The 61,711-nt window shown below is 38.1% G+C and overlaps 5 protein-coding genes and 1 pseudogene across 5 annotated transcripts; 1 reads left to right on the top strand and 5 right to left on the bottom strand.

Moving 5' to 3' along the window:
• Positions 1–23,960: 23,960 nt before the first annotated feature.
• On the bottom strand, positions 23,961–24,833 carry LOC145906905 (uncharacterized). Its single transcript, XM_082994366.1, has one exon. The coding sequence runs from the start codon at positions 24,831–24,833 to the stop codon at positions 23,961–23,963; it is 873 nt and encodes a 290-aa protein (XP_082850492.1).
• A 9,229-nt stretch (positions 24,834–34,062) lies between these two features.
• Positions 34,063–37,073, top strand: LOC145906408 (uncharacterized). The gene is made up of 8 exons (XM_082993823.1): positions 34,063–34,282; positions 34,346–34,492; positions 34,583–34,747; positions 34,970–35,137; positions 35,472–35,621; positions 35,867–36,025; positions 36,191–36,325; positions 36,594–37,073. Exons 1-8 carry the CDS (start codon positions 34,114–34,116, stop codon positions 36,782–36,784), a joined length of 1,284 nt encoding a protein of 427 aa, XP_082849949.1. The 5' UTR covers positions 34,063–34,113; the 3' UTR covers positions 36,785–37,073.
• Positions 37,074–40,877: 3,804 nt separating this feature from the next.
• On the bottom strand, positions 40,878–42,926 carry LOC145906577 (protein mono-ADP-ribosyltransferase TIPARP-like). The gene is made up of 5 exons (XM_082994009.1): positions 42,828–42,926; positions 42,566–42,722; positions 42,380–42,510; positions 41,861–42,014; positions 40,878–41,540 (listed from the first exon to the last, which is right to left on the bottom strand). Exons 2-5 carry the CDS (start codon positions 42,681–42,683, stop codon positions 41,260–41,262), a joined length of 684 nt encoding a protein of 227 aa, XP_082850135.1. The 5' UTR covers positions 42,684–42,722; positions 42,828–42,926; the 3' UTR covers positions 40,878–41,259.
• A 485-nt stretch (positions 42,927–43,411) lies between these two features.
• On the bottom strand, positions 43,412–44,432 carry LOC145906796 (uncharacterized). The gene is made up of 4 exons (XM_082994244.1): positions 44,300–44,432; positions 44,057–44,224; positions 43,604–43,771; positions 43,412–43,528 (listed from the first exon to the last, which is right to left on the bottom strand). Exons 1-4 carry the CDS (start codon positions 44,424–44,426, stop codon positions 43,455–43,457), a joined length of 537 nt encoding a protein of 178 aa, XP_082850370.1. The 5' UTR covers positions 44,427–44,432; the 3' UTR covers positions 43,412–43,454.
• Positions 44,433–46,815: 2,383 nt separating this feature from the next.
• LOC145906551 (uncharacterized) lies at positions 46,816–48,598 on the bottom strand. The gene is made up of 4 exons (XM_082993984.1): positions 48,459–48,598; positions 47,441–48,282; positions 47,184–47,373; positions 46,816–47,123 (listed from the first exon to the last, which is right to left on the bottom strand). Exons 1-4 carry the CDS (start codon positions 48,538–48,540, stop codon positions 46,837–46,839), a joined length of 1,401 nt encoding a protein of 466 aa, XP_082850110.1. The 5' UTR covers positions 48,541–48,598; the 3' UTR covers positions 46,816–46,836.
• Positions 48,599–58,154: 9,556 nt separating this feature from the next.
• Positions 58,155–60,081, bottom strand: LOC145906906 (ribonucleoside-diphosphate reductase subunit M2-like; annotated as a pseudogene).
• Between the last annotated feature and the right edge of the window lie 1,630 nt (positions 60,082–61,711).

Genomic DNA, 61,711 nt, shown 5'->3' on the forward strand with positions numbered 1-61,711 from the left:
TTAATAAATAATACCATACAAACCATTTGATGAACTGGACGTCGATTGTTGAGTGTTTGTTTTGTTAACTGAGCCTCCTGCTGTGATGATGTGTGGTTCAACTAATGTACAGCGAGGAAATGTAGTACCTGGATATTGCAGTGAGTGTTAGAAAATATATAAACTTAAGCCCACTAACACATGCATACACATACTATTACTGTAAGAAGGAATAAAACAATTAATGTGAAATCATGGTATATTACTTATGTTTTCCATACAATGCAGTGAGAAAAGCGAAGGTTTAAGTAGAGATAGATATAAAAATTTTGTAATTAAATAATACTAAAATTCTATAATAGTTAATAAATAATACCATACAAACCATTTGATGAACTGGACGTCGATTGTTGAGTGTTTGTTTTGTTAACTGAGCCTCCTGCTGTGATGACGTGTGGTTCAACTAATGTACAGCGAGGAAATGTAGTACCTGGATATTGCAGTGAGTGTTAGAAAATATATAAACTTAAGCCTACTAACACATGCATACACATACTATTACTGTAAGAAGGAATAAAACAATTAATGTGAAATCATGGTATATTACTTATGTTTTCCATACAATGCAGTGAGAAAAGCGAAGGTCTAAGTAGAGATAAATATAAAAATTTTGTAATTAAATAATACTAAAATTCTATAATAGTTAATAAATAATACCATACAAACCATTTGATGAACTGGACGTCGATTGTTGAGTGTTTGTTTTGTTAACTGAGCCTCCTGCTGTGATGATGTGTGGTTCAACTAATGTACAGCGAGGAAATGTAGTACCTGGATATTGCAGTGAGTGTTAGAAAATATATAAACTTAAGCCTACTAACACATGCATACACATACTATTACTGTAAGAAGGAATAAAACAATTAATGTGAAATCATGGTATATTACTTATGTTTTCCATACAATGCAGTGAGAAAAGCGAAGGTTTAAGTAGAGATAAATATAAAAATTTTGTAATTAAATAATACTAAAATTCTATAATAGTTAATAAATAATACCATACAAACCATTTGATGAACTGGACGTCGATTGTTGAGTGTTTGTTTTGTTAACTGAGCCTCCTGCTGTGATGATGTGTGGTTCAACTAATGTACAGCGAGGAAATGTAGTACCTGGATATTGCAGTGAGTGTTAGAAAATATATAAACTTAAGCCCACTAACACATGCATACACATACTATTACTGTAAGAAGTAATAAAACAATTAATGTGAAATCATGGTATATTACTCATGTTTTCCATACAATGCAGTGAGAAAAGCGAAGGTTTAAGTAGAGATAGAAAAAAAATTTTGTAATTAAATAATACTAAAATTCTATAATAGTTAATAAATAATACCATACAAACCATTTGATGAACTGGACGTCGATTGTTGAGTGTTTGTTTTGTTAACTGAGCCTCCTGCTGTGATGATGTGTGGTTCAACTAATGTACAGCGAGGAAATGTAGTACCTGGATATTGCAGTGAGTGTTAGAAAATATATAAACTTAAGCCTACTAACACATGCATACACATACTATTACTGTAAGAAGGAATAAAACAATTAATGTGAAATCATGGTATATTACTTATGTTTTCCATACAATGCAGTGAGAAAAGCGAAGGTTTAAGTAGAGATAGATATAAAAATTTTGTAATTAAATAATACTAAAATTCTATAATAGTTAATAAATAATACCATACAAACCATTTGATGAACTGGACGTCGATTGTTGAGTTTTTGTTTTGTTAACTGAGCCTCCTGCTGTGATGATGTGTGGTTCAACTAATGTACAGCGAGGAAATGTAGTACCTGGATATTGCAGTGAGTGTTAGAAAATATATAAACTTAAGCCTACTAACACATGCATACACATACTATTACTGTAAGAAGTAATAAAACAATTAATGTGAAATCATGGTATATTACTTATGTTTTCCATACAATGCAGTGAGAAAAGCGAAGGTTTAAGTAGAGATAGATATAAAAATTTTGTAATTAAATAATACTAAAATTCTATAATAGTTAATAAATAATACCATACAAACCATTTGATGAACTGGACGTCGATTGTTGAGTGTTTGTTTTGTTAACTGAGCCTCCTGCTGTGATGATGTGTGGTTCAACTAATGTACAGCGAGGAAATGTAGTACCTGGATATTGCAGTGAGTGTTAGAAAATATATAAACTTAAGCCCACTAACACATGCATACACATACTATTACTGTAAGAAGTAATAAAACAATTAATGTGAAATCATGGTATATTACTTATGTTTTCCATACAATGCAGTGAGAAAAGCGAAGGTTTAAGTAGAGATAGATATAAAAATTTTGTAATTAAATAATACTAAAATTCTATAATAGTTAATAAATAATACCATACAAACCATTTGATGAACTGGACGTCGATTGTTGAGTGTTTGTTTTGTTAACTGAGCCTCCTGCTGTGATGATGTGTGGTTCAACTAATGTACAGCGAGGAAATGTAGTACCTGGATATTGCAGTGAGTGTTAGAAAATATATAAACTTAAGCCTACTAACACATGCATACACATACTATTACTGTAAGAAGGAATAAAACAATTAATGTGAAATCATGGTATATTACTTATGTTTTCCATACAATGCAGTGAGAAAAGCGAAGGTTTAAGTAGAGATAGATATAAAAATTTTGTAATTAAATAATACTAAAATTCTATAATAGTTAATAAATAATACCATACAAACCTTTTGATGAACTGGACGTCGATTGTTGAGTGTTTGTTTTGTTAACTGAGCCTCCTGCTGTGATGATGTGTGATTCTTGCAATGTACAGCCAGCAAGTAAAGTACCTGAATATTGCAGTGAATGTAAGAGACTTACTGTTTTAAACTTAAGACATGCTTTGCCATACTTGCTTGACCTAAAGGACTTTGTGTCGCATCAATTTTTGACAAAAACTTTTGCAGAATGTTCGCCTGTCAATAAACATATAATGCATCATAAGGAATATACAATTTTTATTACATCTTACTTGTATCTGTTGATCGCTTGCTGTTTCTACTTTTACACCAAAATTTGATTCACGTTGTTCTTCGCCAAATTCAAGCTTTAAATTAACTATTTCATAACCAGTTGTAGCAAATTGCAAAACAACTTCACGTTGCACTGCATTGTCAGAGTAAATATTCTTTAAGTCTATTTTTAGGATTTCATTCTCAGGAAATCTAACTCGACCACTTTGACTTGTGAGAGTCAGTGTTGCTTCGTTCTGATGAGATCTGACAAAACATATTACAGTGTGAATTCTGTTAAATTGTAAAGATCACTCGCAATTACATAAAGCGTAATTTTTTTGACACTACTAATTTTTTCAACCAGTTGCTCAACCTGAATTTGAAAATTTATAAAAACTCCATAGTTGCCTTCATTTGTCGTTTTATTGATGGATTGGAACGGTAAATTTCCTGCTTAGGAAAGAGTTAAGGATGAAGAATGTCTGCTTCATGTCAACAATGGCTCGAGGAAATTTTAAATTCACAAAGACATGATACCTAACCCTGCCATCCACAATATCGTGGGATATTTGCTAAAATATACAAGTTATTTGTACACACCTATGCCAACCAGTCAGTGATAGTGACTGCAACTGATCGTAACTTCTTTTTATTAATTGTTACATTATAATTTATTAATGCAACGCCTAAACCTTTTACGTCAAATTTCTCGGAAGTATTGTTAGTGTAATTGAAACATGTATATTATTCCGATTACTTTGCGAATATGGCTGAATCTTACAGATAATTTAGCTAAAATGTACTTATGGGTGAAATGAAAAAGTTATAAGGTTGTGTAAAAAATGGACTTATTTGGTATCCAAAATTTTTTAAGTCGTCTGTGCCCCCCAATAACCTTCTCCATGCAAAAATGGTCCTCAAAATGAGGTAGGGCTAGCTATCTGTTCTGCCCTTAAGTTTCCCACAAAAGAACAGATGACATAAATTTCTTTCTGAATTTACTAATTGACACATGATGATTTTGGGCGATTTGAGTTAAAAATATGGTGTGTTTTTAATTGTGCATAATGTTTCAGCTTTTGTTGGGAGAGTCCCTTGTACACCTTTGTATTATATTCGTAACATTAATTAACTTATTACTTTAATTTGAAATCCATCAGCTGTCGAAGATTGGGGTTTTCTGCTCGGAGAGGTTCAAAATTGTGACAAATAAGAAATCTCCAAAGTTTCTGAAAACCTCTTGGGCTTTTATCGTCTGGAAATCCAGACATAAACATTTTCATCTTCGACAATCCAAAAATATTTTCAGTTTCCACACAAAACCTAAATTGCAAGCAACTGACTTGTAGATACAGTATTATCAAACACAAAAAATGTGTTTACCAGGCAAAGTGAGTTACTTTAAATGTTATCATCCCCTCTCCATTGTAGAATAAAGTTTGATAATGTTCCCATGTTTTGCAATCTTGGCTTGTTTCAACCTTCATATTTTGTTAAACGTTAATATAACATCAATAAAAGTTCATCCAACTCACCTCATAAAAATGACAAATAGAGAACTTATACACTTTAATACTTACTTCCTTATCGGCTGAACAAAATATGTATATATAACACAGTCAGAAACTATATCAGCAGTTTCAGGATTTTGCTGATTTATGTGAAAGCACTTTTAAGTGAAGGCCACAAGATGAATGTTTAAACTTACTTCAACAAGTTGTGGGTGTTCACATACAAAACATGTTGGTAAAGTGATGGTGACATATTTGGTGAACTTTAACCCACTTGGTCCACAATGCAACAGTGGAGTAATTTCCTTCTGTGGAATGAAAACCCAATAAAAAAATTAAATATTATTGTGGTTCCAGCAATGTCCTATAACTCCCTCCAGACCAGCACAACAAACCTCCAACAAAAGTTGACTTGCCAGAATTATGGCATATGCGTAGCAGTGTGCACGCTGTGTGGAAATAAATACATGGGCCAAACTAAAAATAGTTTTGCCGTCAGGTGGGGTGGCCACAGAGCAAATTGGAGGAGCTTTTCCACTGACAAAATGGATGACAACATAGCTCTGCTAAAGCACTACGCAACCCAGCACAAATCCACTTTTGCAAATCAACCGAACATTGCGGATTGTTTTTATGTAATTTTTGTGGAACAACCACATTTTCGGGATTTAGACATGTGCGAGGCAAAGTGGCTTCACCTTACAGGTGCCACCATTAACATACAAAAAATGATATTGCCTAGGGTGCGTTGATGTTTTTTAAAATCTTTCTCTCTTTTTTATTACTTTTAATCGTTTTAATGGCTACATGTTTTTTCGTGTTTTTCGTGTGTGTTTTTAAGGTGGTTTTACGCCGTTCGACTTATCGGTGCATTCCTTATCTCCTCCCTCGTCTGATGCTGTTTCTCCACCGTGTGCGCAAATCTCTTACCTTCTCATGCAAGGCGGGTAACTCAGTGTTTTGCCTTCGCACAGTAGCATTGCAAGAGGTCGAAGTTGTTGTTGTTTTTGATCACTAGCCCTTTCTTTAATGTTGCTGTTTTTCAGATGTTTCTAATATCATTTAATGTGTTTACTGAAGGAACTGAAGATGCCCATGGGGTGAAATATATATTCCTGATTTATAAGCCAGGCTGATCCTGTAATAAAAAGCTACTGCTCTTTTTAGTATTATAAAATAAGTTGCAGTGAACGCTAGGCCTGCAGTTTTGGGCAGATCCCCATATTTTTGAAGTCACTTTTACAAAGCAATTTTGAGCCAGTTCAGTGAGTTGATCATTTGTTGTAGGGTGTTGTCAAAATTATTAAAAAAAGCATCAAACTGTTCAGAGGTATAACTGAATTATTCATTTGTCATTTTTGTTTTTATGTTAGGCCCGCCTCTTGTTTACGCATTCAGGTCAAAATTAGTTGCAGGGTAGTTGCTTAAAGCACCCTACCTGGACATAATTTTAGCTAAAATGGCTGGATAATGCAGAAAAATGAATCACTAAAACCTTATATCCCATTTTCTATTCAGCGACAGCCCTAACCTTCTCTATGCAATGGCAAAAACACTTGTCACTAATAAGTTGCTTTGAGGCTCCACAAACCCTTGTTTTGTTTTGTTCACGGGCAGCTGCATCAATTATTGTTTCCTTTGAATTGTATTTATGGATATTCATGGGTGACTAAAAAGAGATAATCCAAAATTTATGAACTAAACCACAGGAATACGTGTTTGGGAAAAAGTCAATCATATGTTGATAACGTTAATGAGCTCACAAACATCATTTGTTTGAATGATATTGAGCCTTTTCATTTTTTTTGTTAAGGCCTCAGTCAAGAAAGTTGGTATTGACTTTTAGAAAACCACTTACATTTGGCAAAGTATTTCCACAAAAACTTCTCAACCAAATTTTTACATTTTTATCCAGTGCATTAGGAGGAATATCAACAACACAACCCATCACTTCAAGTTTGCCACCTTCCACACCAACAACTGATGACTTTACGACTTCATTTTCCATATGCATCTATGTAATATAGAAAATATGATTATTAGTAATGCCTAAGCTATTAGAATGTTAGTAGTATGATTTATGATAAGATTTTTTATTGTTGTAAATTTACTACTGACCAACAACCCTTTAATTTTCATCTAAACAACATGTTTGAGTACAAAAGTCAGTCTTGTTCAAAAGAGTGCCAAATCAAAAGAATTAAGTTCATACACATATGAGTGACTTCAGGTCAAATCACCAAATTTGAATGACACTTCTGACCTGACCCTTTTCAAGGGGCAGGGGGTTTTCCAAATTTTCCAAAAATTACTTTTTAAGATATCACACTTTGAAATTTCCACAAGATGGCGATATATATTTTGTTTTTTTGCTAATATCTTAGCCATTTCTTGATGGATTTTTACGATGTTAGGCACATTTTGAGGGTAAAGGCAAGGCCTTACAGATTATACTTGTCACTTACAGATTTAGCTAACAAAATTTTATTTACAATGCAGTAAACAAAATTTAACCTTTGAGGGTTCATAATGTAAATGTATCATCTTAAAAAAAATCTTTTCAGACAAAATGTTGACTGTATCGTAATAATGCAATAACACCAAAATTTTTGATTTGTAGATGCCCATGGGGCGAAATATATATTCCTGATTTATAAGCCAGGCTGATCCTGTATAAAAAGCTACTGCTTTTTTTAGTATTATAAAATAAGTTGCAGTGATCGCTAGGCCTGCATCTGCAGTTTTGGGTAGATCCCAATATTTCAATTTTTGAAGTCAGACTATTGTATTTCATGCGTGAATTGTATTTGTGAATTCACTGGAAAAATAAATGGGGATTAGTCATGACATTATATAGTACATGAAAGTGACATGGTGAAGTATAGCAAACGTACAATTTATTGTTACCACCGAAAAGCTAATTTTTACTGTAACATTTGCCCATTCAAATTTTTGGGTGCCATGCATTATTATGATATAGACAACATTTTGTCCAAAGAGAAATTGTTTGGACATGTTACATTTACGTTATGAACCCTCAAACGTTAAAAAAAATTTTTTTGAGGGGTTGAAATATAAGGTTATAACTTGAAAGTATGGTATCTGGAAAAGTACATGGTCAATTTCAATGAAATTTAAAACAAAGTGCGAGTGTTTGGGCCTTAGCAAGTGTACCAATTTGGGGCAAAATCCAAGGCCATGCTTTATGGGTTGGATGATCTGGCATGAAATCACTCATATATAAAGACTGATACGGCACGTTTAAGAATCTAAACAGCAGTAATACACAACAAATTTTGAAACAGAATTGCCTCAGAAAATACTTTTTCATGGACAAATACTATTATGATTTATGTGCAAACAATAATTTGAAAAAACATTGGTATAAATTAAAGCCCATTTCACGACAAACAATTGACTTTTATGTGCAAAAAAAAGCCATAATAATATTGGCGAGCTGCAGACAGGGTGTGTACATGCACTGTTTTAACCTGTGGTCTCATCAGTGCAGCTGTGGCACTGTGCTAGCTTTTACACTAGCAGGCACACTACCCTAAGGGTACCCAACAGATCGACGTCGACCGGAACGGTGCCACAAAGTGGAAACTAGTGTCTGCAGCTCGCCAATTGACTTTTGTTATTGACAATAACATTTTTAATTCACTGTAAATAACAGTAATTTCAGATTCACATGTTTATTGTGTCGCACCACAACCGGTTCCTGTTCTTGAAACTGAACTCCCCCTATTTTATTGACAGCTTTTTTAAGAGGATCTGTGGAAATGATCAAGATTCAGGTTTTGTATTTGGGGATAGTTAAAAGTAATTTTGTACCTTGCTGTTGTGTAAAGGGTTGAAAAAAACTGTGATCCATATTTAAATGCATGTCATTTTCTTTGCTTTTATCTTTCATTGTGTAGCAATTGGAAATCTGTCAGCAAAGTTAAAATGTTTTTGGACCCTTGTAACACAGCTTGGTTAACACACAACACTTTGGTTTCAAAATATTTGAATTCCTATTCAGAAAATCAACCAATTTTCTAACCAATAATTGTACTTTTCCTATTCCCACCTGTAATACTGTGCATTTAGGATAATTATGAACATCGCCGTGCACACCAACTACACTGTTTTTTATGCTGGACTGTGGTGCCTGGATGCTCTGAATTATATCTGCTGAAATCATAGTATACAGTATTTCTGGTAATAAGTTCAATTTCGTGTGGTCCAAGCTTTTTCACAGCAAATTTATCCAACAATTGTATCCATTGCATATTTTTATTGTTGTTGATTACATATGACAATGAGCAAAACCAAAAACAAGCAAATCTTATTGCATAATAAAATTGTTTAGTGTTGATTTACTTGGCGGCCAATGAAACATTTGGACTAAATTCACTGAATAATACTTTAAAAAGGCGCCAAGAAACAAACCCTTTTATTTACCTGAAGTTGTTTGTTGTTGTGGAGTATCAGTTTCGGAAGTGGATTGCAAATCAGAAAACATTGTCTGGTGTACTTATAGCATCACACCTAATATCTCCAGTATCCCTAGGACTACAAAACTGAAACTTCACATGAATGTTAAATGACACGTTACAAGTTACCTTGCCAAAAATGACGTCAACACCTATGACGTAACGAAACTTACAAGACTCAAAATAACTGTGCAGTTATGTAACATATTTGTCCTAGCATATCATGGATCATCGTTTTGGTAACACTCCAAGTTGATGTGTTTGTTTTGTGCCAGCTTGTCAGGAAACATTCGTTTTTTTCCCTGCTTAGACGCCATCTAACATCACACATGCTTTCAGACATCAACTTATATAAGTGATATGTGTTGAGGAAATTTGACTTAAATTGCATGACTTTATATGTACCGTGGTTCTCACGCGACCACAGGAACTTAAGTGTATATATTCTGTGGTTTTTTTGGTGAAAATATTCTACATTTTTGGTTCGCCTTGTGGGATCAAATGCCAGTATTCCTGCATACCTTCGTTCGTATTCTTGGTGATTCTCTATACACAAACTAACCCACGTTTGGTTTGTTACCGAAAGGAGTCAAGGGTCAGGAAATAATTCAATCGCAGTTCGACACGTAATAATCGAACAACGACAATCCCCAATTTCTACAGCGTCTATTTCGCTATTTAATACCTCTACGATAAACTTGTCATCAACAACAAAAATCAACATTTTTCTGATTAAAGTGGAATCCTCTCCGAATCAAAAAATATCACGATGTTGTGTAAGTTACTTTACTTACACCAAAGAACACTACACAAAGGAACCTCCTTTGGTCAACACTAAAGAGACCAGTGTTGCCAGGTAAAATTTTCAAAAACCGACGAACGCCTTGTCAAAACTAGCCCAAAAACCGCCCAAACAAGAAATTTCTGAAACAAGCCCAAAACCAGCTCAATTTTACTCTGACTTAGCTTGAAATCGACAACTGTTTGTGAATTGTCGCACTCGGTAGCTGTAACCTACAGCGGTTACGTTTTTTCACATTTGTTTCTGACCATGGCGCTACCTATTACGTTTTCTTTAATTGCAAGGAGCATTACCGTATTTTACGGACCATAAGGCGCAACTTAAATCCTTTTTTTCCTCATAAATTGATCTTGCGCCTTATAAGCCGGTGCGCCTAATGTATGGATCAAGTAGTGCTTTATTGCCTACACTCAAAACCAGTCCCGAAACTATTGTAAATAAACCACCGTCTTACACAATAAACTACGGTAAAAGCAACTAGCAACTGTGATATTCATACTGTTGTGACTTGCTTACATTTACTACGTAACAAGTTTTTTGTTTAATGAGCTTTATACGGTAACCCATACTCCTTAAAATACGTTGCGTTCTATAGCCCGGTGCGCCTTATGTATGAACAAAAAAACTAATCAAAGCAATTTATTGACAGTGCGCCTTATAATCAGGTGCGCTTTATGGTCCGTAAAATACGGTAATACATAGCAAAAACATTGCAATATTCGATGAATTTGGGTCATAATATAACTGAAACTAACAACTTTAAAAAACGCAATCAATCAAAACATGTATTTTTACAACTACAAAATCTCGTACATCTGTATTCCGTAGTTTCGTCATACGCGTGCGTAAAGCGATCAAACGTGGAAGCTGTAAGCATTATGGCAAAAAAATTTAAACACTACGAAAGTCCTCTTGACTGCATTGTTTCCTCAAGTAATCCTTAGTTCATTGGTTACTATATTTTTTAAATTTGTTTGCAAAAATAACATTTTCTCCGCACCATTGCTGCTTTGCAAAAACAACTCCAGTTGCATGGTTCAAGTTTCTGTCGAACCCACCCACCCACTGCGTGTTTCTCTGAACGCATTATTACTCTCTGCGCCGTACGATTGTTTCGTTTGTCGGGAAATGAACGCATTGGTTTACTGTTGGTATGAGACATTAGTGCCAGAATGCGTGATTATAGGGGTTGAAAATGTCATTGGCGAACCCGCCCAATAAACCGCAACCCGCAACTCGTAAAAATAACCCGCAACTCGATGTTGAAAACCAGCCCAATTGGGCGGGAATACCGCCACCCTGGCAACCCTGAAAGAGACGCTAGCCTGAGTCGACAAAACTTTAAACGCCCATAACTTTGCCGTTTCGCAATGGAATTCAATGATATTCGCGAAAAATGCATGGAATGAAACGTAGTTTTTGAAAAAAATTTAAAAAAAATCAAACAATTCTATGGCACGATTATTAATGTACATTATCATAAATCGGTCATAACTAGTTTTCATTAGTACAAAAACCCTTTCCAACCATACCAAACTTGTATAATTATCGCATCTTAAAGAACGCCAAACTAACCGAAATATTATTCTTAACCGTCATTTGTTTAAGTGATTTTTGAGGTTTGAACTGCTTGCTGATCCTTGTAATTTGATTCTAATCCAAAAGAAATCAATTTTTAATTAAATGCCTGTTGTACCTTGCAAAATATGGCAAATTTGCTAATTATTCTGCCAGAATGAATACCGGTGGTGTTAAATGCGATTTTGGCGTTTTTCAGTGGGGGGTGTCGGTTTACCAGTTGTCGGGGTATATCCCCGCTGGGTGACCGTGGGGTACGACTGCGTCTCGGCCTCGCACCCCCAGGGATCCGACTGAGTCTCGTTGGCAACTCGGCCTCGTAGGCAACTTGCCTTCTCTATCTCAAGGTTTACTGTTGGAGTTAAAGAACTCCTTTACACAAGTCTGTGCGTCTTCTAAATAGTCTAACTCCCGACTAAACACATACATCCACCAAGCTTCAAGCCAGTCCAAAGTTGTTCATAAATCCATTTATTGATATTGTCGCCGCACAACACATGTATATACTAAAAAAGAAAAAAAAAAAAAACAATTATATCTTTGTAAATGTCTCCTCGTCTAAACAATCGTGTCCCGTGATTGCTTTGTTATATGTATATATGTTACAATCGAACAACGGAAATTTGTGTAAATATACATATATATATTTTGGTGTACTATAAAATATATTTGTGAGTGTACTTTGTACGTCGCTCTCTTCAACAGAACCAACAACTTGCGTTCATATATGGACCGCAAGTACCAGACAAGCGGGGGGGTATTATGTCGCCGCACAACACATGTATATACTAAAAAAGGCCCAAAGCGTATAACTATATTATGACCGAGAGTTAAAACCAAAGTCATTGTAATCACGCGTTCAACGCATGTCCAAGTTGTGATGTCCAATAAAACGACATGGGAAAAAAGAAGAACTCATTTCCGGTTTAGGTCAATTCCTGACCGGACAATTTAATAGGAAAAACCTGCCGAGCTGGTGGCAGGTGAAAAAATTGTAGCCGGTAGAAGCAGCCACATTATAGATGTGTTATAAACCATGTAATTTGGGCAATAAAGTCAAATAGGTAACTTAGGCAACCAAACTAACTATGTAAATCAAGTTAAAATAATTACAGACATTTCTTTGGCAAATAATAAATAAAGGTTGATTTAAACACAAGTACTTCTTTCGCAAATGATAAATAAAGCTAAAATAAACATAACTACTTTTAGTTATTCTGAAAACAAAATCTACCTATACATAAATAACCTATTAGGGCACTTAGTTAATTAAGCTATATAAATAACTGACGCAATCGACCAATGAATTATGAATCTGACGCTCTTCTGGTGGAGAACAACAAATATACACCTTTTGTTTAAAAAAGATTGTATTTTCTGACGTTTCGCCTGTACGTACGACTAGGCTTCTTCAGAGAATAAAACAAACACAGTAGCGAAGCGAACCAACAGGGCAAAGAAATTGAGCGTCGAAAAAACAAAAGGGCGTAACAGCTAAAACACAGCGGGACATCTATGATTGAACCGTAGGTGACTGTACTCCTTTTCAATCGTGCAAATTTCTTTGATGAACCTTCGAGCCGCTAAGAGCGTCGATTTACTGTTTTCTCTTCTGATAATACTGAAAACTGAAAATAGGCTTTGACCACCTGGTATCATAATGAATTATAAATCTGACGCTCTTCTGGTGGAGAACAACAAATATACACCTTTTGTTTAAAAAAGATTGTATTTTCTGACGTTTCGCCTGTACGTACGACTAGGCTTCTTCAGAGAATAAAACAAACACAGTAGCGAAGCGAACCAACAGGGCAAAGAAATTGAGCGACGAAAAAACAAAAGGGCGTAACAGCTAAAACACAGCGGGACATCTATGATTGAACCGTAGGTGACTGTACTCCTTTTCAATCGTGCAAATTTCTTTGATGAACCTTCGAGCCGCTAAGAGCGTCGATTTACTGTTTTCTCTTCTGATAATACTGAAAACTGAAAATAGGCTTTGACCACCTGGTATCATAATGAATTATGAATCTGACGCTCTTCTGGTGGAGAACAACAAATATACACCTTTTGTTTAGAAAAGATTGTATTTTCTGACGTTTCGCCTGTACGTACGACTAGGCTTCTTCAGAGAATAAAACAAACACAGTAGCGAAGCGAACCAACAGGGCAAAGAAATTGAGCGACGAAAAAACAAAAGGGCGTAACAGCTAAAACACAGCGGGACATCTATGATTGAACCGTAGGTGACTGTACTCCTTTTCAATCGTGCAAATTTCTTTGATGAACCTTCGAGCCGCTAAGAGCGTCGATTTACTGTTTTCTCTTCTGATAATACTGAAAATAGGCTTTGACCACCTGGTATCATAATGAATTATGAATCTGACGCTCTTCTGGTGGAGAACAACAAATATACACCTTTTGTTTAGAAAAGATTGTATTTTCTGACGTTTCGCCTGTACGTACGACTAGGCTTCTTCAGAGAATAAAACAAACACAGTAGCGAAGCGAACCAACAGGGCAAAGAAATTGAGCGACGAAAAAACAAAAGGGCGTAACAGCTAAAACACAGCGGGACATCTATGATTGAACCGTAGGTGACTGTACTCCTTTTCAATCGTGCAAATTTCTTTGATGAACCTTCGAGCCGCTAAGAGCGTCGATTTACTGTTTTATCTTCTGATAATACTGAAAACTGAAAATAGGCTTTGACCACCTGGTATCATAATGAATTATGAATCTGACGCTCTTCTGGTGGAGAACAACAAATATACACCTTTTGTTTAAAAAAGATTGTATTTTCTGAAGCCTTGGATATGATGATGTTGGTGTCGTTGGGAAGCAACTAAGAGTTTGAGGAACGACACCAACATCATCATATCCAAGGCTGACAAAGGAAATTGCACTGTGGTCATGGACAGACAAGATTATGACAATAAAGTTGTTACCATGCTCTCGGAAAACGAAACTTACAAGAAACTTGCCAAATCACCTTGTACCAGACTGGAGGCTAAACTGAACAAATTTGTGTGGAAACTACGGACAGAAGACTGCATATCCCAACCGGAGTATCGAAGACTACATAGCAGCGACGGTGTGCTCCCAAAGTTCTACGGGTTACCCAAAATCCATAAGGAAGGTATTCCATTAAGACCGATTGTTTCTTTTGTTTTTACTGTAAAAAATTCCAGTGAGTTTGTAAAGATTATTTCTGAATATAAATTACTTCCGCATGAGAGTCAAGTATCATTTGATGTCGTTAGCCTGTTTACGTCAATTCCGACAGATGTTGCGCTCAGAATATCCTTGGACCAACTACAACAAGACACAACACTACATGAACGTACCAATCTTAAGTTAACACACATCCAAGAGGCATTACAGTTGTGCTTAGACTCGACTGTTTTCACATATAAACACGACATTTACCAACAAATTTTTGGCACCCCCATGGGCTCTCCCATTTCACCGGTTCTGGCCAACATTATAATGGAACAACTTGAGCAAACCGCTCTTGCTTCCTTCAAAACACCCCCGCGACTTTGGCTCCGCTATGTCGATGACACGTACGTCATCATAGCAAAAGACGAGGTCGCAGGGTTTCATAACCACATAAACAGCATCGAACCTTCCATTAAGTTTACCCGGGAAACACAACATGACCATAGTCTGTCATTTTTGGACGTAAACGTCACTGCAAACCCGGACGGGAAACTTACCACCTCCATTTTTTACAAGCCTACACACACTAACCGCTACTTACAATACACCTCACACCATCCGAAACATCAAAAACTCACTGTGGCCAGAACCTTATATAACAGAACGATTACACATATTGCCGATCCACACACTCGGAGGGTTGAATGCAAACACATTCGAAACGTTCTAAAACTAAACAAATTTCCCACTAACCTAAATCTCACACCCCACACACACAACAAACCCACACAAACATACACAGCATTCACTTCCATACCATATATATACAGGGAGTTTCTGAGCGGATATCAAGAATACTCAACGCCACTGGCGTAAACGTTGCCATGAAACCGGTATGCACTTTAGAAAACCTATTTTCAGTTTTCAGTATTATCAGAAGAGAAAACAGTAAATCGACGCTCTTAGCGGCTCGAAGGTTCATCAAAGAAATTTGCACGATTGAAAAGGAGTACAGTCACCTACGGTTCAATCATAGATGTCCCGCTGTGTTTTAGCTGTTACGCCCTTTTGTTTTTTCGTCGCTCAATTTCTTTGCCCTGTTGGTTCGCTTCGCTACTGTGTTTGTTTTATTCTCTGAAGAAGCCTAGTCGTACGTACAGGCGAAACGTCAGAAAATACAATCTTTTCTAAACAAAAGGTGTATATTTGTTGTTCTCCACCAGAAGAGCGTCAGATTCATAATTCATTATGATACCAGGTGGTCAAAGCCTATTTTCAGTTTTCAGTATTATCAGAAGAGAAAACAGTAAATCGACGCTCTTAGCGGCTCGAAGGTTCATCAAAGAAATTTGCACGATTGAAAAGGAGTACAGTCACCTACGGTTCAATCATAGATGTCCCGCTGTGTTTTAGCTGTTACGCCCTTTTGTTTTTTCGTCGCTCAATTTCTTTGCCCTGTTGGTTCGCTTCGCTACTGTGTTTGTTTTATTCTCTGAAGAAGCCTAGTCGTACGTACAGGCGAAACGTCAGAAAATACAATCTTTTTTAAACAAAAGGTGTATATTTGTTGTTCTCCACCAGAAGAGCGTCAGATTCATAATTCATTATGATACCAGGTGGTCAAAGCCTATTTTCAGTTTTCAGTATTATCAGAAGAGAAAACAGTAAATCGACGCTCTTAGCGGCTCGAAGGTTCATCAAAGAAATTTGCACGATTGAAAAGGAGTACAGTCACCTACGGTTCAATCATAGATGTCCCGCTGTGTTTTAGCTGTTACGCCCTTTTGTTTTTTCGTCGCTCAATTTCTTTGCCCTGTTGGTTCGCTTCGCTACTGTGTTTGTTTTATTCTCTGAAGAAGCCTAGTCGTACGTACAGGCGAAACGTCAGAAAATACAATCTTTTTTAAACAAAAGGTGTATATTTGTTGTTCTCCACCAGAAGAGCGTCAGATTCATAATTCATTATGATACCAGGTGGTCAAAGCCTAAATTCAGTTTTCAGTAATCGACCAAATCGGTCAACTTCAGGTTGCATTCAAGTTGCGCAACAACTCCAAATAAGGTATCAATACGTGTGGCCAACCGCAGACTATATAAGCAGAGCGACTAGCGCCTGCAAAATCAGTGTGTTTTAACTGTTGCTGTGTAAGGGTCTAGGTTGTTGGTTCTGCTCTAGTACACTGTATAGGAGTTACAATTATACTATACTGTACTTGGATTTATTCGTTGGATTTATTCGTTGGATTTATCAATAAATGGATTTATGAACAACTTTGGACTGGCTTGAAGCTTGGTGGATGTATGTGTTTAGTCGGGAGTTAGAATATTTAGAAGACGCACAGACTTGTGTAAAGGAGTTCTTTAACTCCAACAGTAAACCTTGAGATAGAGAAGGCAAGTTGCCTACGAGGCCGAGTTGCCAACGAGACTCAGTCGGATCCGTAAGGTGCGAGGCCGATACGCAGTCGTACCCCACGGTCACCCAGCGGGGACATACCCCGACAACGGGTAAACCGACAACTGGTGCCCAGAAGTTTGGCGAGTTCACTGCACAAGTCAGTTTCATCAAAACTTCTTCGGATATTATTCCGACTATCTCCGGATTTAGCAGCCAAATTTCCCGCCGAACGGGTTAATTCACACCCGTTCCAGTTCCAGCAGCCCACCCAGCACAGCAACAGCAAGCAGTCAACTGCACCAGTCATTAACAAACAAGAAGACAACTTCCGGCAACTGTTTGGATTATTCGGATTTATACGTATTTTACGGAATTATACGGATTTATACGGATTTATACGGATTTATACGGATTTATACGGATTTATACGGATTTATACGGATTAACGGATTTATACGGATAACGGATTATACCCGCAACTGGTCTGCCCTCATCCTAAGAAAAGAATACCCTTATCAGGCGCCAAACGGAATTACCTTACTATTGGATTTACTAAAGCTTGTTCCTAATTACATCCCATACGGAGAAAGAACACTGGAACTACAGGAAAGTGCCATCAGGAAGAACAGCTTATTCAACAAACATTTATTGCATCAAAACGCTAATATACAATCATCACGTTGCCGCACGTGGTAAAGTCCGCAACTTTGGCTGAGAAAGGCAATAAAAAACGTAAAACTGTACCACCTGGTAACTCAATTGCATCTAGAACTAGATATCAAACTCAAATAAAAGCAAGTATGGAAACCCCGACAGACACCTTGTGGGCTGAAAATCAAGGAAACACACTGCCACCTGATAATCCCACAGTTTCAGGTCGCACTTCCCCCAGACCAAACACAAATGATGTAGAAAGTTTGGGCAGAAACCCATTTAGCATACCTCCCTCCCAAGATAAGCATGCTGACATAAGGCCATCCAACACCGACCAACATGTTTTTACAAACGCACCTTTTCCACGTCAAACGTTTAACTTCACAGCTGGAATTAAAATTCCAAAACTATGGTCGCAACACAACTACCGCTCTTATTTTCTGTACCTCGACCGATACTTTCAAACGTATAATATAATGGACGACAGAGACAAATTTGCTCAACTTTTGTCAGGATTTTCACAAGAACAATGTGCCAGATATGAGCACGTTATTGCACAGGCAGCTATTTCACTTACCCCTTATACAACTCTGAAAAATTCTTTAATTCGCTTGTCCACTGGAACAAGCAGCACAGCTTGGCTCTCAAAGCTGAAATCTTTGAGGTTAGACTCAGGTGAACTTCCTTCAACTTTTATGGGACGATTATGCGCAGTGTGCGCAAAAGACCCAATCTATGACGAGACAACACGCCAAATTGTGGTGGACAATTTTCTTGATAAAATGCCAAGGGACGTCAGCAATGTACTTCGCGCCCAACACCCAGACATATCTCTAGAAGAGCTGGGGTTGCTGGCTGACAGAATCATTACGCCAACTGATTATAGTGTACCGGAAGATCAGACACAAAACAATGAAATGCAGAGAATTACCGGTCAGATACAAGAACTGTTTATTGAGTTAAAGTCTGATATAAGCAATCAAAGACAACAAAGTCGCAGAAATTTTGTTGAACAAAACAAAAGTAACAATATGACCAACCGACGAAAGTTTTCATACCGCCCGACAAGACAAGAATATGCACAACAGTGTATAAATCAAAACGGTTATTACGAGCCACAACAAGGAAATCACAGACAGCCCTTCCGACAATACCAAAGGCAAGGGCAAATAAATACTCAGACTACCCAGCACCAACACCAGTCAACAGATGGCTTGTGTTTTTATCATGCACGCTTTGGTGACAAGGCGTTAAAATGCAACAAACCTTGCAGTTACAATCAGGTCAATAATATCAACATCTGTAGGCCTATGAACCGACCGAATCAGATTCCAAAAGCACCAAATCGACGGCAATATTCCGAGTCGGCATCAAACTCTTTGCCGCATGTCTACGACAAAAATAATAAAATGTCATTTCTGTTGGACACTGGATCATCCAAAAATTTCCTCCCAGTTACACAGCACCACACCCAAGAAGTTGAATCAGACTTTATTGGACCAGGTGGAGAGCCCATACCCTACTTTGGACAAACTGTACTCAACATTGACATTGGCTTCGGCAACATGCCTGTAACTTTCTCTGTTTGCAAAGTTAAACGACCTGTTCTCGGATACTACTTCCTTCAAAAGCACGACTTGTTTATCAGACCTGATAAAAATCTGTTGCAGTCATCACAAAACAAGAAATCAGTTCAATTTAACATGAAAGAAAGCTCGAAGGAAATAAATACAGTCCTTGTAAAAGTTCCGCACCGAGGCAGTCATGCAAATAGCACTCTTATAAAAACAACTGCAAAGGACAAGCCTAGTATTGTTGTGGCAAACACACTTGGCTCAACAGACGTGCCCCAACATCAACAAAAAACTAAACTTCACTCTTCTTCAACTGCAGATAAATTGCCTCAGTACAAAACCAAAAAGGCCAGGTACCCAAGCGTCAGAAAACGCCAAAGTAGCAATGCAACAATTACAGGAGGAAACAATCCTCGCTTCCCAAAGCAGTCTTTTAAACCGCAACAAAAACTGCATGTCAACTCTCCTTTTTCCGGTGATGGAAGTAGGAAATATTTTTCCAAATTCAACTGCGAACAGTTCCGTATGCATCAATCAGAAGCGACCATCATGCGGAATGATCGCCATGAAATTTCAAGGTATGACTACTCCGGTCTTGGTGAAGTCATCCATAAAGTCACAAGACTTTTACAATTTGCAAATATAGTGAGCCGTCTGTGTTTACTGAAGGCCGCATAAAATTTCCAACATCCGGCATCTGCACAAATGTTGATAAATCAACAAAGCACACTTTTTACATAGATTCGTTACATTTTTTATGTTTGACCCACCAAAACGTTATATGTGTTTATATATGTATAAGAACCGAATCAATGCTTAACACAATTTCACTCCGCCAATGTAATCTCATGCAACGTGCATCGCCTTTCTTTCTGCATCTCTCAAATCAGGATATAAATTCCTGAGGCAGCTATCTCATGCGACGCGCATCCTTCAACACGTCAACATCAGCAGTGATCAACCCCACAAAACCTTATAATAACTGAATGGGGTCACTCGATCAGCGACTGTGACAGCCGACATATTAATGCAATTGTGCTGTTCAAATAAATATAAGTCATGAGATCCCTACGTTTGGAATCTATTCGCGACAAGACTCCGTTCCACTGAACCTGATTTGGGCCCAGTCGGGTGACGTGGAATGGATCTTCTTGCAATAAATAACGTAGATCTTCACTTCATTTCGCGATTTGTATTTACCTCGAGGAATGCGAATTGCGTTTTTATCTTCAACATATAAGGCATTTTACAGCCATTTACAGCCTTGTTCATGAGGACACTTCTGTCCAATATTTCACTTTTTCTGATATCAAATGGCACTAACGTGGAAGTAGTTGGTATCCTATGTAATCACTCTTCCACAGTTCAAAATTTTGAAGCAATTTTTCAAGCCATTCCACGATACAAACAACGAATGCGCGTGTACCTACTTACACCTTGCTTGCAATTTCAATGGTGTAAAGCCTAATAACGCTATAAACAGTTTCGCAAAGCGACAAAGCGAAATAATAAAAGAGATATATAGTCCACATAGTGGCAACTATTAATAATCAGACGCTTACTTAACATCAATTATACGCTTGTTACTGTGTTAATAACACCAGCTATCGCCTATGTATCAATGTAAAATTTGTGTATATGTATTCTCGTTGCTCTCCATAATGTACTAAAATAATCTACAATTATATCTTTGTAAATGTCTCCTCGTCTAAACAATCGTGTCCCGTGATTGCTTTGTTATATGTATATATGTTACAATCGAACAACGGAAATTTGTGTAAATATACATATATATATTTTGGTGTACTATAAAATATATTTGTGAGTGTACTTTGTACGTCGCTCTCTTCAACAGAACCAACAACTTGCGTTCATATATGGACCGCAAGTACCAGACAAGCGGGGGGGTATTATGTCGCCGCACAACACACGTATATACTAAAAAAGGCCCAAAGCGTATAACTATATTATGACCGAGAGTTAAAACCAAAGTCATTGTAATCACGCGTTCAACGCATGTCCAAGTTGTGATGTCCAATAAAACGACATGGGAAAAAAGAAGAACTCATTTCCGGTTTAGGTCAATTCCTGACCGGACAATTTAATAGGAAAAACCTGCCGAGCTGGTGGCAGGTGAAAAAATTGTAGCCGGTAGAAGCAGCCACATTATAGATGTGTTATAAACCATGTAATTTGGGCAATAAAGTCAAATAGGTAACTTAGGCAACCAAACTAACTATGTAAATCAAGTTAAAATAATTACAGACATTTCTTTGGCAAATAATAAATAAAGGTTGATTTAAACACAAGTACTTCTTTCGCAAATGATAAATAAAGCTAAAATAAACATAACTACTTTTAGTTATTCTGAAAACAAAGTCTACCTATACATAAATAACCTATTAGGGCACTTAGTTAATTAAGCTATATAAATAACTGACGTAATCGACCAAATCGGTCAACTTCAGGTTGCATTCAAGTTGCGCAACAACTCCAAATAAGGTATCAATACGTGTGGCCAACCGCAGACTATATAAGCAGAGCGACTAGCGCCTGCAAAATCAGTGTGTTTTAACTGTTGCTGTGTAAGGGTCTAGGTTGTTGGTTCTGCTCTAGTACACTGTATAGGAGTTACAATTATACTATACTGTACTTGGATTTATTCGTTGGATTTATTCGTTGGATTTATCAATAAATGGATTTATGAACAACTTTGGACTGGCTTGAAGCTTGGTGGATGTATGTGTTTAGTCGGGAGTTGAGATAGAGAAGGCAAGTTGCCTACGAGGCCGAGTTGCCAACGAGACTCAGTCGGATCCGTAAGGTGCGAGGCCGATACGCAGTCGTACCCCACGGTCACCCAGCGGGGACATACCCCGACAACTGGTAAACCGACAATATAATCCAACGAATAAATCCAAGTACAGTACAGTACAATTGGGGCTCCTATACAGTGTACTAAAGCAGAACCAACAGCCTAGACCCTTACACAGCAACAGTTAAAACACACTGATTTGGCAGGCACTAGTTGCTCTGCTTATATAGTCTGCGGTTGTTGCGCAACTTGAATGCAACTTGAAGTTGACCGATTTGGTCGATTACGTCAGTTATTAGGTTATTTATGTATAGGTAGACTTTGTTTTCAGAATAACTAAAAGTAGTTGTGTTTATTTTAGCTTTATTTATCATTTGCGAAAGAAGTACTTGAGTTTAAATTAACCTTATTTATTATTTGCCAAAGAAATGTCTGTAATTATTTTAACTTGATTTACATAGTTAGTTTGGTTGCCTAAGTTACCTATATGACTTTATTGCCCAAATTACATGGTTTATAACACATCTATAATGTGGCTGCTTCTACCGGCTACAATTTTTTCACCTGCCACCAGCTCGGCAGGTTTTTCCTATTAAATTGTCCGGTCAGGAATTGACCTAAACCGGAAATGAGTTCTTCTTTTTTCCCATGTCGTTTTATTGGACATCACAACTTGGACATGCGTTGAACGCGTGATTACAATGACTTTGGTTTTAACTCTCGGTCATAATATAGTTATACGCTTTGGGCCTTTTATAGTATATACATGTGTTGTGTGGCGACACATCCAAATTATGCTTGGTTTATATTGGAAGCATTCCCATGCACTGCCCTTGAGTAGTTTCAAGCAATCAACATATATTTTGTTGAGGTGTAACTTTTTCAAACCCGTATTATGCACAAAACTGTTGTTTTGTGTTGGACTTCACTGGCAACATTTGCGCTCAGCAGCATGAACATGGTGTTGGCGAGGTATTTCCTGATATCAACTGATTTTAATTATTTAGTTCATCACATAGCGCCTTCTATAACAGGCCTGTACACCGGTCGCGCTCGTTTCAAAACTGGAGGCGGATGTGTTTCAACTGGTTTCTGCGGTCGTGCGAGAGTTGTAGACAGTTTTTGGTGTGTTATTGCTCGGATAATCGCATGAAATAGTTTCTGGTGTGTTATTGATAGGTTAATGCGTGTGAAACGTAGGAAAGCATAAAATTTACGCTTATTTTGAGTTAGCGAGCGTTTGCGAGACTCGTCCAGCAAGGTCAAAAAGTTGTGTTTGTGTACATTGAGGTCCCTGTTGGGCTTTTGGAAGTTGCTGGTGCTGTTTGTTTATTTTGTAAAACAGGTCAGATACCTATTTAAACTGTTTTGTTTATAGATTATTATAGCTATGGGCATTAATAACATCATCAGACATTTAGGTTCCGTTTAGGTAAAGGATAATGGCTAAATGGGTAGATGTTCATCTATGATATTATTGATATTGTTACGACGCACACTCGGGCAGCGCTTGCTAAACTGCCAGTGCCACGTACAGTTTATTCCAGAGTCGAAATACGCGCATTACGAAAAATAACTCGGTTTTCTGTAACACAAATCCAACATGACTTACCAACAAAACAGCGCCACACAGCTAAACAACAAAACTCATCGAACTGTGACGTAAAGCAAGCCTTATTAACTTCTTCTTACAAATTCAATCAACATTAACTATGTTTAACCGCCTTAATCAAAAAGAATCTACAAAAGCAGCAGATTAAACAGAGCACATGTAACACAACAACTAACTAACGAAAAGAAAGCCCGCCATCACATCAAGACAATGGTACTGTACCGACCAACAAAGGCACGCATTATTACGTAACTAAGCTCATAGCACCGGTAAACAAATTAATGGCGGCGAGAATCTACATCCTCCCCCGGCAAAATGGGAGAAGCATCATAAAATGCGAATCCAATTTTTTACATTCACAAAAGATTCGAGCGACGCGTGCGTTCTTCTCCATCGTGTTCATATCCGTTTGCTCGTTTGGTATCTCCGTCTGCGTGCACAATCACGCAAAGTTTGGCTATTGGTCGTCGCACAACCCCAGCCATCGTAGTCACCTCCACACTCCTGACAATCCCGTGCTTGTCATGAAACAAGCTTCGAACTCGACCCAGGGGCCATTGCCCCCGCGGAGTGTTGTGATTCATCACCAGAACAATGTCGTTTATTGAAAGGTTTTCCCTTTTGTCATGCCACTTTTGCCTCGACATGATTGAACATGGGTATTCTTGCACCCAGCGACGCCAAAACTCGTCGGCCAGAAATTGTACAGCCCTATAACGGCGGCGAATGTAACAGTCGGTTGGCGCGGTCACGGTAGGTGGCAGTCCAACGCTCGGATTGATCTTCAGCAAATGATTCGGGGTAAGGGGCAAGTCCTCTTCAGCTTCCAGTGGAACTTCGGTTAGTGGCCTCGAATTCACGATGTTTTCTACCCCTAGTAGGAGCGTATGGAGAATATCATCATCCAAAGGCTTCTTGGGGAGGAGTGTCGCCAAAATTCTTCGAACGGAGCGTATCATCCGTTCCCAAGCCCCCCCGAAATGGCTTGCAGCCGGTGGGTTAAAGTTCCAGGAGATCGCTTTCTGTCGCAGAAAGCTGTTGATTTGTCGCTGGTTCCAGTCTTCGATAGATTCTCGAAGGACACGCTCGACGCCCACAAAATTCGTCCCGTTATCAGAATACATATGAAAAACACGACCGCGGCGAGCGATGAAACGTCGCATGGCGTTGATAAACGCATCCGTTGAAAGATCCAGCGCAACCTCCAAGTGGATCGCGCGAGTAGTCATGCACGTAAAAACGCAGCCGTATCGCTTGACGTCGCTATAACAGCGAATGACACTGAACCTGTATCGACATCCACCGGTTCATTGGTCGTCATGGTGCTCATTTTAAAGCGTACACCTGCTTCCGTTGTTGCCTGTAGCTGCTCGGCCAGCTGCCGTTCACAAAACGTTCGATTTGATCCCGAATCGAGTAGCGCATACGTTTCCACTTCACATTTCCCGTTACTGACGCGTACGGGTACAATATCGAGATAAGCGGGGGCACGTTTAAACATTTCCGGCCCCGACGAGGAGTACATACAGTCGGCGCTCGTGCTCTGTGTAACGTTTGGTTTCTCTTCCATTTGAGACCTTTCAGTCCACTTCGAGTTGTGAAGTACCGCGTGGTGATTGATGCTACGACATCCGTCCTTGCCGCACTGCGTTGCACTTCCGCAGTCGCGAACCATGTGTTGCGATCCCAGGCATCGATAGCACAGCCCTTGACTTCGCACGAACTTTCTTCTGTCGTCGTACGGCTTTCTTATGAAGTTGTTGCAGTCTTCAAGCTTGTGTGCTTTGTGACAGAACAAGCACTGATTTGAACTTTTCGGAAATCTTTCGGCCTTTTGGGCTTCAGTCGTGACATTGCAAACCGCCACTCGTTGCCGTTTTGTCGCAACATTAGATGGCCGGTCTGCGGTGTTCTGAAACAAACATCTTCCAAAGACTGAATTAGCTTCACGACTTCGCTCAATTACGTAGCTAGCGAAGTCTCTAAACTTTGCGACACGACCTGTTTTGTCTTGGACGCCTATAGTGAAACGGTGTCCCACCTTTCCTGAAGCTTGCGTGGCAACTTCTTGGCGACCGAGGAGATAAAACCAACTGAATACATCGCGCACGTTCCTACCATTTTCTCTAGGGACGAGCAACAGATGCGCAAAAGAACGGCTAGTCTTTCCAAACCCTCTGGGTCGTTGTCATTTAGCTTGGGTGTGTCCGTCAGGCGACTTTCACAGCGGCGCGCGATTATGTGAGGTTGTCCATACCTCTCATATAATTCTCGTTGAGTCATCTCATATCCCATCATCGGATTTTGATTGGCGGCATGATGTTGTATCTTGTCATGTACGGGTTTGGTGCAGTGTTGCAACAAATATATGAGTTTTAGGTCGTACGAATCGACCCTGGCAGCTATATGAAGTTGGTAACGATTGACGAAACTCCAATAATCCATTGGATCCCCGTCGAATTTCTCGACAATAGGTTTGGGAAGAAATCGCTCACCAAGCTCCGGTTGACCACATCGGTTACGTAGAACAGGTCGTTTATCTGTTAAGTTGGGTATTCCGTTATATGGTGATTGTCCAGCCAGAGCAGGTTCATGATATTGGCTCGGATTCCATGGTTGTCCGACTGTATAGGCCATCGAAGATCACCGCAATCCACCTGAGGGTTTGTGATCGGCTGTGCTTTTACGGCTCCCTCTGGTTTGCTAGCACCAGAACTGTCTACAAGAGGTGTCGGAGATCCAGAAAAGCCAGGGTGTTGAATCCCAGGACAAGACCTCCCATCATTGGATGCTTCTTCCCAAGCCTCAAATTCGGCCTTGGCAAGTTCAAGCGGATTTTCTTTCTTCCAGCTCTCTCTTCGCTCGTAATTCTCTTTACTCGAGCTCTCGTTCTAGCTTTTTTCTCGCTTCTGCTTCATCTCTACGCTCTCGCTCTTGTCGAGCCTCGACTTGAGCGAGCTGCAGCTTCACTTTGCTCTCTTTAACTCTAAGACTGCGAAGAGAGCTCGTTGTTGAAGCAATGCTGCTGGGTCCAGATGTTCGGTGATACGAACTCGGGTCCATTACAATTGGTGCCGACGTACTACAGTGAGCAGCCTCGGATGTTTGCTCCACCCATTGATTCACTCTATCGTAAGGGTTCGGTTTGTCCTCGGCAGGATCCATGTTTCCATTCACCGAACGACCAAAGAGTTCGCAAATGTCGAGTTGCCAAAATACTCACCGTCAAGGAAGGTTCGAATACGAAGTTCGAAAACGATGTTACGACGCACACTCGGGCAGCGCTTGCTAAACTGCCAGTGCCACGTACAGTTTATTCCAGAGTCGAAATACACGCATTACGAAATATAACGCGGTTTTCTGTAACACAAATCCAACATGACTTACCAACAAAATAGCGCCACACAGCTAAACAACAAAACTCACCGAAATGTGGCGTAAAGCAAGCCTTATTAACTTCTTCTTACAAATTCAATCAACATTAACTATGTTTAACCGCCTTAATCAAAAAGAATCTACAAAAGCAGCAGATTAATCAGAGCACATGTAACACAACCAAACACAACAACTAACTAACTAACGAAAAGAAAGCCCGCCATCACATCAAGACAATGGTACTGTACCGACCAACAAAGGCACGCATTATTACGTAACTAAGCTCATAGCACCGGTAAACAAATTAATAGCGGTGAGAATCTACAGATATTGTTTCAAAATATCATGTTGAATCATTATTCCATCAGAAACTTGCATTCATGACAAATAGTTATACATGAGGTTTTCAGGCTTGGCAGCCCAGGCAATGCAGCCCAGCTGGATCAGCCACTTTTTCCTGACAAGTCGGAACAAGATTTGAAAAATCAAGCTCCCGGTGAGGTTTGAACTCACGACCCTGGGCTAACCAGGCCCAACGCTCTACCAACTGAGCTACTGGAGCTCAGTGGTTTCACGGGGTATATTGTGGCCAAGGTACACTGGTGCGCAAGCGCACAACTTGCCAGGCAACCTTCACATATACCCCTACGTATACGTATATATGGGCTGCATTGCCTGGGCTGCCAAGCCTGAAAACCTCATGATCGCGATACGTTAGCTGTGATCGCCAAGCAAGGACCTGCGCAGTGGGGCGATCCTGCCTATCATGCCATTGCATGAAATATTACTGCGTTAATATCAATACATGTATAACATACATGAAAATTATATGTATGCAGGATTTATTCAAAAAACATGGGTAGAAAGTGTTGTGTGACAGGTTGTAGAAGTGGATATGATGCAGGAGATAAAACTGCAGTTTTTCGTTTACCAAGAGACAGAGAAGAGAGGTTGAGATGGCTACAGATTATGAAAAAGTTTTGTCCTATGGCTGGTACCGCCCAGCATTTGCACCTTCAGTTTTTGCATGTGTCCATAAAAGTTTAATTCCATCCATCACCAGCATACCTAGAACCACAAAAAAAGCCATGTCAGACCAAAGAAATGTTGTAGTTGAAAAACGCAATGAATTCACAAAGATCATAAGCCCCCTAGTACTAAAACGCTGACCAGAATAACATCCAAAATTGGCAACACTGATGACTTGAGGTTTTTTAATGAAATATGCAAAACATTGGAACAAAGGCAAAGAAATGTGATTGTTATGGTGGACGAGATATACGTAAAAGCAGCTCTTTCTTATCATGGGTGAACAGTTTTCGGTAGAGCACAAAATTACCCAGATGAATTAGCTCGCACAGTTTTAGCCATTATGATAAAATGTATGTTTGGAGGACCACATTTTTTGATTAAGGCCGCATCTCTGTATTTCTATGGAAAAGACTTTCTTGGTTGGGGAATGCTCTTCTCGAACTCTGTCCTGCGTAACAGAGTAAAATTATGTGTAACAATGCAATGGGTCATGCATGGGCGCCAGTGTTTTGGTTTAGTGAGCGCAGATGAACAGGCTGTTGCCAGGGCGAATTTTCAGCGTGTTTGGGGCAGTTTTACTATGGTTTTCAGGGTTATTAGTCAGGCAGTAAATTGACACAGGGTGCTGTTGAACATGTAGCTGAAAAACTACCCAAATATTGAGGTAGATTTTGTGGAAAAATGAATTACAGAAAGTATGGTCAATTTGTGATTTTTGTCCCCACCCTTGTCTAGGAATTCTGGTCAAAATTATGTTCGAGATAACTACTTTAACCGCTCCCCCGGGGGCATTTTGACCCTCTGTTGGCCATTATTTTGGCCAAAAAAGCAGAAAAAAGTGTGGGTTTGTTTTGTGAAAAAATAAATCACAGAAATAACCCTCCATTTGCCATTAAGTGAAGCCACCAACCCTCCTCTACACAATTCATTAAGAAGATGTCTTGTTAGATGTCTTGTAACTGTTTTGGGAGCCCCCAGGGCTGTTTGTACACCCCCTGGGACTGACAATTTAGCAGTTAGCCTTCGCAAAACCCCCAATGTGCTGTCTTAATGCAGCTGCAATCAATTTTTTTTCTGTTCAGCGACAGTAGTCCCCCTTCATGAGTCATCAGACCCGGCAATTGTTTTTGGCAAATAAGAGAAACTGTAACCAGGTGCACAATGACTTCTAAAACTCAATTTTTAGGATTTATTTGTGACATGCGGCCTTTAATACTCCTGACTAAAAAGATCCTCAACCCACTTCTTAACATGACCACCACCTACCTTGACACCCCATCCAAACCATAACATCCCCAAACTTCCACAGCCTACCACACCCTACGACTTCTAAACACATCTCTGTCCCACAACATTCGGAAAACGCGAATCCGTCATGAACCTCGCCTTATGAACAACATTCCCCCAACACCTCATCTAGTCCCTTAAAACAGTACATAAACTTTAAGATCGCAATTCAACAGAACATATAACTTGGGTGGAGCTGGGTGAAGTAACTCCACCAAAGTGAATATTTTCCCCTACGACTCAGTCTCCCTTTTTGCATGTATACGAGCTGGTTAGGTGCTGGGTGTTAAATGGAGTCCCAACTCAAAAGTAAAGGTTGCTGCAAGCTGAAATTGGACACCTTTGTCACAAAGGACTTGCAAAGTAGAAGGATAGACCTTCCACACGATGCATCGACCGACCCTATGGGGTTCCTAGTTTTGACGCTACGACCCATCGAATATGTGGTGCTAAAAGTACACATGCTCGGTTTCGGACTTTTTGCGTGTATACGAGCGAATTTGCTGGGGGTCTTTGATGGGCTCCCAACTCAAAAGTAAAGGTTGCTGCAAGCTGAAATTTGGTACGCTTTGTCACAGAGGACATGTCTTTTGATCGATGCTAGATTCGATTCGATTGGTAGTTTGTTTGTGACGTCACAATGTTGCGTATATCGTCCTTGTTGTAAACGACACTAGGTGTCGCACAATCGAAATATATCTTTCAACGTAACTTAGGTGTAAAGTAGAGGGTTAGACCTTTTTGATGATGCCACAATGGCCTCTATTGGACCAGTGGTTTTAGCTCTATGTTCCTGACAATTTGTCGTTGTTATAAGAGTACATGTTGTTTGTTGTGTATTTTTCGTGATAACTACGTTCTACTTTGGCGTGTTTGTTTAAGAAGGCATTTAAAAATTCAGTAAAAGTCACACGACGCAATGTAAGTTACTTGTGAAACGTGTAAATTTTCATTAAACAACATTTTGTTTTTTTGGGTGTTGTACCTTAGGGAGTATGCTATTGCAGTTCATTGACGGACGTAGCGCGTATAGAGGGGAAAACTTCGAAGTCTTGTAAATTTCGTTACGTCATAGGTGATGACGTCATTTTTAGCATGGTAACTCGTAAGGTGTCATTTAACATTCGTGTAAAGTTTTACGTTTGTAGTGCTAGGGATAGCCGAGATATTAGGTGGGTGCTAATAGTACACCAGACCCCACAACTTTTTGACCTTGCTGGACGAGTCTCGCAAACGCTCGCTAACTCAAAATAAGCGTAAATTTAATGTATTCCTACGTTTCACACGCATTAACCTATCAATAACACAGCAAAAACTATTTAATGTGATTATCCGAGCAATAACACACCAAAACTGTCTACAACTCTCGCACGACCGCAGAAACCACTTGATACACATCAGCCTCCAGTTTTGAAACGAGCGAGACCAGTGTCCAGGCCTGTTATAGAGGGCGCTATGGTTCATCATGATATCTTTGTCTCCATCTTCATCAAGATACAGAAATTGTAGAAAAAAGCAATCATACTATCGTTTGTCAACTATTTATGTGAAATGACCTGTTTTTGCAAAATAAATATTCCCAAACTACCGCATTACTGTGTGCAGAGATACTGTCCTAGAAAAAAACGTAACAAGCAAAGTCGTTTATTTGACATAACAAGCATAGTGGTTGGTAATATTACTCGATCTAGCCTTCCAATGCTTGCAAACAGCAAAAGCGCGCAATTTTTTGTTCATAATTAGACCCAAAAGACAGCAAATCGCCGTTAAAAATGATGCGACGCGATTCATTCAAAATCATCCACATATTTTAAAAGACGAGGGACCAAACTTCTTGTTTCTTTAAAAATGTTTTAAATTTTGTTATATTTAATACGTTTTTTAGCCCTCCAAAAAACGCCAAAATCACATTTAACGCAAAGCAATTTTAATTTCGCGTAAAGTGTTACTCATGCGTGACGACGCACTTTCAGCGGAGTTTCCATTCCATCTTTTAGTATTCTATGCATCAGCGCAGCACTGTTTCACCTTGTGGTGACCTGGCCAAACTTGTACTTGGTAACTTGTAACGTTATCGCCTCTGTTTTATGTATATATACACATGTACATAAGAAGACCAAATGTGTCGAAACATTGAGCACAGTCCGCAACTCACAATTTAATACTTTGTATCAACACAGATATTTTGACAGATTGAACGATTACAAAATTCCAGATTATTTCACCAGTTCGCGGTGCAGAAACAATTTGTGAACGAACAGTTGCACCGTTACAAACTAGACCATATTGCAGTAACTAAAGAATTGTTTCACGGAACTACCAAAAAAGCTTTAGAAAGCATTTGCAAAAATGGGTTCGACAGAAGTTACAGCGGTTGCAACGGTAATATGCAATTAAACAATTAAACAGCTATATGGCAAAAGCTTAATTTTTTTCAGGGACTCTCTATGGAAAATTAGTTTACTTCTCAACTACAGCAAATTACTCGGATAAATACGCTGATATGGATAAAAATGCCATTCGTAGGATGTTTTTTTCTGAAGTAATTACCGGCTATTACTGCCAAGGCAATGGAGAAATGCGATACCTTTCCACGGCCAGTTGGGGTGCACCCTATAACAGTGCAGTGGACAACAAAGCAACACCGGGTATATATGTCGTGTTTAACGATTTCAATGCGTATCCTTCCTACATTATTTCATACAAAGACTAATCATTGTTTTTAAAAATATTACTACCATCCAAATTTAAAAATAAACTCAAGTACTGTGACGACATTGGCTACAAATCTACATTTACACTTGTATAAATTTTCTAATTATGACGTATTGTTGCGAATACTCAATACCTTGAGCGATTCAATTAGTTGGCATGCAAATTGGTTTTCAGAAGTTATTCTGCCATAAAATCATGGTTTTACTAATGTGCAGGATTCTAAATCTAACAAAGTGAGATTAAATAGTTTATTTATACAGCTTGCTTCGTGTTTAATTTTGTGTTTGTACAAATTATTTTAAAAAAGCAAAGCTATGCAAGTCAATCGCAATCTAAAATATTTGTTCGTGTTGCGCTTGAAGATGTCTCACAGTTTGTTATTTGCATTGTGATTCGACAGATTGTCTTGTACCCTTAACCGTCGTTGCAGCTCTTTCTATCGTCTCTGTTGAGGATCTAGGTCACAACATAGGCACTACACGCTTTCGAAGCATTGATTGCTTTTTTTGGTTACCTTGCAGTAATTTGCCATTGAGGTTTTTTTTTTTTTTAACTGCGCTTGAATACAAATTTACCACAATAAAGAGTCTACTATATGCCAATTATCCTTGTTGACCTGGCTCAAAGTAAAGTTTAGTTTTCAGGATGCCAGTTGTAACAGACTTGAAGCCTTAAGTTAACTTGTCGTATTTTGATTTTCCTACATATTTAATGAACATTCTACAGGCACAGCCAAGAATCTGATGTATGACTTTCAATACCACTAAATCTAAACAATTTGAGTAAGTCCATGACGCACTTCCGTCACAAACGGTTAACCGGCTCTGCATTGTGGCTCAGAAGATTAGGTATTTTTTCTTAATATTTGACGACTAAAGGGTGTGTTTATTGTTTTATCACTGATTGTGTTTTGTGCACAGCAAACAAACAGCTGCAAAAACAAATTGAAACTTGCAGACATAATTTGGTAATTATTTCCGTTGAATGTAAAACTAGTAGGCTATGTTCTCAAAAAATAGAACACTTGAAACAATCATGTTCTAGATGCATGATTGAGTTTTCAGGGCTTCGAAACATCGAAATCAAATTGAATTTCGAGAACTTTTTCCGCCCGTGTTGTTTTCATAAACGCTTCGTTGCGCTTAAAGCGGAACTGAATGCGCGAGAAGCGATAACGTCTAAAATAGCCATGGCGAGTAGGTTCTGTGTTTGAAAATCAGCAAAGAAGTTTCAACAAAACGATTTATTTGCTCTGTATAAGTGAGTGTATATTTATTTGGATTTCAAAGATTATCAACAGGAGAGTTTAGTTCAGGTTCTGTGTTAGGCCAACACTATGCAGCATTGCAGAATGGTGGAAAAGACCCCGAACAAGAAACTTATGGTACAAAAATTGCTACAAAACAATTAAAACTTTATAGTTTTTAACGAATAACCTTTGCTGTCATATTCTGGCAGTCCTAAATGATAAAACTTATTATGTGTAAATAAGGAGATGCCCAATGGAATGCTTAAATCTCAATAATTTGTCACTTTAAAGCGCCTGGATGTCAATTATTTGGCTCTTTAGTTGAGTAGTGAACATGTCAAGTCAGAGTTATGTCTCTGTGGCAAATTAAGTGCAAAGAATGATTTTCAAACTTAATTGGGCAAGCACAGTGATCTGAGTTTGTGTATGAACTGTTGAACATATATCTAAGCAGCAATTGCTGATTTTACTGTTTGCCTTTTGACATTTATGACTGAACTGTGAAGAAAGGTTCTCACTCCGCAAACATAAATGGGGTGCAACCGACTGTTACGCAAATATTCCCCGTACAAACGATTCAAGTCACGCTTGACATGCCACGGTTAGTCTGAAATGAAACCTTAATTGACTACAAATAAAATGTATAGGTTGTGTGGCGAGTTGCGCGCGTTCGCACCAACGTATCTTGTCCAACAAATACATGCAAACTTGAGATCGCACGAAAGAATAATTCCGCGACGTCTAACATCGCTAATTTGGGCGAACAAGAAATTCCCATTGTTTTGTTTTTGTAGCAAAAATTTTAGCCACCTGAAAACTTATTAAAACTGTTCTTGCATAAATCAATATTGATGGATACGACAAGACGTTTAGTATGGATTGGATCTTTTCTTACTGTGTCATTAGTCCTGGCGATGACGAGCGCCATTTCTCCACACTGGGCCGAAGATAGACCAACGGGAAATTCTTTTGGATTATTTCGTTTCTGCAAAAATAACATCTGTACATGGAGTGGAGCCGGTATGAACAAGATACGAAAAGTCAATTGTTATAATTTGCCAAATATTTTTATTTCCTTTTTAGGCGTGTTAAATTCTGCAAGACGAGCTACAGCTGGCATGCTAATACTGGGCATAATGTCACATATTGTGTTGTTTATTATTTTTTTTGGGAGCATATGGAATGGTGCTGATATAGATCAAAAGATGTGTGCTTGGAGTTCAATAGTTTGTCAGTATACTGTATTCTGTTAATATGTTGGATTTTTTTAATTAATCATTATAATAGTGATTGTATTGACCGAGTTACTGTGTTTTCTAGTTGTTTTTTACTTGATTGCTGTTTCTATATTTGGAAGTCCAGTTGGTTTATCAGGAGCACTTGAAGGCTGGAATTTCGGATCAAGTTACATTGAACTCGTTATTGCGCTTATTGCAATATTTCTCTCCTGTTGTGAATTATGGCGCAACAATCCAATTGAACTCGGTATGAATAACTGACATTCTAATTTTGTAGATTTAAGTATTGTTTCATTACCGACGTCTAGGGAAAGAACAAATTATTTAAGAATGAATATTGGTGTAAGTTACCTAATGACATAAAGATAGCATTTTGGTGAATCGCACAGATAAGATTTCTATACAATCGATATAACATTTAAACTAAATTAATCCACAAAAATACTTGCTAAACATATCTATGCTCTAGATGGTTCAGAAAAAAGTTTGGTTCTAACTGGAATTAGCCTGATCACTTCGTTTGTAATGGCGATAATCGGATTGTCTCTTCCATACTTGGCTCTCCACAAATCGACACCTCAAACACTTGGACTCTTCACCTACTGCAACCAAAGCAATTGCAGGGGAATTCCGAACAGTGAGAATGTTGGAGAGTTTATAGTTGTTTTAGTGTATATTTGTTATTCACGAAGGTTGATTCGTGTCTGTAGATTGTAGAATGTTGACGAGTTTTATCGGTTGTTTTCACTTTGCCAGTCTATGATAACCAAATTCCTTTATTCTTTAACACAACTATGATACTGTGCTGCTGTTGTGGACAGACATGCTATAATTTAAATAGAACTGATCTTATAGGTACCACGTTAATTTATGACAGAATATCAATTCTATTTAAATAACAACCATGTTATTCACGAACCAACATCAACTAATGATTATTAAGGATAAATAGTACTTAAAATTATTGTCAGACTTGAAAAGCTCTGCGAGGGAGGCAACTGCTGCCTTGCTATTAATAGGCATATTTTTTCAATTGGTTTCAATCTTAAGCCTCATTGTTTATCTCTGGAAATATGGTGCAACTTCACGCAGGATTATGTGGCTCTCCATATTCATAACAGGTATTTCTAATACAAATTTGCCAACTCGGTTTGATTGAAATTTATGCATTGTATGCCATTCACCTAAAAATATGTGTTGCAAAACACTAATTCTGCATTCTACACTAATTCGTAATACAAAATGCTGCTACCTTGATTGGCTGCTAAAATCATTACTTTAGATAACAGTGTTTCTCCAAGGCTTTTGTAGTCACGAAACAATTCATGTTTAGCTGCGATTTTAATTAGTATATCGTTGTTTTTAGGTGTTTTCTACCTTATCGCGGTAGCCGTGTTTGGAAGTGCGAAAGGAATAGGAGATCTCGGTCACGACTGGAAATGGGGGACAAGTTACAACGTTGTTATCGTCGCCCTTGTTGCAAGTTTGTGTTCTTTGGCAGATGCAAGCAACATAACAACGGAAGGTAAGGTTTACTTTATTTATATTTACAAACGTGGAGATTCACTTGTTGTCTTCATCTGTATTTGTTGAGTAAAAGTGCAAAATTATATGAAAATATCAACTCAATACAAATATCCAAGATCATAAATTGCGAAAATATCTGACAATTTCTCATTTCATATTTCAGACCTGTTTTCACTTTTCCACTCCGTTACCTGTCCGTTAAATGCACGTTGTTGCATCAACTGTAATCATCAAGAGCTTGAAGAGGAAGAAGAAAACGCAGAACCAGAACCAGTTGAAGAAACTCGTTATCAAGCTGGTATGTTGCAAAATATATTGTTAACGTTGTTGAGTTTTCTACGTCTAAGTTTGCAATATAATGAACATTATAAAATGCTCAATTAAAGAATACACAGTGAATGCATTACATCCTTAAGGAGACTAGAATTGTGCGAGAGGAAAAAGTTATAGGTAATTGCATTAAAACAAAATGGAACTAAATGAAGGCCAAAAGGAACCAGCAACACTTCGTATGTCAAGCACTCTCTCGCGGTTTTATGTTTTAGACCACTGTTACTATTTTTTAGATACTCGAGTGCAAAAGAGAGATGAAAGTGATGCTCAGGACGGCAACTGTAGTGTTTGTTGGGATAGACCAGCAAACATAGCATTTGTACCCTGTGGACACCGATGTTGTTGCATGGAGTGTGCCAGCATGGTGAATAACTGTCCTGTTTGTCGGAATGAAGTGTATGACCGAATGCGTATCTATACATAGCATGTACATAGTCTCACCTGTACATTATTCGAATATTGTTTTTGTCTTTAATGGACTTATTCTACAATACAAAAACAACGGCACAGGAAGAACAACATCGCAGTAAATAATAAATAGGCACATTGGCACCTGGTTGTACTTTACAATAAATAACATGCAATAACAATGTAGATATGTTTTGCAGTAACATTAAATTTAAAAAAATACATCCTTGCAATTTTATTGTGATCCCAACTTTGATCTACACAATGAAATTAAAGATATCAGCCTGACAACTGATTTTGTTGTTGCCACATGTTTATTTCTCAAAAATGATAATAAATTTTCTAGTTACATCCTTCGCCCCCTGTAATTATCACTGCCTCAAACAAGCAAAACAGTCGGTATGCGTAACCATATGTCCTCCAAAACATGATCTAGATTACTCATACGACCCTTAAGGATCGGGGGAGACTCACCCTATTCGGGCAAAAGTAGTTCTATGTCAAGAAGGGCTTCAAAAACACCGGGTATTTTCCCTAAACTTATACGCTTCGTTGGACTTCAAACGCAACAGGATGCGCGTGTAAGGAGAAGTGATAAAATCAATGGAAACTTCTTTCCCAAAAATTATTACTAATTTAAATAAGCACCAACATAAGAATGTTAGCGCATGTACGACTGGGTTTTACGTGTTGTCTGATCGGCGCAAACAAAAATAGATATTAGATGATGAAAAAACTCCTGGTGGACAACGTGGCACAAATTGGTCTCAATATAACTTTGAAAAGTGCGTTTTGGCATATCATGCTTTCAATTCCGTGTTGTTTAATTATTAGACGGCCTTCAGTTTCTAAACTTTGAAATGGACATTTACGGACGATTAAGCAAAACATGTGTTTGGACAGAAAGCGATTGCGCACAAGAAAACAGACAAATGTTAGTAAGCAAAAATGGTCTGAAAAGATTGTGTTCACTGAAATGATTTGTTTGTGTCCATAATGTTTCAAACTGTTGGAAGTTGATAGCTTTAATGCTAAAGATGCTGAGCACACATTTGAAAAACATCCTATGTTCAGACTTGTGAGACTAACTGACTATGTGCATCGACTGTGACGAAAACAGCAGGCAGGTCGTATCCGTTAAAATATTTTGCACCACTGTTCAAACGTTTGCTGCCTGCCTACAAATGGTACCACAAGAGCAAGGATTGCTCGCAATGTCTCTTTTTAAGGTGGAAAAATAGTGGAAATGGGAAGGAAATCAGCACAACAGAAAACGACACAAGAAACCAAAAAAAAAATGTTTCTAATAATATCAATGCTCATCTCATTGTATATAACATGATATATATTCGAAGATCAATTATTCTCATCAAGCTGAAGAAGATGCTTGTAAGTTTTTTTAAATATAATGTTTGAACAATATTAGATCCCTATAGGAAAACTGTGGTGAGTGTGGTGGTTCTACACAAATATACGAATCAACTGCCTGATATTTCATGTGATTGTCGTGAAATTTTGTGCGTATTTTTGTGAGTTCCTTTACCATTATGCAGTAGTTTTTGTTTTTCGCGGTTTTTATTATTCGAATTTTTGTATGCGTAAATAAATCTAATTGTTTCAGAGATATTTGACCGTGTTTCATTCTGCGTTCCGCGTGAACGCGAGATGAGTCTCTTGGGTTGTAAAACCTGCTTCTACCTCGTTCTGCAAAGAAACCTGACCCTGGAAAATTCTCTAAATAATTGTAGTATTGAAATCCGTTACAAGCTTCATTGCAACGGTACATTACGAAACTCTGCAAAACGAACGTTCATTCTACCAGGCTCAGGGAGAATAGCAGTTAATATCAGAATAGCAGTATAACAGTATTACGACAAAATAAGTAGATTGATGATTTTCAGGTACACACTGGGCTTTTTAAAGCTCACCCTACTGAGAGCTGATTGGTCAATAACGTCACGTGATATCATGAATCGCTTGAAACAAAATAATACAAGAAGTAAGGTACAGGATACGTTTGATCTCCTGCATCAGGCGAACGATTATTTTGACGTAAAAATTACACGTTGGATAAAGAGTTCAATTGTGACTTTCAAGAAAAACGTGGCAAGTTTTAAACGTTGTAACAACGTACACTGGAATCGACACATTTACGTAAAATAAACGTTAAGCGCTCGTTATTTGGACGTAAACATTCAACGTTGAAAAAACGGTTTAGTAGTGACGTTGGAAAGTAACGTTACGACGACGTTCATCCAAACGTAATTTATTTCGTTTTATCTACGTAGACTGGAGTCGACACATTTACGTAAAATAACGTTTTCGGAAAACGTAACCTACACCAAATAGTGATAACTATAGGACTGGCCTAGATTTCTACTTAATCATCCAAACAAGATGTTTTTTTTAATATATATATTTCGCCTATGCGGCATCCTTAGTATTTTAAAAACAACAAGAGTAATCGTAGTGATTAGCATCAATAGCACACATCAAGACTATCATGTAAACACTTAACCTCCAGACCGCCATCCTGTACCAAAACAAATAAAAACACACAAGCACAGCAGCAGTTGAACGGTAGCAACGAAAAACGTTGTTGCGTCAGCGGTTTGCTCGCGGGTGCAAAGATAACATTTACAGGCAACACACCAGATGGATTAGAACGGTTTAAAAGATTAAAATGTAAATATAAATAAAAAATTTAAATAAATAATAAAACAACAAGAAACGTTTATCGTATCCTGGGCAACACCATACGTTGAATGTTAATTGTTGCATTGGTTATGACTTGCCGTTTCGCATTGCATACGTCAAGTGTTCTGCAGCAAGGTTGTTCGACAAATGTTACGTAGTAGCATTTATCCAGGCTAGGCTTTGAGCTTAGTACCGTGTTGTGCTTGCTGACGTAATGCCCAAAAAGAGCAGCTTTATCGTTTTTGCTTTTGCAGATCTCTGTGTGGGCTTTACCACAAAACGCTCTATGGCCACGCCACCTTGTGGAAAATGAATTTTTTGTTTGGCCGACGTAGTTGTCGCCACATATCATACATGTGCATATCATACATGTTCAAAAAGTGTGTATCATCGGGTTTTCCTGCAAAAGCCTACAAAAACATACTTCGAAGGGCGACAGAATGGCATAGGGATTTGACCCGAAACAGCCAAAAATAGCGCGAAAACCCCTTTGGTTTGGGCAACAACTTTCCCAAAACTTGTACGCCTTACACAAAAAGAAAACAACTCAAACCCAAGGCGATGATTACATACAAAAGACCAGCAACGTTGGAAAGCACACTCCACAAGTACCGGGAGATTGCTCACGACAGTGGCAATACACGAATTGCTGGACGATCACAACCGCGCGGGCGTTGCCGTCTGTGCGGTAATAGAGGAGGCACTAAGTCTATGGTCAAGGAAACCTCGACTTTGATAACACCAAACAGAAACCACCAACTGCCACAAGTGCTAAACTGCCGAAACTATGGCATATATGTTGCCACATGTATGATATGTGGCGACAAGTACGTCGGCCAAACAAAAAATTCATTTTCCACAAAATGGACTGGCCATTGTGGGGTAAAGAAATATATTTTTATTCAACAAAAAAATCTTGGTTGGATGATTAAGTAGAAATCTAGGCCAGTCCTAGTTATCACTTTTTGAAAGAATTTTAACGCTTTAATCCCAAAACCAATCCAAGTCGTCAGTAGGAGATCAACGCTTTTTTTTAACGTTTTTATATGGTCTACACCAAATATTGACCTAAAACCGACGTCATAAAAACGTCAAATTGTTAGCTGAGAGGTTACTCTCTGTGCAATAATATACCGAACTAGACCTTGCGCCATTCAAGCGTGCATTGTATGGCGTGTCACATTACAAGTCAACCAAAACCCAGTCAAGAGGGATTCGGTGTTTTTAAGATTTGCCGATGCAATTCCCGACTTTCCGCGCTGCATTATTAACATAGGTATAATTTTTTTTTATTATTAGTGAATACATCACAGTAAACATTTTTGCAAATCTTTCACAAAGTCAGCGACTTCACTGCTATCTTTTGGGAGAAGCGAGTTCAGCAGCCCACTTAATCATTACATACAGGCTCTAAACATTCGAGCTTCCGTAAATCACTGTCGGCAGTTCTTTGTCATGGTTGAATTTAGCTCATGAGTTTGAACATCTCTGGGAGAGTTTAATATCTAGCTCCAACATGTTGTGAAGAGTAGATTTGGTCCATATTGGCGGCATAGGCTGAGCCGTGATGTTGGTGGTTAATATACGCAGCTGTTGTAATACGACGTCAGTCAGAGTATATTGTTAAATAGTGAATTTTATGGCAGTGATACAACAATACCGCCATCACGGAAAAATATACCAATCGTCAATAGTTTCAAAATGGTTGAAAGTAACGCCAAACATCATAGGGCAATTACCGATTGTTAATAACAGTCATAACTAACATTCGCGTCGTTGGCGAGCGGCCGTTTCCTAATCGTCTAACTGAAAGGTTATAATATACTTGGGATAAGCACCAGCATCATTGAATATAATGTATTCAGTTGGATTGTCAAGTTTGTTTACAGCACTGTGAAAGGGAGGACCGTCCTCAATCATGGGAAGATGACGCATGTTTTTCTCTCCTTTGCAGTAATGACCTGTAATAACCTCAGCAAGAATCATTCGATGAATCTTTTTTACATCCCTGAAGGCAAACTTTTTTGAGAAATTTGCTGATGGTGAAAAGTAAATTCCGTCTCCATACATATGTTCTGGAGAAAAAATAAAGTTGAGGTGACGATGCAGTTACGTCTGAATGAAAAACTCATCACAGAAATATCAAAACAAACACAAAAACCTAGAAGTATATTTACAAGAGGTAGTAAAAAGTAATTGCGAAAATATTTCCAATTTTAAAAAGGTCTCCTGTATGTATACAGAAACAAAACATCTAACTCTTGGGTTAAACATACGCTTTATATTGTTGTCTTAACGATATAATTACATCACTGTTCAACATTTTATAACAGTATGAGATTTGTGTGTATGGGAATTGTTTCATAAAAGATCTAAAAAACGATGAACACTCAACTGTCTTCGCGACAGAAACTTCTGTCGAACCCGTTTCTGGCGATGTGGGGCATTGGAAGTTTTCTGGTTCCATGAAATAACTCTTTGGTAACAGGAATATGTTCTAATCCGAAGATCTCCAGTTGAGTCTCCACACTTCTCTTCTGAAGCATGAACTGATAATACAGGCGAGGTCTGCACTGCAGCTCGACTCTCTGCAAATGATGACGTCACTTTGTGCTATCGACGTTGCTGTCACGCTACACTGCTCCGGCTTGTTGCTCGTTGTTGTTTCTGCTGTTTCCCTTCTGCCTTTCAGTCCTATATTAACTCGCGCTTTTCTGCAACCTGCTGTAGTAATACTGATGATGAACCAAGTATAGGTTCGAAACGTTTACGTAAAATGATTAACAGCATCTTAGCTTCGGCTTTTTTATTCAAAGTTATTAACTCCACTTATATTTACTAAAAAATGTATCATTGAAATTTTTTGAAATTTTTCAATAGCTAAAATATGACAAAAGTAGAAATGCCAAACTACCTTATGGATGTCGATGAGATCTGAACAGTTAAACTTGCTTTCAACTTCTGCATATTCTGGCGAATATATGTCTAAATCATCGTATTTTAAATGGTAACCTTTTTTCATTGCTGTCCAATATTTCGGAATTTCTGTTCAGATTGTAGTTAAAAATTGAACTGACATGAATATTGTAGTCCTACTCACCTATCATGAACATCTCTTGCATCATTTGTTGGTAGTGTTCATGCTCTTGCACTAATTTTTTGATTTCTTTTTTTTGTTGTAACACTTCCTGTTGATGCCGTAACCGCAGTTGTTGCATTTGCTGTTCTAGTTGGTCGTCTTTCAATTGCAGTTCCCGCTGATTTTGTTTAAAGTGGACCATGAAAGAAATGTGACAAATCATGTTGCATTTCACTTAGTTTGTTTGGTTTTGGAATAAACAAGTTTTATTTGAAGAAATTACTTTCAGATTGAAGCTTAGCTTTTATTACACCGAAGAAAGTGCACAAATCAGCCACTAATGCTGCAATAGCTTCATCGTAGCTAATTCCTTTATGCCATTCGCCTCTAAGACCGTTCGTTGCCTTTGGAATTCCAAACACGATCACCATAGCAATAGAAGTTAGACCTGCAAAACAAATTATGTTAATGCCTAAATTGTAAAAATCTGTTTGTTGATCAATGAATAAATAGAATGAAGGAACACTATGCTTTTATAATGCAACTAGTTAATAAAACACGTTGTAATACTTTGCTAAGTTCCATAAATCGACTGACAGTACTGATAAACACAACAAACAGCAAAAGCAACACGATAGTCGGGTGAATGCATGGATACTGTGAACTTTTGTATGTTTTTGTCAGTGCGAGATACGTACAGCCCCCTACGATTGGACAATGTTTGTCCCTGCGCAAGAAAACATATTCGCATAAGCAACATATGGCATTGATCTAGTGTACATAGCCAAGATGAGTGAAATCACCAGCAGGTCAATGGACATATCGAATAGATGTACAATAATTTGACTTACTTGTTGTAACAGCAGCACCGATCAAAATTTTTCTAGGCTACAATTTTTCAAGTAACAAATTATGGAAACACATCGGGAAACGATGCCAAGCAATGACAAACAGCTGTAGCTATCCTAGCAGGATTATCCATGTCTAAAAACAGTTATACGAGCTGCAATTGTTTGTAGTCGATTGCTGTAACAATATCATTACAGGCTTTCAAATTACCAAGGGGTATTGGTTGGCAAGTACCCTCCTTGCAGTAACTAAATAATCCAAACAATTCAGAAGATGAGTTGCGTAGAAGCCAATATGGTTGAGTCAAAGCCATTATTGACAGAATAAACGAAGTCGTTAGAAACATTCCAGTGAAAATTAAGGGCAGTTCTCCCACATCTAAAATGAACACAATTTCTTGACATACGAGGAACTGTCGTTGCATCCAAACGTTATTGCCTTGCTGGGGGGATTGTGTTATAAACGATATTTCGCCAACATACATGTGTATGCAGAATACAAGAGATACTCGTCAACGATTCTATTTGAAAAAATGACACTGATGATGCTTCAAAGCATCATATATTTGTCGAATTCATTAAGACTGACAGATTTTAGCCTAAAACGAAACTTTTTTAGATAGTAGATATATTCGTGTGTATGTGACAATAAAAATTGTCTTACTTAATTTTCCTCTATCAGGAGCACGTACGGATGCAATCACACTAAGGACACTCGCTACGAATGCAAAAACAACTTGAATATAACTTGATCCGCGCCTCCAATCTTCAAAACCCCCAGATAATCCAAGATGACTCCCGAAGATGGCGACAGTAAGCAGATAAAATATACCTAAAGTTAAAGCACATCATATACCCACGGTATAACAATAAAAAATATCCTGGGAACCATTGCTGGATATCTTACTTGTCATTGTTGTCAAGGAAACTGTTATACATCCACCTTCATTCATACGAATAACGTAGCCAAAGTAGATAATAGCTGAAATACTTTGAAAAAAGATTCCAATCAATAAACAGATTATTACCAACATCCTTCCTGTTCCAAAGATGTCTAAACACAGTCCATATTTAATAAAGAAATGTCAAACGTACTTAATAAAAGTAAAAACCACAAAAAATACCGACAGTAGGTGTCTTGACACATGTATTGTTTTCACATGTAAGAAATAACCCGATGTAATTTCCCGTCGTAGGATCCTCAGCCCAATGTGGAGAAACGACACTCGTCAACCCCAAGACCAACGAAGCCGTGAGAAGCGTTCCAACACACACCCTTTCAAACACCATTACTATTCTCTATCTTTGTTATGGTAAGACCTACAAAAATCGTTTAACAATATATTGCTATATAATCACAGGAGAGCTGAAGACAGGGTCAGCACGCACTGTTTCGACCTGTCAGGTCACATCAGTGCAGCTGGTGACTGTGACACTGTGCTAGCTTTTACACTAGCGGGCACACTAGTTTCCACTTTGTGGTACCTTTTGGTCGACGTCGATCTGTTGGGTGCCCTGTGCGTGTACACCCTGTCTGCAGCTCTCCAATATTATGGCTTTTTTGCACACATATATAATCACTGTTACGTTGCAACTGGTTGAATTTAATGCTTGCCTTACTTATTCTGCCTGAAAAGCAACTGCCTTCTTTTGTACGTTGAACCAGACGGCAGCTTCAACCAAAGCCAGTCAACCGAAAGCCGGTTTTCACAGTTGCCATTCCAGTGCAATGTTGCGCGAACGTTATTGTGATCCGTGCTGGATATTCCCAGCAATGTTACTAAAAAAGTCTTGCTAATCTATTGACATAAAGTTGAATTTGTCAGTAATTTTAACGAAACATTTTATTTTTCAAATTGATTTTCTTGGTAGGTTACCTAAGATTTGGAATATGAAATGTACAAATACGCAATGATCCCACAACGAAAGATAAATAAACTCAAAACAACTTGAACAACACTTCAATTTGTGCGACCACTTGTTCTGGTAGGTAGCTACCGAATTCCTGATAATTTCAACCGGTTAAAAGTCAATCACTGTACATTAATGAACCGAACTAGACCTTGCGCCGTTCAAGCGTGCATGGCACTGCGTGTCACATTACAAGTCAACCAAAACCCAGTCAAGCGGAATTTGGTGGTTTGAGATTTACCGTTGCAAAACCTTTCCTTTGAATCACCTCAAAGGCTTTTCGCGCTGCATTATTAACATGGGTACAAGTTTTTCTAGTTGTAAATGCATCACGGAAAACATGTTGCAAATCTTTGACAAAGTCCGCGACTTTACTGCTATGTTTTAGGAGAAGCAAGTTTCTTTAATTAACCTAAAAAAACCTATTATAAATATCACCTAACAAAGCTGCTCTCGAAAATATTTATTGATTTAGTAACGATAAACTTTGGCTTAAACTGCGTTTTTTATGCTGGGGTATTAGATTTCCCCGTACCAGGCTAAGGATTATTGGATAAAGTTGTCAGGAATATTGATAACGCATAGAGGAAGTAACTAGCAAAGTTATTCCTTACCAGCATTCTCAAGAACCCTTGCCCAATAATACACAATAAAAGTGGAACATCGCTAAAATATTTGGAAGCACAAATAACTGCAAAAGACAGTAAAAAAAGAAGGATAAGCAGTCACGTAACCGAAACAACAACAATTCAAAAATAGCTTTAACACTTTCGGCGTGGGGGGAAACGGAGATCAAATATTCTGTATACGTAGGGGCACAACTTTACCCAAGTTAGTCTCAATCCACAATAGGACGTAATGTGGTCAACTGTTTGGAAGCCAACTTTACCGAATGCGATATCATCAATGCAACAAATAGTTGTGATTTGGTTTTTGCCTAGTTTGATACCTAAAGGATCGACGTCTACTAACAGTACTTATTTAACAGCCGTATAGAAACCCTACTATATAGAAACTGTGTATTGACTGCATCTCATCATTCCTTAATGAATTCTTTAATACTTTTTACTTGATAAATGACCAAAAAATAACACAATTATTAGAAATAACGCAGTAATATTTTGTGTAATGGTAAGAATGGCAGAATCGCTCCACTGCACAGGTCCTTGCTTGGCTATCACAGCTATCGTATCGCTATCATTAAGTTTGCCCAGACATTTCTGCCTATATGGATCAGCCCCTTTTACCTGACAAGTCGGCCCTGGACTAACCGGGCCTAACGTTCTACCAACTGAGCTACAGAAACTCAGTGGTTTCACGGGGGTATATTGTGACCAAGGTACACTGGTGCGCAAAGCGCCCAAAAACCTTACAAGGACGATTTTTTTAATTACAAAAGCAAACTGTAATTTTTTTTTGATTTATTTTTGATTTACATGATTTATTGATTCGTAATGCACACAATTTAGTGATATATTACAATTTAACGCTATTTTTAAAAAAACTGTGGATTGTAATTAAAAAAATTTTATGCTAGGCATTTTTTTTATCCTTGTAATTAATAATATAGGAGGGATAAGCATTGACATCATTAAACACAACATAGATTTCTGGACAATTTATCTTGTTCACTGCGCTGTGATAGGGTTGCCCTCCACTGGCAGTAGAAAGATATTTCATGTCTGTATGGCCCGAGCAGTAATAACCAGTAATTACTTCGGAGAAAAACATTCTGCGAATGCCATCTTCGTCCTCCTCAGCGTATCTATGTGAGTAACGAGCTGTGGTGGCGAAATAAACTCCTTTTCCATAGACAGTACCTGGAAAGAATTGGTTTAGTTTTGTTTCAACAGTGCGTTATATCCAAGTTATTGTGTTACCGTTGTAACCGCTGTAACCCCTGTCAAATCCATTTTTGCAAATTCCCTCAAAAGCTTTTTTGGTAGTCCCGTGAAACAGTTCCTTTGTGACAGCAATGTGATCCAGATCGTGACGATGCAACTGTTCCTTGACGAATTGTCTTTGTACCGCGAATTGGTGAAATAGTCTCGTGTTTTGCAAACGTTCAATCTGTTACAACGATTGAATTAAAACAGCTGCATAAACAAACAGCCCCCATGCACTGCCCAAAACATACCTTAATGATATTTTGTTGACAAGACAAGCGAAACTGGACAGAAACCCGATCAAATTCATTGGATCCTTCGTCCAAACTTACAACTTGGTAATCCCCCTCCATTGGACACCAAGAACTTGGTACAGCTAAAAAATTTAAAATCTGGTGATTTACGAACTCACGATGTTGTTGTAGCAACTGTACTGCTTCTTCGTATTTAAACCTTAAAAAAAGCACTTCTTGTTCATATTGCTGCTTTAACACTTCGTGTTCTTGTTGAACTGCGTACAGCGTTTGTCTTTGATCATTCAGCATCCTATCCAAGTCTCCGATCATCATACAATATTTATGTTCCTGCTCATTTTTCTCACCTACAAGTTGTTGCAAACTTTCATTTTGTTGTGTTTTATCGCTCACTGTTCGATTCAATCTTTGTAAGTTTATTTCATAAATCTCCTTTTCATTTTCCAATGCTTGGCATTTCGTTTTCATTTGTTCTTTATCAGTACGTTCATTTTCAAGCCTTTCTTCTAATTTTTCCATCTTATATTGGCGATTCCTGCGATCTGATAGTTGAATTTTCTCATCGTATTGTTGCATTTGTTGATATCCTCCATCCCTTCTCAAAAGCTTCGTATTCGTTTCCTTTAACATTTTCTCCTTTTTTCGAAGCCTTAGTCCATCTTCATGTTGTTTCCATTTAAGTTCGGTTACTGTTTTCTCAAGGTCATTTATTTTATTTTCGTAAATCTTCTTCTCGTTCTCCCATTGTTTATGCTGGTTGGGAGAACTCTTCCCTTCTTCTTCTTCTTCTTCTTCTACGCTCGACCGATTGTCGTCCGACCAAGTCCGTGCTCTCTGTTCTGCATGAGCAAAGTTTTGTGGAAGTTATGTTAAAGTATCAACATTGCGGTAAATAAAACTTTGGCCACGAGAGCTATAACAATAGTTCTAGATTTCAAGTTAAATTCTGGTTATAAAACGTTAGGTGTCTTACAAGGCCGCCATTTGGTAAACATATGGCTTTTGTAGTAATTACCTGGATTGTCTTCTGTCCACGGCACCCGACTTGCAATAAACCAAAATAATTTGGTTACACATTTTAACGCAGCTTGTCCCATTTTAATTAACACCAAACCTAATTAGATTTTCCCATACTATTTTCGATATGACACCCCGAGATGCACTGAAACATAAATTGGGAAATTTGAGGTTATTGATGTGTAAACCGCAACGTGATTTATTTCTGGTTTACAAAATTATGTAATAAGTAAACACGACATTGGAGAAAATAATCGTGTTTCGTATTTTATAAAGTATAGGCGCATTTTTTATGTTAAAATTGATTATTGTACCGTATGACGGAAAGCTTTGTGGTCACAGGTCATGTGCAACCAACAAAAAACAGTCAACAAATGCTTTAACCCTTTCCCGTAATGAACACGTGATGTGGTTTCCTCGCAAATTTTGTATAAACCCTGTTTCTTGTCGAAGGTTGAATCGGTCTAAACTAATACCTCTGGCTTGTATTTTAGTCAGTATATTAACAAATTTAAGTGCACAACAGGGGTCACGAAGCAACATGATTTGGAGTCTAAATTAATTCGCAAAAAATACTAAGCAATACAAAACCAGGAAGGGCAGAACACGGCAACAACTGTTCTTACTTTAATTAAGTTACGTTGAGGCTATCATGTTCAATAAATTGTTTGACTGAGTTCTGTCTTTCATCCTGTAATACCAACTGGTTTTGCCAACGCAAAATAAAATTTAAACAGGGCAAGGATTCCTTGCTGCTGTTGTGCGCGTGTTGTCTTCATGCTTTGTCTGAGCACCATGTTTTGTTTGCAGACCAACGAAGCGTTTAATTATGGGAAAGCACCCACGCAGGGTGAAAACAGTTTCTCTTGTCTGTGTTTGATTGCTACGCACACAGGTATTGTTAGTGTGAGTGGCGATTTTGTAAAGCGTTACTAACACGGGTCAATCATTGGTATCTAGGTCGTTTCTACAACAACAGCTCCTTTACTCAATGAATTTTGCGATCCATTTTACCCAATTAACAGACATATCCCTGGTACAGAATAAGCGTCAAATTAACTGTGTTTTCGCAATCTCATAATTAACTTGAACAGAGGCAAACAGAGTTGCTGTTGTTCTTACTGCTATTGTGTGTATGTTGTGGTGTCGCTTTGACCACGCATCCAGTTCTGTTTGGAGACCAACGACACCTTTATTTACTTAAGCACCTGAGGCGTGACGTGGCTGTCTCGCAAATTTGGCATTAACCCTGTTCTTTGTCTAAAGCTGAATCGTCCAAAACAACTACCTCTGGCTTGTATTACATTCTGCATAGTAACAAGGTAAATGGCCTACAATAAACATAAAAGTCGGAGTCTAACTTTATTCGAAAAAAATGTAAGCAATACAAAACCAGTCAAGCCCGATAACGACAGCAGCTTTTTTATTTTTTTTGCTTATTTTAGTTATGTTGAGGACATTATGTGCCACAGATTGTCCAACTAAAGTCCTTTCCTCCATCCTACAATGCCTAACCGGTTTTGCCAACGTCAAATAAAAGCCTAGGGAAGAACTAACTGTGTTTGTTTGCAATGCAAGTATACTGTTGGTACGAGTAACCATTTATCAACGGAAACTTCACAAACACCGATCCTTTCTATCATTTCCTAGTCTGCATATGATCTGCGCTTTCAACAACTACAACATTAACTTTTTTACTCTGCAAATTTTGCAATTCATCTTTGACAAGTTAACAGACTTACCCTACGTATTAGATAACTACATCGTATGATGTAACCTAATATCTACTTTGAACTGAGGCAAAGCAATGTTGCTTTTGTTCTTACTGCTATTGTGTGTGTGTGTGCGTGTGTGTTGCCGCTTTGCTTAGCCCACGCTTCCTGTTCAGTTTGATTCAACGAAGCGTTTAATTACGGGAAAGTACCCCGGGCAAATCAAGTTTCTCGATGATTCAACTTGATTTCTATGCTACAGCATGTTATATGATGTGTTCTGGTAATATACAGCGTGAGTTGGCAACGTCAGGTTGATATTCCTCACGAGTGAGAAAAACTGTGGGATGAAAATAATTACACTCTGATACAATTAGTGGTTCCATGTGGCACAAGGTGTGAAATTATCATGGAAGAGTACGAAAAAGTGTTACACTCCACATGTCCAGAAGTTTCTTTCCATTGTCAATGGAGGGTAATTAACCCTATCACAACATAGTTATCTACACAAAGATACCAGGCATATACGTCGTATTTAACGATGTCAATCTTCCTATATCTTTTTATACAAAGATTACTCATTTTTTTGTTTTCGAGTTTCTCCCAAGTTACGTATTGAGAACCACAAACTCTGTAAACTACCGAAATATAGGCTTGGACTTCCAGTTAAGCAGCTGCAAAATTCTTTGTTTTGTTTGATGCACGATGTTACGCAGCCCACGTGGACAGGGCTTGCCAGCTGCCAGTGATCGTGACAGAAAGTTTAGTTTTGTTCGGATTCGAAATACGTGCGGTTTTCTGTAACAAAACTTCATGCACGACTCAACGCACAATCCACACAATCTAACGAAACAAAACTCACCTGGCAAAGAACAAACAAATATGTGCTGGAGTGTGAGATCTGATTTCCATCTTCTATATTTTTGTTTACGCAAGTTGCTCCGTACTTTCACTAAAATGCATGTTTTGGTATTTTCACTGTCATTGTGGTTTGCTGTTTACTTGAAAGATTTATTGTTGCCAATAAAAATTCGTGAGATGTAGACCCTGTGCCCTGTCAACAACGATTGACTTTTGATCAGACATTCCAGTTTTAGTTTGCTTAAAACATAGCAGTGCTTCGATTATGGTCACGTGCGCTGTTTAAATAAACAGAGTTATTGTACATAACAAAACCCAATGTGGTCATGAATAACCATTGTTGTATCACAAAATCCAACAGAAACTAAATAATGAGCAAGTATATCATGATGTCATCTCTGTCGCTGTGCACTGGAGAGAAGCAGAAGGTCGAGTTTATGCGGATATAACATCTAAGCTCTACAAACATTGTCGCTACACCAAAAACACATGCACAAAATGGGCGTTTTATTTGAAAGGCGGCTCATAGTAGAAAACCTTTGGGCACTCCTGTTGTTTGCTTAATAGCAAGGCAGTTACAACGAATCAGTTTGTTTGCCCTGTAAAAAGTGTGTGTATGCTTACTGGTTTAAGTGGATTGTAAACTTTGTAAGCTAATGGTCATGTTGCTGAAAACATTACTTGCTGAAATAAGTCTCGAAATACCAGCAGTGAGAAAAATTGGGCTCGCTTTGCTAAATTAAGTTTCATGTGAATAGTTTCAGTGATGTGCAAGCTACTATGACAACAACATGCTGGGCTTAATCTACGCTTAGATGTATAGAAACACGATTACATATGGAAAATTTGTATCACGCATTTGAACAAATGAAGTAATCCGTGTTGGTTAAAAAACAGGCACATTTTCTGAAAGTCACATTTTTGTCACTTTTTAATGTGCGAATACTTTTAACAAAACGCATAAATGTTGTAAGTTATAATACGTGGGAGCTTGAGTTGAGTTCCATGTTCAGTAAATGTATATCTGCGATAAAACCCATTAAGCCCCTTAATGATTTTTCCGCAGTTAAACAGAAAAGCACTGCGTGTGTTCAGCTCGAAAATGTAAATACTGTATCTACGCTGAAATTGTTTATTGGCGTTGCCTTTTCGGTGTTTCAGTTTTCCTCTCGCTCATCATAGACAAAGCTAAGCTGACACAAACTGTTACCCAAATAAACTCTGTCCGTGTACAAACGAATCGTAGTAACCCTTGGTAACCCTCGGGTTTATTCAAAATAACATTATTCAAATAAGAAATAATTGACAGCTGTCCACAGATTGCTTTGTGAAATTTAACATACAATTATATCGATACGGTGAGCGATCGACAGCCTGCCAGGGGCCTTTGGTAGTTTTTTATTCTTAAATCATATTCAAATAAGACCAAATTATATTTAATAAAATATCTTTGTCGTTAAATATCAACACGTGATGCAAGAACCACTTCAAAAACAATGATTTAGACGAGCTGGAAGGCAAATAAATCGCCTTAAATTTCCTTGTTTGGTTTAAGGAATCTTTTAGTAGTTATTATAAAAACTATCCACCAATCAATATTGAAGGATACGACGAGGCGTTTAGTATGGATTGGATCTTTTCTTACTGTGGCATTAGTCCTGGCGATGACGAGCGCCGTTTCTCCACACTGGGCCGAAGATAGATCAACGGGAAATTCTTTTGGATTATTTCGTTACTGCGAAAATAACATCTGTACATATTGAATACTACAATGACTTTCATTTTAGGAATATCACATTCTGCAAGACGAGCCACCCCAGCTAACACACAACGTAGTTTCGACGTTCCCAATGTCGCAATAAGGTCGTAAACACGTGTCACACTCATATTTTATCAAAGCAAATGTTGAAAAATAGGTTTTAACCAACGTTGAAAAGCAACGTTAAGAAAAACTTTATTTCTACGTTCTCGATACGTAAAGTGCAACGTAACTGCAACGTTGCCACAAAACGTTGGTAAGTACCATTTTCCGACAGATAAACTACGTCATGGATGACGTAACAAAAACGTTGCCTGTCAACGTTGAACAAAACCTATTTACCACTACTTCGCAACGTTGCAAGTAACGTAATACAAACCTTGCCTGTCAACGTTAAAAAAACCTATTTACCATTATTTCGCAACGTTGCAAAGTAACGTAATACAAACGTAGTCTGTGTGCGTTAAAGAAATTCCAATATGCCACTGCTTTGCAACGTTAACAACGACGTAATCAAAACGTTGTCTGTCTACGTTAGAGAAACACCAATATGCCACTGCTTTGCAACGTTAACAGCGACGTAATCAAAACGTTAGAGAAACAACAACATGTGAAGCTGAAGATGTACCATCCTGTTCCCGTACACTTCTTTCAACTTAATCACATATTGCTGGTACCGAGAAGTTTCGCCAGAATAGTTTGCGCACTTACGCCGATACGCAGAGGCCGTACGGTCGTGCCTCTGTGAATTGTGATGATGTACGTCAATATGTTTGTTATTTTTTTCTAATAATATTATGAAATTTTGCACACATAAACTACATGTTAAATCGAAACGGCGTGCAGTAATGAATTTTTGTTAAATATTGTCCATTATTCTATAAAATAGTTTGCGCACTAACGCCAATTCGGGTTTGTGACTATGTACATTACTTTGTAATTATACCTGTTTTTCAATTTTTTATGTTCTACATCGTCTGTCTTCAATTGATGACGTAACTATACCATTATTTACCTATTAGCTGTGTTTACCAGCGTTTCCTGCCTTATGGATACAGCCTGTGGTTTGTTAAGTTCAGTAATTTTTATAGGATATGTATAAATATCTTTTTTCGAAAGAATATATTTTTAGTTGACACAGTAGCAATATGTTTCGAAATGGATCGGAATAGCAAATGTTAACAAGCGTGTGTGGATAAGAAACAAACCTGCTGAGGTGAGGTAGAAAAATAGTTTGCTTTCATGTCGAAGCAAAGGGCGATACGAAAACATTTGAGTGCGTAAAAACGTAAGCACGGTTAAACTTCTGGCGACGCAAATCAACCCTTTAAAAAAATAGTTTGGCGCCACCGCCTGTTACTTTTGAGGAAATTGTCGCGAGGCAAGTCTTTCGGAGCGAGCTGGCTATTTTTTGCTTATCTGTTCAAATTGTTGGTGACTAAGAATCTGGGAACAAAAAATGCATGAGAGTAGGAAAACTTACAAACGTTTTTGGACGATGACATGGAATAATGTGTAGTTTCTCATTGATTGGATGTTTTTTAACATTCATGCTTACAGTTTAATTACATTACAGGTTTTGACCAAAGATGTATTTAATAGTAGAGTTTGTTGAGGAACAAGTGTGGAAGTTATCCATGATTCATGGGTTTCATTTTGAACAGTGGAAGAGGTGCAAAATTCTTTGCCGCTTCCGACGGGATAGTTAATGAGAATCTCGTAAGTTACTCAAATACTACACACAACTTTCAACAAGCTTGTATGGTTTGGTAAAATGAATTGTCACAATTAGGTCGAACGTTTTGCTCAAGAAATACAAGTGACTGAAGCCAGATTTTTCTATGGCTTCCAAATTGCAATTGAGAATATTCATTTCGAGATGTACTCTCTTTTGATCAATACTTGTGCACGAGACAGTCAAGAGAGAGGTATGTAGTTTACATATTTCACATTAACAATATGATAATTTTTCAATGAATGCTGCTCAGTTTTGTGAATTCTTAATAGGCATTTTGTTATGTTGACATGTTCTGCAACACCACCATAGTTTTGTAAGCCTAACGTCAATCGTCAACCTTTTATCTCAAAATTACAGTTTGTTTAACCATATTTTTACAGTGAGTAACTGTTCAACGCGATCGAAACTATGCCATGTGTTCGCAAGAAGTCTGAGTGGGCCCTCAAATTGATAAATTAATTAGCAACAGTCAACCTGTGTAGAGCGAGTGATTGCATTCGCTGCGGTGGGAGGCATTGTCTTCAGTGATTCCTTTGCTGCAATATTCTGGCTGAAAAAAACGAGGCCTCATGCCTGGTATTACCTTTTCCTATGAACTCATCAGCCGTGATGAGGTTTGTATAAATTGTAAACGCAACCATGTAAAGGGGACACTTTGGTATAAACTTGCGCTTAATATTTACATATTGTATTTCATTAACCTCCCCCCCCCCAAAAAAAAAAAGGAAGAAGGCGAAAAAAAAATTTAAAAAGAAAATCTAACTTCCTCTTTGTTTTCGGGGGGGAGGTTACTTGAAATGATCTCGATACCTTGATTTTACGTTAGGAACCAGATATTTTGGTCTAGCAAAGTCTTATCCTCGCTTAGGCATCGATTTGGTGCCAGCGACATCAACTTATTAAAAAACGTGTCTCAAATTTGTAACTTGTGGCACAACAGACATGAGATGAATGTCACCTAATTTATTGGATATATTCGAAAAATTAAGTTTCGCCTGCATGGGCATCTTTGGCTGTACTTACCAGTAAATTATTACACATCCCAAATTAAAACCCAGTTCTAGTTTTTAAGAGAGTGTCGGTAGTGATCCAGGGTTTGCAAATTGCTGTCGCGGAACGTGCGATCAAAAGTCGCATGTTGTTGCGCGTGTTCACGTTTTAACTGCGTTGCGCATATGTTTCTTTAACCAACGCTTTTCATTGTTCACCCGAAATTACTGTGAACGATATAATTCTCGGGTGAAGGTCTCAGAAACGTCATCGCCAATAGCCACGTCAGTTCAGATTTATTGACATACCAGCGGAACAGTAAATGAATAACATTAGTTGGCCGTCAATCGACGCTCTTTTCCCACCTACTTGTTTTCTATTTCTTCTTGATTGATACATTTAAAATGGTTTGCTTTTCTGCCGCGTGGGCCTTTTCAACCGCGGGTGCTGTTGGTAAGTATCAGTGTAATAAGTCTCATGTGCCCTGACATTCTGTAGGATCGCATTCGAAATAATACCGCTTAAACACAAGCGACTTGAATTGACTGATGGTCTATAGTTTTGTCAATTTCGGCCCAAGATATTTTCAACATCTCGATCGTTTTGCAGCGAATATATGAACGACATCTCCAGGTTGGGAAGAGAAAGGTGACGCACATATTTTACGCACCGAATGCTCTGCTGACATTGTTAATCTTAAATGTAACGTTGAGATTCGTTCATACATGGTTCTGATTGCGACGACCACAGCAAAGCATCAAGTGAACCCCACTTGCAACTATAACATTGAAACCGTACAATGTGTAAAGCTGTAATGATAAAAACAAAAACAACTCAAGCTCACAGAATGTACATGCGGGCAGTGTTTACCCGCAAGCAAGGTAAAAGATTATAATACAAGTTCTTTCAGTGAAAGAAGGGAGCAGAAATACATAATACATCGGGATAGGTTGATTTTACGATAGGAACAGCGATTGAGGTCTATCTTCGCTTGGGTGTCGTCTTGGTTCCAGCGAAATCAACTGATTAAAAAACGTGTCTTAAATTCGTAACTTGTGGCACAACAGACATAAGATTATTGTCACCTAACTTATTGGATATACTCAAAAAATTAAGTTTCGGTTTTCGATAGTGATCCAGAGTTAGAACATTTCTGTCGCGGATCGTGAGATCAATAAACTGCATGTTGTGCGCGTGTTCACCATCTAACTGCATTGTATACATTTCTTTAACCCACGCTTTTTATTGTTTCAAACGAAATTAATTTGAACGATCTATTTCTCAGGTGGAAGACACAGCAACGCCGTCGTCAATAGCTACGTCGGTTCAGATTCATCGACTTTGGACAGTCCAACTCAACAAGCATTCTCTTGGTAACAAACTTAATGTATTTAAACTCAATTCATCGGGCTATTGTTCCTATCATTAGGAGCAACAGGCATCGGTTAAAATCTCCTGTGACCCAAGGTAAAATGCTTTCTTTAAGTAAAGTGTTTTCTTGTAAACGTTTTGTTGATTTAGGCATATATAGCACCACTAAACTTGGTTGTTTATGTCGTGTTTTACTGTATTAGTTCAAAAGAAAACAATATTTTTTTTAATTGATGGCTGCGACATGTCATTGTAATGTTGCGAAACTAGGAAGACAAACTGCATTGATTTAAATTTACACAAAAACAGTGCAAAACATCATTATAAACTTATAAAGGAAGTAGGTAACTGAATAAAACTCAAACTTGATTTATTACCAGATCAACCTGCCAAAGATTGTTCCTAAACATTGCAATGATATATCTTTGCCATTAAATATTTGTTTTGTTTTGTTTTTGTTTCAAATTAACGCCTTGAAACGAAATAAACTATCAAGTTGGTTTTCGACCAGTCAATGGTTAGACGGAGGTCTGGTTTGTCTCCTCTGATTTTGTGGTGTTTTTACGTAATAGATAAATAAAGACAATTGTAAGCATTTTAGAGAACACTTAAGAAAATGAAATACAATATGTAAATGATAAGCGCAAGTTTATATCAAAGTGTCGGTTGTGGTTTGGGACAAGGGTCTAGTTTTTTTTTATACAGTTATAGTTAAATTTACATCAATCACATGCATTGGTTTGGAAAATATGACGTAAAATATTTTTAAAGTAAGTGAATAATCTGTTGTTCCCCCCAGTGGAATGAGGAAAGATAAAGGCCCAACTTCCTCCTGCACGGAACAATCGTCCTGCTAAGTCGGTGAACAAATAGCATTAATACATTTTTTAGCAATAATGGACGCAGTTTTTAACAACTACTTTCTTTGCAACCCTTGTGGGACGTTTCTTTTTATAATTAGGTGCATTTTATGTTTTAACCAAAAAAATGGTCAGGCAAGGCGTCCAAATAAGACGTTTATTGTCTGTGGGTGTACATTCTGCGTTCAATAGTAAATGTAATAACAATTTCCCGCAGACACCCACGCCTACTGTTTGTAAAACTCGACCTCAAGTAGCAATTATGCACGAATATGTGGAGAATATTCTTAAAAAATCGGCCATTTCAATTCGAAATTACTGGATTCCCACAAGAAAACCAACAACAATACCAGTTATTTTAGTAAGACGAAGGTAGAAATATAATAAATGGCAATGGAAACGGTTAAAAGTCTGCATCTAGTGGAAATTCCATGTCTTCCGCTTTTGCCATCACTCCAGCTTTCTGATATTCGCCGATGCGCTTTTCGAAGAAGTTGTTTTTTTCCTTCGAGTAAGATCAACTCATAAAATCGAACGGGTTTTCGGATTTGTAAACCTAAAACGTACAATTCGGTATTATTCATATATTGCATCACATATTTACAGAAATACATTTTCTTAAGACACAATAGTAAAAACAGGTTAAACACAATTTTTGGACAAAAACTCCTGTAAACCAAACAGACGCGTTACAACACTGTGTTGTGTGTTAGTTCGCCTTTCACAAACTACGTTATTTGAGTGGCGTTTGGCAGAGGTAATATAAAAAAACAGCCATTTACAAAACTATTGTGATGCATGCTTTTCTCCTAAATAAATTTATTTGCAGCAATTATGTACATTACACTTTGGTGCGGATTTTGGATTCTGTAAGCGTTTTTTTTTGTATGATTAACATTATAGGTTGGAAAGCATGGATGCGGAGCTGCTGTGTATTAGGTAAAACTTGCCTGTTCAATGCAAACTGCATCTGCGATTATTTTAATTATTTGGGCATGAGATGGTTTGTTAATCAAATGCTTGAACATCAAGCAGGCAAAATCACAATGTAAGCCCGGTAAGAAACAAAAAAACACGTTTTCAATTATTGAAAAGTTAGCAAAACGACATTTCTCAGAAACATTACAATATGAACACAGAAATAAGGTCAACGCCGCATCGGTGGGTATGGGCATTTTCGACCACCACATATCCCCTTTACATGGTTGCCTTTACAATTTATACAAACCTCATCACGGCTGATGAGTTCATAGGAAAAGGTAATACCAGGCATGCGGCCTCGTTTTTCTCAGCCAGCAAAGGAATCACTGAAGACAATGCCTTCCACCGCAGCGAATGCAATCACTCGCTCTACACAGGTTGACTGTTGCTAATTAATTTATCAATTTGAGGGCCCACTCAGACTTCTTGCGAACACATGGCATAGTTTCGATCGCGTTGAACAGTTACTCACTGTAAAAATATGGTTAAACAAACTGTAATTTTGAGATAAAAGGTTGACGATTGACGTTAGGCTTACAAAACTATGGTGGTGTTGCAGAACATGTCAACATAACAAAATGCCTATTAAGAATTCACAAAACTGAGCAACATTCATTGAAAAATTATCATATTGTTAATGTGAAATATGTAAACTACATACCTCTCTCTTGACTGTCTCGTGCATAAGTATTGATCAAAAGAGAGTACATCTCGAAATGAATATTCTCAATTGCAATTTGAAAGCCATAGAAAAATCTGGCTTCAGTCACTTGTATTTCTTGAGCAAAACGTTCGACCTAATTGTAACAATTCATTTTACCAAACCATACAAGCTTGTTGAAAGTTGTGTGTAGTATTTGAGTAACTTACGAGATTCTCATTAACTATCCCGTCGGAAGCGGCAAAGAATTTTGCACCTCTTCCACTGTTCAAAAGGAAGCCTCTGCTTTTCTTGTACATTCTCCATATGTCATGATATTGAATAGGAAAGATGACAAATCGTCGTGCGTTGTCACGAAGCAATGGCTCAATTTCCCTGTCGCATTACAAAACTATAAACAATATCTAAATTGTAGTTATGTTTTAAGTCCGTTTAGTTTTTACTACAGCATAAGATTTACAACAAAAAAAAGTAGCAAGTTTAAGAGTAAACCAACTTACCGTTTCTTGTTTCAATTCGTTGATTTTGTTGACTTGAACTTCGCAAGGAATATTAGAGTTGCATGCCATCATGTTGGTCTTCATCACGCTATGCAGCTACCATGCACTTACTTGCTGGGAGCTTATTTTTTCACCTACGCTTTTTTAGCTGGTGGATGTTCTTTCGTTGTACTATTACAAGGCGGCATATAACTCTTCCCCTACTCTCTTTTTAACTGGTTCTTTTACGAAGCTGCATGATAGTCCAGCACGAAACGCATTGTGCGGTGATTCGGCAGGACCAAATAAACATAAATAAAACAGCGCGTGCTTTCACTATAACCCCACAAACCAATCAACAGTCTGAAAAGCTGCGTGAAAAGCTCCCAGCCTGGTCGAAGAAAAACACTCGCCAAGTGCCCACTCCCGCTCCGGATTAGGCAGAAAAGAACAACTAACAATTTTCCCACAGCGCCGCGTCAAGACTAGCACAGCGTGTGCTCTGACTTTCATCGTTAAACAATACGCAGTGTGCACTCTTCTTTGAACGTCCATTTTTAATATCAAGTTTGGTTCGCATGTCGCTGTAATGTTAATTAGAACGCATGCACCTAAAGCTAATTACAACGCATCCAACTACCCTCTTGTTCGTTTGCGAGCTTTCTTTTTCACCTACCCTGTTTTCGCTGGGGAATTTTTCTTTTGTTGTTTTATTGCGAAGCTAATTACAACGCTTCCACCTACCCTGCGATGCGCTTGGGAGTTTCTTTTTTTTTAATTACCCTCTTTTCGCTGGGAACTTTCTTTCCATTATTTAAAAATAAATAATATTATCGCATATTTTTTACCAGTCAAACACTTATTAATGCGAACAAACCTATATCAGCGATACGCGGCCCCCGTGTACCAATTACCCAGCTCCAAATGCATTGTGCGGTGCTTCGGATGGAAATAAACCAATCAGAAGCCTGCATGAAAAGGTGTATGAAATGCTCCCAGGCAAATGGAAAGAGCCAAACATCCGCGCCCGCTCCAGAATATAGAAAAGAGAACAATTAACAATTTTCCCTTTCATACCATCGTACTGCACTCGAGATTAGCAATCGGCCGAAGGTATCAGCACGTAATGCTCGGTTTAACTTAGTTATAAATATCATCCTTATAAAGTGATTGTCCTTTTTTGGAATGTGATTTTTGTTTTGATCAGAGTCGGCTTCAACTTCCATCGTTATAAACTGATCGTCCAGCTCGAAAACACAGTGTGAACTCTGTTGAACGTCCAATCAATTCGTTTGGAATACCAAGTTTGAATCGCTCGAGTGATTTTTATGACCTGCGTCAGCCAAATTAACAATCGCACACAGCGACAGATCATAAACAAACAACCATCGGCGTTCTGACTTAAAATCACTGTGATCAAGCAAAAGCACAAGTTATTTTAAAAATAAAGGTGTGTTTTGGCACGTAATTTGATATTGTAATTGTTACAGGTGAAATGCTTCTGCTGTGGTCGTGGGCTTTTCAATGCGACGCTCTAATATGAAATGGCTAGAACCCAGTTTGAAAGCTTCTCCACCGCTTTGACTCAAGTTTAAACGGTTGCTATAAACACTACTCTTGTTTATAACATCTGGTTATTTTCTCACCTCAATATATTAAACACTATCGTGTAGAATAACCTCGTAAACTGATCTGTAATGCCCCCAATTTATTATTTGACACACTAAACTTCAAATTGTCACCAAGGTATTTCAGTGCATATTAAGCTGAAGATTTTATAGCACAACAATCTAACTAGCACTAACAAAAAGTCTGTCTAGTTTTAATTAACTTACCACA

This window comes from Ascidia mentula, chromosome 6 (assembly GCF_947561715.1).
Source record: "Ascidia mentula chromosome 6, kaAscMent1.1, whole genome shotgun sequence".
NCBI classification, from domain to species: Eukaryota; Metazoa; Chordata; class Ascidiacea; order Phlebobranchia; family Ascidiidae; genus Ascidia; species Ascidia mentula.

Coding starts and splice junctions, on each gene's coding strand:
- LOC145906577 (XM_082994009.1), bottom strand. CDS start 42,683: ATGCAACAACTGCGGTTACGGCATCAACAGGAAGTGTTACAACAAAAA. Junction 42,511..42,565: donor GCAAGAGATGTTCATGATAG/GTGAGTAGGACT, acceptor CAATCTGAACAG/AAATTCCGAAATATTGGACA. Junction 42,015..42,379: donor ATCTCATCGACATCCATAAG/GTAGTTTGGCAT, acceptor CTGTATTATCAG/TTCATGCTTCAGAAGAGAAG.
- LOC145906408 (XM_082993823.1), top strand. CDS start 34,114: ATGGATACGACAAGACGTTTAGTATGGATTGGATCTTTTCTTACTGTG. Junction 34,283..34,345: donor CTGTACATGGAGTGGAGCCG/GTATGAACAAGA, acceptor TTTCCTTTTTAG/GCGTGTTAAATTCTGCAAGA. Junction 36,326..36,593: donor AGAAACTCGTTATCAAGCTG/GTATGTTGCAAA, acceptor ACTATTTTTTAG/ATACTCGAGTGCAAAAGAGA.
- LOC145906551 (XM_082993984.1), bottom strand. CDS start 48,540: ATGGGACAAGCTGCGTTAAAATGTGTAACCAAATTATTTTGGTTTATT. Junction 48,283..48,458: donor GTGGACAGAAGACAATCCAG/GTAATTACTACA, acceptor TTGCTCATGCAG/AACAGAGAGCACGGACTTGG. Junction 47,374..47,440: donor GTCAACAAAATATCATTAAG/GTATGTTTTGGG, acceptor TCGTTGTAACAG/ATTGAACGTTTGCAAAACAC.
- LOC145906796 (XM_082994244.1), bottom strand. CDS start 44,426: ATGTTGGTAATAATCTGTTTATTGATTGGAATCTTTTTTCAAAGTATT. Junction 44,225..44,299: donor TTCCTTGACAACAATGACAA/GTAAGATATCCA, acceptor CTTTAACTTTAG/GTATATTTTATCTGCTTACT. Junction 43,772..44,056: donor TCCTGATAGAGGAAAATTAA/GTAAGACAATTT, acceptor TGTTCATTTTAG/ATGTGGGAGAACTGCCCTTA.
- LOC145906905 (XM_082994366.1), bottom strand. CDS start 24,833: ATGACTACTCGCGCGATCCACTTGGAGGTTGCGCTGGATCTTTCAACG.